General features: G+C 40.7%; 2 protein-coding genes across 5 annotated transcripts in view; one reads left to right on the top strand and one right to left on the bottom strand.

Moving 5' to 3' along the window:
- LOC109928544 (transmembrane protein 263-like) overlaps window positions 1-7,571 on the top strand; it is a 203,840-nt gene extending 196,269 nt beyond the window's left edge. For both annotated transcript variants that reach the window (XM_048606920.1, XM_048606921.1), the window contains exon 2: window positions 6,175-7,571. In XM_048606920.1, coding sequence (XP_048462877.1) covers window positions 6,210-6,461 — 252 coding nt within the window. In that variant the 5' untranslated portion in view covers window positions 6,175-6,209 and the 3' untranslated portion in view covers window positions 6,462-7,571. The remainder of the gene's footprint in view (window positions 1-6,174) is intronic.
- Window positions 7,572-27,831: 20,260 nt separating this feature from the next.
- On the bottom strand, window positions 27,832-53,877 carry chst1 (carbohydrate (keratan sulfate Gal-6) sulfotransferase 1). Of its 3 annotated transcripts, none has more exons than XM_048607115.1 (2): window positions 34,663-39,792; window positions 27,832-27,919 (listed from the first exon to the last, which is right to left on the bottom strand). In XM_048607115.1, exon 1 carries the CDS (start codon window positions 36,017-36,019, stop codon window positions 34,682-34,684), a length of 1,338 nt encoding a protein of 445 aa, XP_048463072.1. In that variant the 5' UTR covers window positions 36,020-39,792; the 3' UTR covers window positions 27,832-27,919; window positions 34,663-34,681. The 3 variants fall into 3 exon arrangements, with proteins under 3 accessions (XP_048463072.1, XP_020384080.2, XP_048463071.1); XM_020528491.2 differs by lacking the exon at window positions 27,832-27,919 and adding an exon at window positions 53,776-53,877 and having other exon boundaries at window positions 33,053-36,039; XM_048607114.1 differs by lacking the exon at window positions 27,832-27,919 and adding an exon at window positions 52,476-52,571 and having other exon boundaries at window positions 33,053-36,039.
- Window positions 53,878-72,089: the final 18,212 nt, after the last annotated feature.

The raw sequence follows: 72,089 nt of genomic DNA, 5'->3' as shown, positions 1-72,089 counted from the left end.
GCTGTGGATACTGTGAATCTGAAACAAAAAAAATTGCTGGAGAAACTCAGCAGGTCTGGCAGACTCTGGAGAGAAAGCAGACTCAACATTCCAGATTCAGTGACTCTTCTTCAGAACTAGTTGAACCATATTTTCTTCAGCCAATTCCTTCCTGCTGGGGATGATAGAAATTGAGAAATAATAGGCTTCATCTTATTCCACTCTAACACTAATGACCTACCACTGGAACAGTATTATTGGGCTAGCTCATCCGTTTCACACCAGTTTTACATTAGGGAATGTGACTTGAGGATTTTTTTTTCTGTATCCACGTTCGGAGTTAACAATAACAGTTGCTGCTCTGATTCAGCTGTGGAAGTAATATGTTAATCTCCAGTTTGCATTTCTGTTGTGGTGCTGGTATTTTCTTTCAGCCTTATTCCATTCATCTTCCATGTACTGTCTTTTTACACCAATTGAATACAACTCCTGGTCTTCCTGTTCAATAACCACCCAAGTTCAATTTAAAAATCTATCATGCGAGCATTCAAGATTTTCCAGACTCCTGAAGTAGTTTTGGATTTACTACAGCCTCAGTCTAGTATTTGGCAGCAATCAATCTTCCAGTGACCAATTTTACTGATCTTGCAGATCTGGATATAATTTGCCACAGATGTTTGCTAAGAATATACACACTTTATTGGTTAGAAGTTCCCTTAGCAATGGTAGCATCTGAATTTCTGACCAAATCTGTAATTTTGGCTGCTATGGCTTAGTTGCTAGTGAAATCTGATGAATCACCAATGCCAATCTAGAAAAAGAACTCCCTTCCAATCTGCAACTCCCATTCGGCCATTTCCTTGGCTGTGGTCTCTATTTAACCTATTGAGTTTGCTTTCAAATCCATTTTAGAGACATATTTTTAGAATTTATGCTGTGGCACCTAATAAGTTAATCATTAAACCTCTTGAGACTCTCAAGACCCAGTGTCACCTGCTCAAATTCCAAAATTCCAATGTAAATGCTATTAAAATATACATAAAGTACACATGTTACACTATCTAGGGTCATGATTTTATTTACTTTCAGACAGAATTGTAACCTTGCACCATAATTACAACAGTCCTCTACGGCAAGGTTAGATTTCTCATTGTCCCAAATATGCCTTCAGCAATCTTTTTTTCAATTTTTGTACCATACTGAGTCACAGTGCCCTGAACTAATACATTGTGGTCTTGGAACAATCTTTCAAACCTCCTTCAAGATTATCTTAAGGGGTTGCAAAATTTTGTCACAATGGGAGTTGTTCAGTCCTTTCCAAATGTAAAGAATAATTCTATCTCGACCTCATTGTCATATTTCTGTTGTTTATTCCACTGAGGACAGCAAAATGTGAATCTGTATTGAACTAAAGTATTACATTTCCCCATCAAAGAGGGAAATAGAATCAAATGTTCACAACTTGAAAAATACTACACTGTTGAGTGGTGCCTAAAAGTATCAAGGCTGTAGTTTATTTGAAGTGTTCTAAAGAAAGTAAGTTTCTAATGTTCTTGGTTGCAGTCACTGGTGTGAAAAGCCAATTTATTGTGACAGTGTTCACGGCATTTTTATTTGGCGGGGGGGAGGGTGGCGCGAGTCCATAGAATCATGCACCTTGTGTTTCTTTATTTCCCATAAAAAGTGTATTGTTACTTGTTAATCTTTTTGTTATTTGCAACAAAAATGTTGTTGACTGGTTCACATAAAGAGAAATTATTGCAGTATTTAATCAATGATGCCCACTGAATTGGGGTTGCCTTTTCTGTAAGCACTCTTGTCCTCTTCAAAACCCTTTTTTGAAAAGAAGCTTCCTCTTGAAGCTCCTCCCAGCCTTCAAAAATTGCGTTGATTTCTATTCCCCTTTCTCTCTGTCATTTAATAGAAAATGAAGATGAACTTTTGGACATTTCAGTGTCCTGCACAAACCATTATTTACCCAGTTATTAATGCAAATAACTTAGATATTTGCAGTTTTTTTAATAATAGCAAATGTGACTATGTTCACTCATTTGGGGATAGGAAATTGAAGATGGTTACCAATGTATTTTGCATCCAGTTTTTGCTAAATAGTTGAGGGCTTACTGTCATTATTAGCTACTACTGATATTTAATAATCTGGTTTGAAGATATTTCCCTGTCCATTTATGAATTATGTTCTCTAATACAGTTACAGTAACAATTTTTAGATATTGCCTCAATGGGTCTATTTTATGAAAACGTGCTATTAAAGTTCTAAATTCACTTTTTTTCTTTTTTCAAATGCTCTTGAAAAATTAACTCTGAACATAATACTGCTGTGGCAGTACACTACGAGGAGCAGTGCAACCAAGGCAACTTTAATACTAAAGCTGAACATGGAGGCTAACATATGTCTTATCTAAATTATAGGGTCAGCATTTGGTCAACATAACATAAATAACGACCTCTTTGTGCAAGCACAGGTCCAACCATAAGATTGACTTGTGGAAACGGAGCGAGTATGAAGTACTATGGAGCGACTACTCGAGCCATTAGCGTAAGAGTAATTCAGCATGGAAACAGGCCCTTCAGTTCAAACTGGTCCATGGTGCCCACTCAGTTGGATCCAATTGCCTGCATTTGGGTCATATCCCTCTAAACAATTCCCATTCATTTACCTATCCAAATTTTTTAAAATGTTGCTGTTGTACCTGCCTCAGCCACTTTCTCTGGCAGCCCATTCCATACACATACCATTCAGGTGAGGCGATGGTCTAATGGTATTATCGCTGAACTGTTAATCCGGAGACCCAGATAATGTTCTGGGGACCTGGGTTCAAATCATGCTAGGGCAGATGTGGAATTTGAATTCAATAAATACCTGGGATTAAGAATCTAATGATGACTGTGAGTCCATTGTCAATTGTTGAAAACACCCATTTGCCTTACCACTGTCCTTTCGGGAAGGAAACTGCCATCCTTACCTGGTCTGACTTACATATGACTCCAGACCCATAGCAATGTGGTTGACTCTTAACTGCCCTCTGGGCAATTAGGGATGGGCAATAAATGCTGCCTGGCCAGTGACGCCCTCCTCCTGTGAAAGAATAAAGTTCTCTGTGTGAATATGTTGCCTCTTGGGTCCTTCTTAAATCTTTCCCTCTCATCTTAAACCTATACACTCTAGTTTTCAATTCCCTATCCCTGGGAAAAAACTATATGCATTTAGCCTATCTATGCCCCTCGTGATTTGAAACACCTCAGTAAGGTCACCCCTCATTCCCCTATGTTTCAGGGATTAAAGTCCTATCCTGGCTAACTTCTCCCTCTAACTCAGGCCAACTAGTCCTGGCAACATCCTCGTAAATCATCTTTGCACGCTTTCCAGTTTAACTACGTCTTTGCTATAAAAGGATAACCAAAAACTGTACCCAATACTCCAAATGTGGCCTCACCAACCACGTTGGTGATAATATGTGCAGTTTGGCTGAGTTTGAACAGATGTGCAATGCAGAAAATAACAAACTGCTGTGAAATGATGAGTACCTGCAAAATATTGAGTATAATGGTTAATGATAATCTTATATTTAGATTTGGCAAGAATTGATATGTAGACTGTTGACAATCACAAGTGGTCTTCAAAATGTTTTGAAATCTACAGATTATAATTCAGCATAACTCATCAAAAATATATTGAATGACAATTTGAACTCTGTTTACTGAGACCCTCTCAGTATTTTGACTGCTGATTTTTGATGTCTTATTTATTATCCTTTGTAAGTAGGATTTCCATGGCATTATTTACCTGTATCCTTTTCTATTTGTTCTTGATGAGGAAGGCCAGCATTTGATGCCCTGGGAATTACCCTTGGAAGGCGATGCTGAGTTACCTTTTAACTGTTGTACTTCATCTGATATAGGCACACTTGTGCTATTTTAGATGGGACTATATGGTGTGAAGGTTACTACCTTGAGACTTGGAGAGAGATTTCTGATGTTCGTTGCTTTCCAGTTGTACCCTAAATGTAACAGATTTGCTGTCTACTGCAACAGAGTTAAATTTACTGATACTGGTTGCAATGAACAGATGCTTACTCTTTTTCCCTTCTAAAACCCCTTGTTTTAGTTATAAAACATCTCAAGGTCTGTGGTATTATATCAAAAAAGAACAGAGGGTTCTCCGTATCCCCCAAAATCTGGACAGTATTTATTTCTTAATCTGCTTTAGGCGATGTTGGCTATCTGACTATTGTTTCATTGCGCATGGGCCAATTGGCAGCAATTTTTTAAAAAAAATAACTAATCACCGCAGATCTTTTGAGAAATGTGGAAACCATAATGGGTGTTAAATAAGTACAAGTCTATTATAAGAACAGTACTTTGATTGCAAAAGTCAGTTAGATCTAAACAAGCTGCATATGGTCATCGCCAATTGACTATTACAGCCAACAAATGATGGTACTGAATTTGTTGACAGATTGTCTGTCTAAATAATCTGAACGTTGAACAGTTTCATTTAATTTTATTACTGCAAGCTCATGAAAATATCAATACTGTATACATTTGTTTGGCGTTAGTACTTCTGCAAGTGAAAAATGGCAGCTATTTTATACTAAGGTTGATGTATCGGGACAACTTAATTGACAGAAATATACGTTAAATGACTGGAATTATGGGGCACATGAGTGATGCTACCTTTACCCAGTTTCATCTGTGCTGCCTGTACAATCAACTACATTGTGGGAAAGAGATGCTGGAAGATAATTTTCCCTGCTAAAACTTGAGTCACAGTTCTAGTCTTATCCTGAAGATTAAGTGCGTTTCCTGCAACCACCATATCAATTACCCTCAGGATTGTACATACTTCAATAAGATCACTGCAGATTGTATATGGCCTTACTGAGGCCCTTTCCAACTGTAACATCACTATTCTACTTTTATAGATATTCCATTCCTCTTTCCAACAATGAAAACCTTCTGTATGCTTCACTAATCACTTGTACCTACTTACTACTGTGGTGATTCATGTATTAGTGCATCCAGATCCCTCGGTACCTCCAAGTTCTGTCTGCTTTGCTGTTCTTCCTGACAAAATGAACATTTTCACAAGATCCCATATTGCAGTTCATCTGCCATTTTCTTGCCCACTCACTTAACTTGCCTTTATTCGGACTGCTTATGTCTGCCTCTTAACTTTGTTGCCTGTCTATCTTTGCTAAATTTATAGATGACACAATCATTCTCATCCAAGTTATTGAATTGGATTATAAATAATTGAAAAAGTGAGTATGGCACATCTCAATGTATGAAAGATTTTAAGTGCTGAGAGCGTGAAGCAGAAAATCATAGAATGATTATGTCAGTAAAGGAGACTCTGACCTATTAGCTGGTCCAACTTGTCTCCTTCTCCCCATTGCCCTGTCAGTTGTTTGACTCCATAATTATCCAATTCCTTCTTGAAACTGTTAATCTGCTTCTACCATGTTCTATTCCTGAAAGCCAGTTGAAGAAATAAAAGAACTAATTTTTATTCAGTCTTAATTATTTACAAAGTGAGATATTACAGCCTGGGATTCTAGACTACTAGTCCAGTGACATTAGCATTACACCACTGCCTTTTGATTATAGAAGACAGTTGACTTTTTTCAGACTTTTTAAGATTGTAAGTGGGTGATCTTAATTACTGAGGCAAATTAAAATCAACTACATTAGAAAAGTTGTTTCTGAGATGAGAATAGTCATCAATGGTAATATTAATGTATATTTGCAATAGTGAGACCTTTTTTGAAATTGGGTAAAAGTAGCATTACACTGGTGTCCCATAATTCCAATAATTTAAATCAGAGCTATGAATTGCAACTGTATGTCAAGTATCCAGTTTTAAATTGAGTATTTTTGCATGTCATGGGTATAAATGTTGATTTGAAATAGAATCTATGCACTCAGTGTAATCCGTGTATTGTCATGGAATAATAAAAGTAACTGATTTAAAACGTTGGAAGAAATTGGTGGAAGGGAGAGTCAGGTGTCAGTTATGACTAGTGCAGTTGTATGATGAGCTTAAATGTATTTCGATGCACTTAATTTATTTTTCATTTTCTTTTTACATAGTACAGTCTAGGAATGAATTTGTTATGAATATTGTTTTAAAGCTGCCTTATATATAGTAATCATATGTTTGAATCATTCCCATAGAATCCAAGAAGGATCTTGGCATACAAGAGCCAGGAATGATCTGGAGAGTGACTGGTGGACTTTACAGTATCACAAAGGGAGCGGTAGGTGCAACACTTGGAGGTGTGGCTTGGGTTGGAAGCAAAAGTCTGGAGCTGACCAAAACAGCTGTGACCACTGTGCCAGTGGCAGGTGCCGGCTTGGTGAAGGGAAGTGTGTCAGCAGTGACCGGTGGAGTCAGCGCTGTAGGCTCAGCAGTTGCCAGCAAGGTTCCTTTTACACCCAAAAAAAAGGACAAATCTGATTGACTGACTAAGTTTTTAGGGTACGTGTTCCTTTAAAAAAAAAACATCATGACTTAAGTATACCTGGGCATGCTTAGATACTTGTACATGCTTGGTATTTTTTTAAAGGGGCAACCAAGTGAGTTTTGTGTTTCTGGAAAACTTTGCTCCCTGCCTGACCTCATCACCAGTGCAATTCTCATGTCATATCTTTTCACTGTATGCTGTAAATGACAAACTGAGCCATTGGTTCCATGCTACAGTCACCATTGATAAAGTATAGCATTGTTTCTGGGCTTCTGACATAAACATTGACAGCATCAAAATTGACAGTAATCACACCATGCATAAAGAACATGCCCAGTGATGATTCTTTCAACTGAAATGTACAGAATTTTTTTTAGAGAGGGCAATGAAACATTTGTTGCCATCAAAAGAAAAAATGATTTCTCCTCTCTGCCACCAGTGTATATATGTATTGGTTCCTGCAGCATTTTATATGCTTGTTTTGTTCCTGTTGATGATAATGGGGCTAATTTTTAGTATTCTGACTTTTTTGCTTTTTATCAGTTTTAAGCAGGACACGATCGGGCGAATGTTGCTTCAAATGTATCAGTGGCAGATAAGTTTGAATATTGTATTGGGTAAAGTTAGTATCCAGTCTTTAAAAGTATTTCCTACTTGCAGCAAGTTAGCTTTTTGCTTGTTTGTACTATTTTACATGCCTAACTAGCTCAGCACTGGGAGCAACATGCAACACTATAATGCTTTGGCATAGGTTACATGTTGGCATAGCCTTATTCTTCACTATAGTTTGACTACTGTACCTTGCTATAAATGACTGGCTCAGCAGGTTATTAGAATAAAATGTTGACTATGACCCCATTTGTGATTTGTGCTGTTTCCTTTCTGTTGTGCTTCACATTTGCCTTTGTCACTTTTTTTCTGTACACCTGATATTTCTGTAATGTTTATGTATTAAGACTGAAACAGAAAATTGATTGCTGTTGACCAAAATGCAAAATATTTAGTTTTTGTCTATAATAGAACTATTTTTGCAAATGTGACACCTGAAAGCAATGAATTAGACTGTAAGTCTGTATTTTAATGGAAATAAAGTTTGAAAATCGCCAACTTGTATTCAGCTTCATATAATTTGTGCATTTCAATAATTCCTAAGTATCAGTATACTTGTGTTGGAAAAATCATTGTTGCAGTTTATTTTCCTTTGAACATGGGTATAGGTTGCATTTTAAATGCAGTCACTAACCAAGGCAGAATTTGTATAAGGTAGTAAGGGAAATGAAGATGTTAATTCTGAAATATTACTTTAAATGAAAATGCAATAGGAGTACACAGGAACGTTAGTTCACAGAGCAAAATCTGAACCAAAAGCATGAAATCATTCAAACTGACATATTTACAGAATAATCTTCCAGAAAGAACAATGGTGAAAACCCTGAAATCTCTTAACAATCAGCTGCTGAACTGATGGGAATTTAGGATCTCTCTGGGAGGATGAATTATGTTGCAAAAAGTATTGAGATTAATTGTTTAATTGTGTTGTGAAAATAATCTAGCTCCAAGAAGTGGGTCTAGCCAGTATTTCCAGAGAATGTGCTGCCTTCAGCAGGACTACTGCTGGCAGAGGGTGATGTCCTTTCTGGTCACTAACAAGTGGACCACGTCCACATACTTTTTCACTTAGCTTGTATATCTTCCCTCATTATTTGAAGGCGTTTGAAAAATTGAAGCTTCAAATCACTTTAAACCCATAAATTGTGCCGTTTTACATGTCATGCAGGTTTTCATCTTGCTGCAGGGTTAGATTCACCGTTCAAATCAGCAATAGAATGATTATGGTCCTCAAATATCCTAAAAGTTCAGCATTGCAAGCTGTGACTTTAAATCCAGTACGTCTGGTTATTGGTATCCTGGCATCAAAATAATATGAAAGCTGCCTAACTTTTAAAATAAATCTCAGTTGGTTCACTAGACATCCAGGAAAGGGTCCTAGTTAACCTGACCTAATCTGGCTGATACTCAACTCTATTGCTATAGTACAGTGTTAATTCTCAATAGTGTACCACTATGAAGTAGCACAGTAAATCACTATTTCATTGTAGAGTTCACAAGTCTTTTCTACTGCAAGAAGGTGGACCCACCAGTTTCTCAGAAGCTGGAAATAAACAGCATGTATAACTTGGTTACTGTTCCTCAGAAGCACAGAATAATTAATCAAAACAAATATAGAAAGGATTGAGTGAAGGACTGATAACCCAAGCAGTATTACAAAACTACTTTATGATCTAGTACAATAATTTAAATACATTGTAACTTACTGAAGCTTTATATTTGGGCGCATGATGTATTGTCTCCCTGTATTGTATTGATAAATCCAATTGTGTTTTAGAATTTCAGTCATGGAATGCAAAAATGTCATGTTGTTAATGTGGCGCTTTTGTGTTAAAGATGAATGAATGGGGGAATTGATCAAAAGCTATGGATTGTTTTTAGATTTATTTTGCAACGCATTATGTTAATATGGGATATTTTGATATTAGAGGTCAATATTTGATTTTGTTTTAAATTTTTAAATCATATTTTCCAAATGTTTCACTTCTAACTTGCTGTTCAGTAATTTTAGCAATACCACTAATTTTCTAATGGACTCTTTTTGTGGTAACTTGGTCTCTTGTCCAGGATAGTATTGTGATTTGTGTACCGCATCCTCTCTCAAAGTGGCTTTTAATCAGCCTCTGTGCACTTATCTCTATGACAACCAAACGGTAAGATGATTTCCCTCTCTGAAGTGCTTTAAAGGTATTTCAGTGACTGTAAAACACCTTTTTTGGATGTTCTGAGGCTGTGAAGGATGCAGTATGATGCAAATCTTTTGAATCTTTCAATGGCATCAACATCGACAAGCCAGTTTAATTCAACTCTTTAATAGCTAACCAACGCCATGATTGCATGCATATAAATTGTATCTTGACAAATGTTTCAGTGTGCTTCCAAGATCGTATTGGTCGAAATGAATTACTGACCAGAGCAGCCATTAAAGATGGTTTGAAAACTGACTTGGATTTTAATAAGTGTCCCGAAAGAAAGGGAAATTTTAAATGTGAAGGGGTTTAAGGAGAGAATTATGGAGTGTGGAGTAACAATAGTTGAAGATTGCTGGTGAATTGAATAACTCAAGCTGTAGAGATGACTTTAATTGTGAGGGTGTAGGGTTTGAGAGATGGGAGATGTTGGCTTACAAGGGAAGAGGATGTAGCAGAAATACAGGACAGCTATTTGGAAAGCAAATAAATGAAATAACCACGCCAATACAGTCAATAGATATGATATAACCATTACAGAGATATGGTTATAAGGACATCAAAGTTGGTAACTAAATTTTCAGGGGTATGTACTTTTTCAAAGGACAGGCAAAAAGGAAAAGGTGTTGGGGTACCTATGGGATAGAACAAGTACGATAGCAAGAAATGATTCCAGAGTTGAGAGGGTTGGATTATGAGGAGAGACTGAGTAGACTGGGTTTATACTCATTGGAATTCAGAAGAATGAGGGGAGACCTTATAGAAACATAAGATTATGAAGGGAATCGGTAAGGTGGAGGCAGGGAGGTTGTTTCCACTAGCAGGTGAAACTAGGACTAGGGGGCGTAGCCTCAAAATAAAGGGAAGCAGATGTAGGACTGAGGTCAGGAGGAACTTCTTCACCCAAAGGGTTGTGAATCTGTGGAATTCCCTGCCCAGTGAAGTGGTTGAAGCTACCTTGCTGAATGTTTTTAGGGCAAGGCTAGATAAATTTTTGAACAGTAAAGAAATTAAGGGTTATGGTGAGTGGGCGGGTAAGTGGAGCTGAGTCTCAAAAAGATCAGCCATGATCTTATTAAATGGTGGGGCAGGCTCGAGGAGCCAGATGGCCTACTCCTGCTCCTAGTTCTTATGTTCTTAAGTATCTTGAATTGGAAGAAGTAGAATACATACAAGTAGAGGTAAAAAGGAATTGAGTGTAAAGCATTTTTATGGTAGTGCTAAAGCTGGTGCTTTTGGACTTCCAATTTTTAATTGGAGAAAATTGTGGATTTGCCAATACTGAATGTCAGCCAAACAGCTTGATAGTGCAAATGTAGTGGAGTGATCTGGGTGTCTACGATCAAATGGGTAAGAGTGGAGCTAAACAAGGGCCTGGACAGAGTGGAGTTGAAAGAGGAATATGGCGTGGTTGGTTGTTATGCCTGTTGTCTGGTTTAGAAGATTGAAATCAAGTAGATTTCAAAGATGTCACAGAATCTCGATTTGCACTGCAGTGCTGCAGCGATCACTGCATCCTGACTTTCAAATGAAATAATAATTTGAGACACTTGCAAATGAAGATTGAAAGTTCCATGGTTCAACCTGTTCCTTAACTAGCTCCAAATCATTATTACAGAAATTTGGAAGATTAGACTTAAAAATTCTCTTGTTAACAAGCTACAAAAATGGTTAGTTTCTCCACTGTGACTTTGTCTATTAGGCCTGTCTTGGGTATGAAAGCTGGTGGAAAGAACTTTGTTCATAATTAATGTTTCCGTGGTTATTCTTTTCATTGTTGCTAGAATTCAATATTTGGAAGAGAGACCACTGTTGTTATTAGAAATCCTGGTGTCGAGGTGAGATGGCACTTTTGCAGTTGCTGCTTTACTCACTGTCAATGCTGATGAGGTATCAAGATGAAGCCTTGCTAATCCCTCTAAGGAGAGAGGAAAGTTGGGTGGAAAATTGCATCCAGGCTGCTTTTACACACTAAATAAAAACTGAAAGAACTGCGGATGCTGTAAATCAGGAACAAAAACAAAGTTGCTGGAAAAGCTCAGCAGGCTTAGCAGCATCTGTGAAGGAAAGGAAGAGTTAACGTTTCGGGTCCAGCGACCCTTCAGAACAGTTCTGAGGAAGGGTTGCCAGATCCGAAATGTTAACTCTGTTTTTTCCCTTTGCAGATGCTGCCAGAGCTTTTCCAGCAACTTTGTTTTTGTTCCTGCTTTTACACACTGATCAATTTTAAGACCGCAATAACTAACAGTCTTAACAGCAAGTTGCATATATGGCCCTTGGCAAAGCTAGATTCAAAAAAACAGTGAAAACCTAGAAATTCATGTATTTGCTGAAAGTTTTGATAGAAAAACTGAGTAGATGAATATTATGTAGCATATTTTCTGTTTTCCTTTGAAACATAATGCCTCTCCTTGCCAAAGAATAAATGTTTAATAACAACCAAAAATGGACAGAGATCAGAAGGATAACTAGCTTATTTCTGGCATGCAGGTGTTATTTACTTTAAAAGTTGATTTTAAACTCAAACCTATCTATCATTTTTATAATTAATTTGAAAGAATACAATGTGCTGTACCATTGGAAATCTACACCATATAGTCTGAATAATTCATATGTCAAAAATCTTTGGGTTTTGAAATAATGAAGACTTGTGACAAAGGGCCTTTTTTTCAGAATATTGTGACCCCATCTTTATTTTTCCTCTCTGATACTGACAGACCTGTTGTACATTTCCAACATATTCAGAGTGTGAAACCCAGCTAACTAAACTTGATAGATTCAAACTTTGAAGAGAGTGACAAATGATAGTTTAACCAGTCTGTTTAAGCACAAATCTATTGAATGTAATTGTTATACAAGGCACTGAGAGAGCGCCATATTTGGAGTATCAGGTCCTACTGAGGTTTCACAGATATAGTAGTGATATCTGGGCAATAGGATTAACAGTGAACTCAGCCGAAGAGGAGTATTTTTATCTGAGGACTGAAGCAATTGTTTTCAGTCTCTAGTCTAAACTCCCTTCTCCAGTAACCAACTTTGTCCTCTCACTGGCAAAAATCTGATATTAAGCTAGTCTGTCCACAAGTTTGGTGTCACATTTGACTGAGCTTCTGAACTTGCATTCATGTCACGACTAGACTACCTATTTCCACCTCTGGAACATCTCAGTTCACCTGCTGCTGAAGCTCTTGTCCATGACTTGAGTATTACAGTGCGTTCCTGGCTTCCCACGTACCATTCTCTGTAAGCTTAAGAACATCCAAAACACTGCTGCTTGTGTCTTACCCTGCAGATAGTCCTTATTCCCTATAAAAACTGTGCTTGCTGCCCGATATGGGCTCCCAAACAAGCAAATCTTAATTTTAAAATTCTTGTTCTTGTTTTGAAATCCCTCCATGTCCTTGCTTCACCATCTAGCTATAATCTCCTTCAGCCCCACAATCCTCTAAAATATTTGCATACATTTTAATTTTGGCCGCATGTGAATCCTGATTTCAAATGCTTCATCATTGGCCATATCTTCAGTTGCCTTGGCCGTAAGCAATGGAATACCCTCTCCATCTCTAAATTGTTTTTCTGATTTTAAGTCACCTGTTAAGACTTAACTGTTTCACCTAAAGTTTGGTTGTCTGTCCTAATATCCCCTTTGGCTACATGTAATTTTTATAAAGCATCTTGGGTTGCTTTATTAAATTAAAGGCACTATATAAATAAATTGTTGTGCAAGTGAAAATGTGGAGAAGGCATAATGGCAATAGGTCTCTTCCTGAAGTCCCCAGAATCATAGATGCTGATCTTTAGCCAATATGAATCGCTCCATGTGATATCAAGAAGTCGCTGATAACACTGGATCCTGCAAAGGTTCTGAGTCTGCCAACATTCTGGCAGTAGACCTGAGGACTTGTGCTCCAGAATTAACTGCAGCTGTAGCCATGTTGTTCCAGTGCAGCTATGCACTGCTATCTACCTGGCAATGTAGAAAATTGTCCCCAATTGTGTCATGTCCACAAAGAGCAATGTAAGTCCAACCCAACAAATCACTGCCTCTACCTGTCTTTTGATCAGTAGTTAGGTATCATCAGTGGTATTCTTAAGACACACTTACCCCACAATAACCTGCTCACTTACACTCTCTGTTTGTTTGGGTGCCACTTCTAGTGCCACTCAGGTCCTGACCATATTGCAGCCTTGGTCCAAAAAGTAACATCAAGGAACTGTAAGAACTGGAGTTCATGAGAATCAAGGAGAACTCTATTTATTCAAGCCATACCTTACTCAAAGATGGTTGTTTTTTTTTTTTTGGAGATCAGACAATTCACTTCCAGGCCATCAATATCTGAGGTCCTCAGCATAGTGTCCTAGGCCCAGCTGTCTTCAGTGCTTCATCAATGACCTTCCTTCTGTTATCAGGTCAGAAATAGGGAGGTTTATGATAATTGCAATGTTCAGCATCATTCATGATTCTCAGGTACTGAAACAGTATTTCATATCTAGCAAGACTTGGATAATATCCGTTGGGCTGACAAGTGGCAAGTAATAGTGTATGAGACAATGACCATTTCCAACAAAACAGGATCTAATTATTTCTCCTTGACATTCAATGGCATTACTGTTGCTTAATTCCCCCCCAGTATTGACATCTTGGGAGTTGCCATTGCCATAAACTGAAACTAGACCAGCCAGATAAATACTGTGGGTATAAGAGCAGATCAGAGGCCAGGAATTCTGTGGTGAATTATTTGCCACACGACTAACCAAAGATTGTCCATCATTTATAAAGCACAAGTCAGGTGTAAGATGGCATACTGTCCATTTGCCTGGATGAGTGCAACTCCAAGATTACTCAAGAAGCTTGACACCATTCAGGAGGAACATGCCTGCATTATTAGTACCTCATTCAATATTCACTACTGCTGCACAGCTACAGCATAGTAAGTAATGTGTGTGCCATCTATTAGAAGCCCTTCACCAACTTACCATGGCTCCTTTGACAGCACCTTCTGCCCATGATCTCTACCATTCAGAAGACAATAGCATCACATGCATGGGAGCAAGACACAAATCATACTGACTAGGAACAATATTACTAGTTCTTCATTGTTCTAGATCAAAATCATGAAATCCCCTTTCTAACACCACTGTGGGTGTACTATCCCATATAACGGTTAATTATGGCAGCTCACGTTTTTTAAAGAGCAATTAGGGAGGGACACAAACAAATCTTGAGATAACAACGTGTAGAGCTGGATGAACACGGCAGACCAGAGGATCAGGAAAGCTGACGTTTCGGGCCTAGATCCTCCTCCTTTTTCTGAAGAAGGATCCAGACCCGAAACGTCAGTTTTCCTGCTCCTCTAATCATGCTTGGCCTGCTGTGTTCATCCAGCTCCACACCTTGTTATGTCAGATTCTCTAACATCGGCAGTTCCCACTATCTCCAAATAAATCTTGATGTGTTTTTAGAGTGCCCCAAGTTCAGCCTTTTTCAAAAAAAAGGGAATTAAAGCAGAAATTGCTGGAAACACTTAGCAGACCAGATGGCATGAACCGGGAGAGAAAATATTAATATTTCAAGACCATAATCTTTTGTCAGGATGTAAAAAATGGAGGTTTCTCTGGAGATAACAAGGTGTAGAGCTGGATGAACACAGCAGGCCAAGCAGCATCAGAGGAGCGGGAAGGCTGGCGTTTTGGGCCGAGACCCTTCCTCTCTGGAGTTTAGATTCAAGTACTTTATGTAGGGGATAATGGAAGTATGGAATGCAGTCCTAGTGGCAGGAGATAGATGTGCAAGACATGACAAGCACTATGTCCATACGCAAACTACAAAATTTGCTGTTCTGTATGAAGAACAGCAGTAGCCAATCCCTGGGCACACCATGCTATCTCAATCTGAAATCACCTGTTTATCATGACACTTTACTAATCCGCCTTCAACCATTCTGTGTTTCCTTTTAATATCTCAATTGTCCCAAAGGTTTTTCATCTGACACCTTATGCTTTTTAGAAGTCTGCATATTGACTACATTCCAAATTTCTCTTCGTTATTGTTCATTGGAAGAATGTGTTACTAGTTATCTGAATCCTACCTTCAAATATTATTCAAAATATCCTAAAGGTTGTAAATATTTAGGAGACACTGCTGCAAGTGAATTAAACAATCTGGAGATCCAGATTTGGGTTTCTAAATGATGCTGAAAGTGATTTTGGTTCTGTGCCAGATCCATAATCCTGGATGAACACCAAATCCTCAACTACTGAACAGCATGTTGCTATGGAAATCTGCTTTACAGGGACAGAAGGAAGTAGCCTCACTGTCCAATCTGCCACTCTCCCTAATCCTAAATCCCTGCTGAAATTCATTAGACTGGCCCCATTTTAGGACCTCGCCTGCCTAAACTTGAGCAGAAAATAATTTCGTAACCTAAGTGCACTACTGTTTAAGGAACCAGCGAATAAAAAAATATTAGTATTTGTGCAATTTTTACTTTTTGTGATTCTAGATGAAGGTATTTTTATAGGGGATGGGGAGAGTTGAGCTTGACAGACTCTGGAAAAATAAAGTCCAAAACCGCATGTATTACTTTAATCAATTAAATATTAAATTATTCTCAGTTTTTCAACAATAGAACTGAAATACATTTTCTAGCATTTCCAAACCCATGCTGTGTTTTTACAATTGCATTTTCCTTCCCAGCATAATTGTTACTGAACTGACCTTGTACATCATGATCAATTTACTTTTTCAATTACCATAAATGACAGTTGAGTATATCTAATTGTATAATTTAAATCTTTTCCTTCTGGCATGAGTCCATAGGGCACAAAACATCCATGGAGATGGAGGTCAGGTAGAAGTCACACTTCAGCCCATGTAAACCTCTGCTGAAATCATACCCAGTGTACTGTGAGTTGCGCAGGCCAGCACAACACCAGGGAATTCTGGTCTTGGACAGAATCCAGTTTCTTCCAGCAACCATTCTGATTTCCCACCAAGTTTCACTACCAATATACTGAAGATAAATTATAATATTACGAGTAGAAAGAGTTTGTGATTCCTTAAACAAATTAGTACACCATTGGGTGCAACCTGTTAAAGCACCATGAACTGGAGGGTGAGCAATTGGAATTTTTAAAGGAACCAAACAGGATGGTTTCAGTCCTGCTATTGTTGACTGCAGCCATGATTTAGTATCAAGGAAGTGTGATGAAGAATGAGTGCTGTTTTGGGAATTTGGTAGAGGTGGGAAATTAAATGCAGAGAGAGAGAAGTCCTCCTTTGTACAAATGTTTTTCAGGCTATAGTAGTTTTGTTTGTCTCCGAGCCAGCACAGTACTGTTATTTTAGATGTGGATATGAAAAACTAGACAATGGTAAAGTTGCCATAGTCACAAAGGACCATTCTGTCATTTAGAGAGACAACTGGTGCTGTTTTCAACTTGAGGCTCACCCTTCCTCAGGCAAGAAGCAAGATCAAGAAGGTGGAACCTTCATGGTGACCTCTGCCGATTATGGGAGTTGATCCTGTGCTGTTGGTGTCACTTGAGCCAGCTAAGCTACTTGAAGTAATTCTAAGCTCTGACCTGCTCTTATAGCCATTGAGTTTGTATGGTAAGTCCAGTTCAGGTAACAGCCCCCTCCCGGCTGTCGATATTGGGTGATTCAGCAATGGTAATGCAACTGAACGTCAAGAGGTAGTGGTTAAATTCCCTCTTGATAGAGATGGTCATTGCCTGGTATTTGTGTGGGATGAATGCTACTTACCACTTGTCAACCCCAGCCTGGATGATGCTCAGGTCCTGTCATATTTTCACATGGACTGCTTCAGTATCTGAGCAAATAGTGCAATCATTAGTGAACATCTTTACTTCTGAACTTATGATGAAGGGAAGGTCATGAATAAAGTAGCTGAAGACCTGGCCCTAGGACATTATCCTGGACCAGGAGGCCTGATTTAAAACCCCATCTGCTCCAGATGTGTGTAATAACAATTCTGGGTTGATGAGAAAAATCTGCTCTGCGGAGATGTGGTGGAGCCGAGATGGTCGACTTCTAACCATGCCACCGATCTTCCTATGTGCCAGGTATTACACCAGTCCACAGTAAGTTTTACCCTGATTCTCACTGACTCCCATTATGTCTTTCATGTCAATGGCAGTCACCCTTATCTCTGGAATTCAGCTGTTTTGTCCAGATTTGAGCCGTAGCTTTAATGAGACCTGGAGCTGAGTGACCCTGGTGGAACCTAAACTGGGGGGCAGTGAACAGGTTATTGCCAAGAAAGTATTGCTTGAAAGCACTGTTGATGAGACCTTCAATCAGGTATAATGTTGGAAAGTGAGAGGTTATTTACTTCGATCAGAAGAAAAGAAAAGCAGAATGGCTTTTAAAAGGAGTGAAACTAGTAAAGGTTAATGTTCAAAGGGTCTTGGATGTGCATATACAAGGATCTCAAAGTTTAGCATGCAGGTACAAAAATTAGGTAAATCGCGTGTTGGCCTGTAGGCAGGACTGCAGATGCTGGAAGCTAGAGTCAAAAAAATGTGGAGCTGGAAAAGCACAGCAGGTTAGACAGCATCTGAGGAGCAGGAAAGTCAGCATGAGTTCGAACCCTTCTTCAGGCGTGTTGGCCTGTGATGCAAATGGGGTTTGGATTATAAGAATAAAGAAGTCATGATACAAAATTGTGCAAAGTTTTTGTTAAGACCATATTTAAAATGTGCAATTTTGGTCCCCGTTTTTATGGAAAAATGTACTTGAATCAGAAGCATTATAGTGAAGATTCAGTAGATTATGATGATAGAGTTGCCCTGTGATGAGACTCTGAATAAATTGGGCCTGTATTTTCTTAAGTTTAGGAGAATGAGTCTGATCTCATTTAAACATGTAAGATTCTTAATAGATTTGACAGGGTAGGTATTGTGAGGCTGTTTCCATTGATTAGGGAATCTAAAGCATGGGCTACTGCCTCGGATTAGGGGAATGATGATTTAGTACCAGCTGTGTACCTTTTAGAATTGTCTCCTCCAGTGAGTTATTGGCATGTTAAGATTGGATATAGTTAAGGCTGTGAGACAAATTTTTGGTCTCTTGGAATTAAATCATAAAGGGAGTGGCAGGAAAGTGAAGTTGAAGTCCGTGACTGGCCATGGTCATATTCAATGGTGGTGCTGGCTTGATGGACCCGCTTCTATTTCTTGTATGTCCTTCTGCTAGTCTGCGTTTGATGTATAACCAAGTCTCAGTGTCATTGTAATACACAGACAAAGTGACATTGTATCATGTTATGTATAGTGTACATAACGAATGGAAAAAGTTTAGTATGCCATCTAGGGCCTTAATGAAGATGGCCATAAAGAAATCAAACAAGCAGGCCACGCACAAGCCACCAGAAGGAACCTACAACATGGGACTTTGTGTATGCACAGCCAAAGCAGTAGCTTGTTATAAACCAACAGATCATATCAAAGCTCTGCATCCCTCTATCATTCAGTTGTGTATGGTGGTGGGCAATTAAACAGCTAACTGGAGTAGGCAAGGCTTCCATGATTATCTTCAATGCTCGTGGAACCAGCCTCCCATTGCAAATACCAGGTTGAAGCATTTGCAATGGATACTCCAGCACAGTCTCTTCCTCAGGTTACCACCTTCCTTGATACCAGATGTCAACCAATTAGATTTATTCCACCTGATTATGAAACAATGGCTGAACATACTGGACACAATTGAAGTCCAAACCTGAATTCTGTCTGGATCTGTCTTCTGTCTAAATCCTGGGCAATTCAAGTATCAGTAATTATTCCCATATGAGCTTTTCTACTCAGTCCTACAGCATGGAAACAGACCCTTCAGCCCAACTCGTCCATGCTGACCAAGTTTCCCAAACTAAACTAATCCAATTTGCCTGCTTTTGGTCCATATCCTTCTAAACCTTTCCTATTCATGTATCTATTGAATATCTTTTAAACATTGCTACTGTTATCCAGTGTTGTTAGGTCAAAATTTTAAACGCCCTTCGTAACAGCACTGCGATTGTCCCTACACCCCAAGGACGGGTATTCAAGAAGGCAGCTCATTACCACCTCCAGGGAAATTAGGGATGGAAATGCAAATTAGAGTAACAAATGCTGACACAACTAGCAACACACCTATCCCATGAATGGATTTCTAAAAATAACTAACTTCCCTTCTAGCGAAACTACTTTGAAGTTAAATTGCAGGAACTTAACCAACAATTTGAAGATTGCCGAAATATGTTCTATTTTTAGAAAACAGGATAAAACCAATTAAGCTGCGCATTGTCCTGTCAGTTTACCCTCAATCCTCAACCAAGTGTTGGAAGGAACATCAATCGTACTATCACGTAGCACTTCATCACGGAGAACCTGCTCACTGATGCCCAATTTAGGTTCTGACCAAGGATACAGTCAGGAACAAAAAAGTTGAATTTAAGAGTTACAGTGAGATAAACTGTCCCTTAACATCAAGGAAACTTTTAACCAAATTTAGCATCAAGGCTCTGCAGTAAAATGAGGGTAATGAGAATCAGGGGGAGAACACTTTTCCCCACTGGCTGAAGTCATACTTAACACTAGAAGATTGTTGTGGTTTTTGGACACTACTCATACTAAAACAGATTAGAAACTGCAAATTCTGTGGCAAATAACTCCAGTCAGGCATGTGATGGAATATCCACACTTGCCTGGATGAGTGGAATTCCAAGAACATTGGAAGATTAACACTGCCCATAGTAAAGTACTATTTGGTTGGCACCCCATCCTGAACACATTCAATCCCATCCAGTCTAGATGAAGACACTTTCTCACTTGAGAACATTTTGCTGTTCCTCCTTTAACCCTGCTTCAAAAACACGAAAGCTCCTTTGTAAAAAAGACAGATTGCTGCAGTTCAAGAAGGTGGCTTATCATCACCTTCTCAAGAATAATCAGGGATAGGCCACAAATAGTGACCTTACCAGAGATTCATAGGAACACAGTACCATAGATGTTAAGTTCAGAGGAGGAAGAGGCTGAAGTGGTCAATTGTATTGAAAATTATGGAAAGGTTGAGGAAGTCTTGAAGAAACAACTGCCCAGTGACTGTCACAAAGAATAATCTTGGTGACTTTGACCAGAACAATTGAACATGATTGTTGGAATGAAAACCAGGTTACAAATGGAATTATCGGTACAGATTTGCGTGGTCATGGGCGTGACATCTTTAAAAACCAGAGATTTGAAGAGGAGGTTAAAAATTGGAGCTTAATGAAAGTAAGATTAGCAAAGTATAATCACACTGTGATAATATCTAGGCAAATCTGCAAGCATCCATTGTACTGATGTATGTAAAAAGCTTGCTTATATAGAACAATTTGTGATGTCCCAAAGCAGCTAATAGTCAATGAAGTATGTTTTGAAGGGTAGGCAATGTTGTGTAAGTAAGTCTGGCAGCTAGTGTTGTGCACAGTAAATTTCCAGAAGGAAAAAACACATTAGTTAAATGACAAGTTTAACTGTTGAGGGTGATTTTGGCTGTATTATATAGCATATTGTCTGTTGTGTTGAATGATGTTCCAATCATTAGCTAAGTGTAGTTTCTGACACCATGACTAATGTCATTGGTGATCTATTAATATAACCAAACAGAATACACTGTATAGTGCAAGATCTGACTAGGCTCCTGGTCTTTCAGGCCTTTCTGATTTTACCTGGTTGATAATTGTTCCTCCACTTTATAGTTAGCATGTGATGAACCATAATAAAAGTAAATGTGTTAGAGATGGCACATCTGGCATAATCACTGTGGAGAGAAAAACAGAGTTCAAGTTCCAAATCCAATATGACTTCTTTGGAACTGGTTCAGAACTGGACTTGAAACATTAACCCTGTTTCTCTCTCCACAGATGCTGCCAGTAATGCTGAGCTTCTTTTGCACTTCCTGTTTAATTTCAGATCTCCAGCATCTGCAGTACTTTGCTTTTACTTGTGTGATGTCCTGGGCTGATTTCAGTCACCTGAGGGAATTAAAAAGGAACTTTTCAGAGATTTTTGTTTCCTTAATGGTTCTAATTCTTTTTTCCTCGATTTTTGCTCTCCAAGGAGATGACATGACCACAGGGAAAGGGTGCAGATACAGTGGTCTGGTCGTGATGCTTCAGTTATCATCATATGGGGCAAGCCTGATGATCTTTTCTGTTGCTCAGTTTTGGCTTTCCTACACCTATTTCATATATTTAAAATAAACATAAAATTAAACGTTTGTGCCTTTTGCAATGTATTCGAAGAGCATACTAATTAAACAAATGAAAGATACATCCAGTTAAAGGGATAAAAACCAGAGAGAGAAGTGGCACAACTGTTAACAAAAGCACTTAAAGATAGTATCAGATTAACAGAAGAGGTTTAGGGAATAAACTACCCATAGATGGAAAACTGGATTGTGAAAACATCCACAGTAATGAGATTAAAAGAGAGATTAGTGAGAGTATTGTTTCTTAGAAGCAGTGACAGGAGAAATTACAATGAGGAATAAGAAAATGGCACAGGGGCATGATACAAATATTTAAAATGTCTTCATAGTAGAAGATTTAAAAATCAATGGGGAACAATGGGCAAGTGAAAAATTAGGGATTTAGCGTATTAGATAAGAAGTACATACTTAATTAAACTAAAAGCCACCATATCCCCTAGACCAAATAGTCTACATCCTCGTGCTTTAAAAGAGATGGATACAAAGTCAGTGGATGCATTAGCTTTAATCTTCCAGAATTCCCAAGATTCTAGATCAGCCTCCTCATGAAGTAGGAAAAAAAACTGCCATTAAAGGAGAAAGAGAAACAGAACGATAGACCACTTAGTATGACATAATCAAGAGAAAATCAAAAATTTATCATACGGTCTGTGATAGGACACTTATAAAATCACTGTACCATCAGGAAGAGTTAATGTAGATTTATTAAAGGTAAGCCTTGTTTGACAAACCTATTGACAGTTTTTCAAATTATGTTACACAAAAGTAAGAGCCGTGGGATTACGGCAATGTGTTAATATGGTTTTAGAATTTGTTAATGGATAAAAAGAGGACAGTAGGAATAAATGGATCATTTGTGGCTGAACAGACAATAACTTATGAAGTACTGTAAGGATCAGAATTTTAGCCTCAGCTGCGTACAATGAATTAGATTAGGAAACCAAATGAAATGTATCCAGATTCGTTGACCGGAAGCTGTCAGGAAGAGGCAGAGACTGCAAAGTAATTTAGATAGGTTAAGCAAGCATGTGGTAGATGGAATATAAAGTGAGTAAGTGCAAAATTATCCACTTCTGTAGGAATTTTTTTTAATGTAATGGTTGAGGGACTGGGAACTGTTTGAAACCAGAGGGGACTTGGTGTTCTTGTACACAAATCACAAAGTAAACATGCAAATACAGCAAGCGATTGAGAAAACAGTGATATTTTTGCCATTATCGCAAAGGCATTGGAGTGTAGGAGTGAAGCATGTTTTCTGTAATTGTATACAGCGTTGGTGAGACCACACCAGGAGCATTCTGTACAGTTTTGGTCTCCACATCTAAGGAAGGATACACTTGCCTGTGAGGAGCATCGGTTCACCAAACTGGTTTCCTGGTTGGGAGGATTATCCTATGAGGATATATTGATTTGACAATGACTAATGATGATGTAATTGAAACATATAAAATCGTAATGTTGACATGTTGATGCTTGAAGAATACTTCCTTTGGCTGGAGAATCTAGAACCTGAGGCCACAAACTCAGAAAATTGATAAGATACTGTATGGTAAATTAAACAAGGGTTTCCTTTCTTACAAGTAGGGTAAGAAAGCATCCAAAGATGTGAGAAAGTCAGTGTCAAAAAAAAATGCTCAAACTCTCATCCATTCATTACCTGTCAATCATAAATCAATACTTCAAAAAGTAACTGTTTCTTTTCAGAACAGCTCCCTATTTAAAAGGTCACATTTATATAGTGGTTTTTGTTACAACCAGACACCGCGACGACTTCACAGCCATTGAAGTACTTTGGATTTTGGCACTGTAACACTGAATAATAATATTTTTCCAAGTCACAATGGTGAATGGCATGGAGGAGGTTTGTTTCCATCTATTGACTACCTTTGTCCTTTTAGATGATGGTGGCTGTGAGTTTGGAAGGTGTTGTCCAACAGACTTGGTGAATTTCTGTAATGCATCTTGTGGATGGTACACACTGTTGCTCCTGTCCATTGGTGGTGGAAGGAGTGAATAATTGTGGATGTCAGGTTAAGGCTGCTTTGTCCTGGAGGATATTAAGCTTCTTGGGTGTTGCTGGAGCTGCACTCATCTAAACAGGTGAGATATTTCATCACAGCCCTGACTTATGCCTTTGACCTGATCCATGGGTTTTGGGGAGTCAGGAGGTGAGTTGCTCATTGCACGATTCCTAGCCTCTGAAGTTAAACTGACACCACACAAATTGTATGGTTCAAGAAAGTGGCTCACTGACACCTTTCGAAGGGCACTTCAGGATGGGTAATAAATTCTGACTTTGTGTACATTGGCACATCCCATTAAGAAATTAAAATTTCTTAGGCCTGTAGTGTCATTATAACCAGGTCAAGTCAAGCTGATGTGCGTGTGGGATGCAGTATTAGGACAAGAACGTTACTGATTCAGACTCCCTGGATCTAGGGAAACCCTGACTGAAATGCGGTAGGCTCCACAATTGAACAAGGTGCAGCACAGCAGAGATGTTCAGAACAGTTGCAGTGCCAAAAATTATCAGAGCACTTTGCACTCAAGAATAAGGCTCAAGCTCCCCGCACCTACCTAACTAAAACAAGAAGTCACTTCAACTTTAGAACAGATAACGACACCAAAATACTATTACTTAATGGGAAGAAACTATCGGGTACAACTGTATGAGTATTGACAAGATGATTTATTGAGATGGAGGACAGTTAGAATGTCAGTTATGCGCCACAGCCAAAAAAGGCAGGATAGTTGGAATCTGGAGAGGATTGAATGAGATACCCTTCACGGAGGCTGTCTCACATCATGTTTGACGCAGCATGAAGTATAATTGTATCGCAGTGTCAAACCTGGTGTAAATCTGTTAGATTTTGCAGGCTTTTTACATGCTTACGCAGATGTGATTAAAATGTTTTGAAAAACCTGGCTCTCCCACGCATGCTATTAAATTATTCCAAGTTTACCAGCCAAGAATAGAATTTCAAGCCTGCATATGTCCAAAACTTACTTTGCCAGGAAAATCAGCTATTGAGTTCGAGTAATGTAGTGCCAACTGCAAATCCATCCTGTAGTTAATAATCTGATCAATAGCCAGAGCGTAACAGCAGCATAAAGGTATTATATTTAGTTTTAAACTCAGTATTTTATTTTAAGACAGGTGCTAGAAACTATAAACCTCCAAACTTCTGTGGCACCCTCCAGTTAACATAAATTATCTTCATTTTCCCATCCACAATGATTAGCATAACTAATTCACCAAAATTTAGCAAGTAAGGTATAATTCAATAATCATCTTACTAAATGCAAAAGAAACAATGTTTCTGGTTACGTTACAAGTTTCTCACTGTGATAATCAAACTTCGGTTCTTTAACAAACCAGTCTATTCTATATATGAAAAACAAAATATAAAACACGTCTACTGAAATCTTGAGGAGTTGATATTTGGTCAGCGTTAAAAAAAAATTGCATTTTCAACACGTAAAACAATTGGTCTGAAACACTCAGCAAGCTTTCAACCACTGGCGTATTACGTTTTCATTACACGTACTGTAAGCATGATGATTTGTTTTACTTACTGATCTCCATTGTCTGTTGATTCCCTTTGAGCTTATTTTCATTCCCTTTTACTTTACCCTTTTTATTTTATCCTTTTTAAAAGGTTGCATTTCAGTGATCATGTACATTACTCTTGAGTTTCTGTCCTCTATGTAACCAATAAAGTACCATTCATGATATTTAATGAACCATGATTTCAAGGAGTTTATTTTTCAATTAATCTGAATGGATTTTTGTTCTTTCTTCATTTGATTTATTCACTTTTACATGAATCTATATATTTCCTATTGTTTTATTTTGAATTATAAATATTAACAGATGAAAGTAAAATGCACAGTACAGACCAGAGAATATACATTTTAAAGTCTGAAATGTTACTGAATGAAATGATTTAGTATCTAATTTGGAACTGTGAGTAAAACTTCAATTGCAGTTTAATCATACAACTTTGAAACAAAACAATATCACCATTAAAAAGCTCAAAGGCATTCATGTCAACTTTTTTCCTTTGGAAAAGAGCTGCAGTACTACTTATTAAACTGTGTTTCTAAGATGTGAGCATTTATAATCACCCTTGAGAAGATGGTGGAGAGCCAACATCTTAAATCACTGCAGTCCATGAAGTGTAGGTGTAACCACAAGTCACATGACACCAGGTTATAGTCCAGTAGGTTTATTCGGAATCTTACAAGCTTTCGGAGCACAGCCCCTTTGTCAGGTGCAGTGAGAGTGCAGGGCACACAGACACAGAGTTTATAGGCAGAGACATGAAAAGATCACACAACTGGTGTGAGTGGAGTGTCAGATGATGTCTCTGCGGGTGACCAAGAGTGTTAGATGGTGTGTAAAGTGTTTGTAAAGTCAATGTCAATGCTGTGCTGTCATTACAATCAGGCAGAGCCATCTGAATATTGAAAAGGTGACATCTCCAGTCAGACTAGGTGTGAGGCTTTGTTCAGAATCGGTCTGAGTTTTAACCTGGAATCAGGCTGGTTTTATTCTGAAAGCTAGAATTTATAAGATGCCACACTGACTGTGACTACAAATTTGTGTGTTTTTTGAACAAAATAGAATGTATCTGCAAATAAACAAACATTTTGGGTGAAATGATTCAACCCATGGATTTATACATGTGTGTCCTGCCCTCATAAAAACAGGATATGATGCTCAACTCATCGATATCAAGTTCCGACATGCCACAGCGAAAAACCGCAATGACTTCCTCAAAAGACAGACGCAGGATAAGACCAAGAGAATACCCTTTGTTATCCAGTCCTTCCCCGGAGCAGGGAAACTACACCATGTTCTTTGCAGTCGTCAACATGTCATCAATGACGATGAGTATCTCACCAAGATCCACCCTACACCTCCACTTCTCGCCTTCAAACAACCACCAAACCTTAAACAGACCATTGTTCGCAGCAAATTACCCAGCCTTCAGGACAACATCGAGCACAACACCATACAACTCTGCCATGGCAACCTCTGCAAGACTTGTCAGATCATCAACTTGGATACTACCATCATACGTGGGAACACCACCCACTACGTTCATGGCAGATACTCCTGTGACTTAGCCAATGTTGTCTATCTCATATGCTGCAGGCAAGGATGCTCTAAGACATGGTATATTGGCGAGACAGTGCAGATGCTACGACAATGGATGAATGGACACCATGCAACAGTCACCAGACTGGAATGTTCCTTCCCAGTCAGGGAACACTTCAGCCTCCGATCTTCAGGTAAGTATCCTCCAAGGCGGACCCCGAGATGCATATCAACGTAGAATGGCCGAGCACATACTGATAGCCAAGTTTAGTACCCATGAAGACGGCCTCAACCGTGATCTTGGGTTCATGTCATGCTACAGGTGACCCCACTATACTTCCGTATCTGTAAAATCTTCCTTACTTTCCTGTTTTGACAGCATCACCTTGATAAATTGTTATGATCCCTCTACCTTAATTAGTTTGTAATTCTGAATTACTTATTGCACTCTCTCACATACATACACACAAAGACCCTCTCTCTCGCACACGCGCACACACCCACAAATCTTTGGGTGAATCATTTCATCCATGATGTTTGTCTGTTTGCAATTACATTCTATTTTGTTTAAAAAAACAAATTTATAGTCGCAGTCAGTTAGTAGGGTATCTTATAAATTCCACCTTTCGGAATACAACCAGCCAGCTAAAACTGTGAGACAGATTCTGGACAAAGCCTCATACCTACAATTCGGTGTCTGACCTGAGATGTCACCTTTTGTATATTTCTATGGCTCTGCCTGATTGTCATGACAGCACAGCACTGACATTGACTTTACAAACACTTTATGCACCATCTAACACGCTTGCCCACCTGCAGAGACTTATCATTGGACACTCTGCTCACACCAATTGTATGATCTTTTGATCTCTCTGCCATATAAACTCTGTGTGTGTGCCCTGCTCACTCACTGCACCTGACGAAGGGGCTGCGCTCTGAAAGCTTGTGTGATTCCAAATAAACCTGGTGTCGTGTGACTTCTGACTTTATTCAACCTATCTAACCCTGGCACCTCCACATCACAAGTGTAACCACAGTGCTGTTAGGGAGAGAGTTCTAGAAAGTTAACTATTTGTAAAACATACCCATGAGCAACAAAAAAAATCAACAAAGAAAATAGTGAGGGAAAAGAAGGGGGAATATTTGTGAAATGACAAGTCTTTCATGAATTGTTTTAAAAAGGATTTTATGATTGGAGATACATCTTGCAACCTTTTCCCATAATTTTGCTTTTAATTTCAGAGAGGAGTCAACTTTTCCTTGAAGATTTGACAACTCCTCATCCCAAACATTGATCCATTCTCTGTAAAAGAATAAAAACAGTAACCGTTGAAATTTAAGTTCTGAAATCTTGTCTTTTAGACTTGCTTTTTTCAAATGCCAGAAATGCAAATAAGCAGCTGACTAATTCATATTTGTTTTATTCATTGTTACCTGGTTCACTATTGATGGATAAAGAATCAGCAATACTGTTTTCAAAGGAAATGCAAAATAGTGCATATACTGAAAATCTGAAATATTAACAAAAATTGCAGGTTACATAAACAGATCAGGTAACATGAGTGGGGAGAGAAACAATCTTTCAGCTAAATGAACTTTCATCAAAATGGCCACAAAGTATGTGGACCTGAACCACATTTCTCTGTTGACCAATGCTGCCTAATCTCCTGAGTATTTCCAGTATTATCTATGTTTTATTATTTTCAAGTGCTTGCGTAGTCAGTAGTAACTTTTCAAATCAGGCTTTGTTCTTACCTAAAACTGTCTGGATTATGTAAATTAATCATTAACAATGACCACTACCTCTTGCAATTTAGGATGGTCTCACATACCCTTGAACACAGTGAATACTGAAATATTGTGGGAGAGGTCAAGCCTCCATGATGGGAAGACAATAAATGTCCATAGAAGAGAGGATAGGGAAAAGAAGATTATCCACAACTAGCAATGTGCATAACAGACTACAGGGTGCTTATCTCTCTGATATGTCCAGATATGGAGTAAAAGTCTACATTAGCAATTTGCGGAGTAAACTTTATTTTACTGCGATGAGAGGTGTAATTTATCCTCAAACATATTTCCCTTTAAGTTTAGAGCTGATTTCGACAGTGTCTGTAGACACATCCGCTGTACACACTTAAGGAGCCATCATAGAATCTCTGCAGTTTGGAAGCAGGCTATTTGGCCCATCAAGTCCACAATGACCCTCCGAAGAGCATCTCATGCCATCTCCATGACCCTGCATTTCCCATGGCTAATCCACCAAGCCTGTACATCCCTGAACAGTATGGGCAATTTTAGCATAGCCAATCCATGTAACCTGCACGTCTATGGGCTGTGGGAGTAAACCAAAGCATCGAGAAGAAACCCATGCAGACATGGGGAGAATGTGCAAACTCTACACAGTCACCCAGAATGGAATCAAACCTGGGTCCCTGGCGCTGTGAGGTGGTTGTGCTAGCTACTGAGCCACCGTGCCACCCTGTTTCAAACTGGTAGATATTGTAGTCACTGTGTGTCGTTGGTGGAGATACTATATATATTTAAGTTGATGTGTGGAGTACTAGTCTATGTTTTGGATGGTGTCAAGCTTCTTGAGTGTTGTGCACTACACTGATTAATAGAAGTAGAGTGTATTCCAACATACCCCCGAAGTGTCTTGTAGATTGTGGACAGGACTTCAAGCAGCCAGGAAGCGAATTAACCACCTCAAAATTCCCAGCCTCTGACCTGCTCTTGTTTGCAGTGTTTATATGATTGGTTCAGTTTCAGTATCTGGTCAGTGGTAAATCCCAGGATGTTGATAGTGGGAAACTTAGTGATGACATTCATTTGAATGTGTGATAAAGGTGTGATTTATATATATTTGCGTTTTTTTTCACACAGTTGCATTTCAAAACTAGTGGCAAATGTGTTGGTCCCTTTATGTTATACATCTGCCAGAGGTGCAGTGCACAGTTAATGCAAAAGTACTTTTTGTTTTATGACTTTTTCATAGAATCCCTAGTGTGGAAACAGGCCCTTTGGCTGAACAAACCCATACCGACTGTTACAGCATCCCACCCAGACCCATTCCCCAAACGTACCTAATCTACACATCCCTGCACACTATAGGCAATTTAGCATGGCCAATCCACCTAATCTACATATCTTTGGACTGGGGGAGGAAACCGGAGCACCCGGAGGAAACCCGCACAGACCGCTGGCTGAGGGGGAATCAAACACGGGCTCCTGGCGCTGTGAAGCAGCAGTGCTGACCACTGTTCCACCCATTTAGAAAAACACAGAAAACAAGTAATGTTTGGCATCAGCGATAGTAGGAACTGCAGATGCTGGAGAATCTGAGATAACAAGGTGTAGAGCTGGATGAACACAGCAGGCCAAGCAGCATCATAGGAGCAGGAAGGCTTTTAACTGCAGATGCTGGAGAATCTGAGGTGTAGAGCTGGATGAACACAGCAGGCCAAGCAGCATCATAGGAGCAGGAAGGCTTTTCTGATTTTAGTTTCTTCTTGCAGTAAAAGTTTTAAAGTGCAAAATCTTACCACTCAATTTACTTCCAGTAGTTACTGGAAAATTCATGTTTAGCCTTTACTGGTCTTAATGAGAACTGCAAAAAATTGAGGCTGTTGGAGGTCAAAATTCAGAGGCTGTAAAACTGGGATTTCCCTGAGTTAAAATAAATACGAGATTTTTGCTGCTTTTGGTAAAACATTAACATGACTACTTCAACAGTTCAGAGCATCAGGCAAGAGAAGATGTCTACTACAGCCTAGTTAACAAAGGTTAAGTAGACAGCAGTGGCTGAGAAATTAAGAGGTAATTTGAAGTAGGGTTTAAAAAGGCACTTATTATTGAAAGAAATCAAAGAACTATGGATACTGGAGATCTGAAACACACACAAGCAGAAATTTCTGGGGAAACTCAACTGGTCTGACAGCATCCATGAAAAGAAAACAGCTAACGTTTCAAGTCCAATGACCCTTCTTCAGAACAGGCGATTAGTGAAATATTGTTTTTCAGCATTTAAACCTTGAGGAGAAAATGGATCAAATGGAATAAAGGCACAAGTTTGGCTACATAGACTTCAATAAGAATCAACTTGAAGTTAGAAAAGCAAAAGTTTGAATTACAGGAAGAAATTGAAAAAGAAACTTGAATTGGAAAGATAATTTGCATTTTGACAGTGTTACAAAAACAATTATGACTACATTGATACTTAATCATCTTGTAAAGTCCCACATTTGTATCACCTCACCCCAATAATATCGTGTCTTAAAACTTGAATCCACTGGATTGGGTGATTGGGTCTCCAGCTCAGAAATAGGCCTGTGGTATGATTGTCATAGAGAAAGAAATCTAAACTGAAACCTATTGAAAAATATCAAGCAACAGTTTTCACATCTTAACATTGTAAAAGGCAGCTGCTGTTGAGAGACTTGGGCAGAGATTGCCAAGACAGATACTGATGTGCAGAGATAGTAGGAACTGCAGATGCTGGAGAATCCGAGACAACAAGGTGCAGGGCTGGATGAACACAGCAGGCCAAGCAGCATCATAGGAGCAGAGAGGCTGACGTTTCAGGCCTAGACCCTTCATCAGAAAAGGGGGAGGGGAAGGGGGTTTTGAAATAAATAGGGAGAGAGTGGGAGGCGGATAGAAGAGGGATAGAGGAGAGGATAGGTGGAGAGGAAACAAGCAGGTCGAAGAGGCGGGGATGGAGCCAGTAAAGGTGAGTGTAGGTAGGGAGTTAGGAAGGGGATAGGTCAGTCCAGGGAGGACGGACAGGTCAAGGGGGCGGGATGAGGTTGGTCGGTAGGAGATGGAGGTGCGGCTTGAGGTGGGAGGAGGGGATAGGTGGGAGGAAGAACAGGTTAGGGAGGCAGGGACGAGCTGGACTGGTTTTGGGATGCGGTAGGGGGAGGGGAGATTTTGAAACTTGTGAAATCCACATTGATACCATTGGGCTGCAGGGTTCCCAAGCGGAATATGAGTTGCTGTTCCTGCAACCTTCGGGTGGCATCGTTGTGGCACTGCAGGAGGCCCAGGATGGACATGTCGTCTGAGGAATGGGAGGGGGAGTTGAAATGGTTCGCGACTGGGAGGTGCAGTTGTTTGTTGCGAACCGAGCGTAGGTGTTCTGCAAAGCGGTCCCCAAGTCTCCGCTTGGTTTCCCCGATGTAGAGGAAGCCACACCGGGTACAGCGGATGCAGTATACCACATTGGCAGATGTGCAGGCGAACATCTGCTTGATGTGGAAAGTCTTCTTGGGGCCTGGGATGGGGGTGAGGGAGGAGGTATGGGGGCAGGTGTAGCACTTCCTGCGGTTGCAGGGAAAAGTGCCGGGTGTGGTGGAGCTGGAGGGGAGTGTGGAGCGGACAAGGGAGTCACGGAGAGAGTTGTCCCTCCGGAAAGCAGATAAGGGTGGGGAGGGAAAGATGTCTTTGGTGGTGGGGTCGGATTGCAGATGGCGGAAGTGTCATTGGACTTGAAACGTTAGCTGTTTTCTTTTCATGGATGCTGTCAGACCTGTTGAGTTTCAAAATCTCCCCTCCCCCTACCGCATCCCAAAACCAGTCCAGCTCGTCCCTGCCTCCCTAACCTGTTCTTCCTCCCACCTATCCCCTCCTCCCACTTCAAGCCGCACCTCCATCTCCTACCGACCAACCTCATCCCGCCCCCTTGACCTGTCCGTCCTCCCTGGACTGACCTATCCCCTTCCTAACTCCCTACCTACACTCACCTTTACTGGCTCCATCCCCGCCTCTTCGACCTGTTTGTTTCCTCTCCACCTATCCTCTCCTCTATCCCTCTTCTATCCGCCTCCCACTCTCTCCCTATTTATTTCAAAACCCCCTTCCCCTCCCCCTTTTCTGATGAAGGGTCTAGGCCCGAAACGTCAGCCTCTCTGCCCCTATGATGCTGCTTGGTTTACTGATGTGCAGAAGTTGGTAAGATCTCGGTGACAATCTACTTAAGGGAACAGAATTACCAGGATCTTTGAGATTTAAGGAACTTGCATTGTCCCAAGGTAGACCTTACTGGAAGGTGGCAGAGATTAGCTGGATGCAGCTGAGACTGAGGCTGAGTGAACTGACTTTCGAAAGCAACTGTAAGTTGTAGTCTAGCATGGTAGGAAGAAATGAGGCTGCTGCAATACTTTATCCGCTAGAAGTGTGATGCACAGTGGAAGAAATTGAAAGAGTATCTTGATTGCCTTAATTAATGCTAAAGTATATATTTTTTTCGTTCAATGGATTAAATTGTTTGGTAACATTTGATCTATGATGTTTGAGTTGTTACAGTAAGTGCTAAAACATGAAATCTTGACCCTCAGTTCATTTCTTTCAATCACTAGGAAATTCAATTTGCAAATTTAAAAATCTAGGGCCACAACATCATGCGCAAGTTTTACAGAAAATACAGTACACATAATAGAGGTAATTGTACATCACATGTATATTTACTCTAGTACCATTCAATAACATAGGAAGTAAAGCACGATCAAAAAAATCACTTGGACAATGCTTTTTGTACCACCATTTTACTGACAAACAGACAAAAAGGTTAAGTTCACAGGTATACGCCGTGCGAATGTGTTTTCAGATCACACACCCAATGACTGTCTATTACTAATTTTTGTATTTATTCACCAGAGATGTAATTAGCCGATATGGATTCCCAATTAGCCACATATGGCTTTTGTGTAAGGTACTGGACAACACTGGTCTCATTTTATTTTCTTTTCTGATTCCATTTTGTAGTGTTTCTTTTCACAATACGATTCTTCAACTAAATTACTTAAATACAAGCAATTGCATGTTTTGGCACTGAATCTTGGATGCTCTGTCATCATTTATGCAGAACGTTAAAATCCACAAGACAGCCTCAGGAGAGACAAAATGGATAATTGAGCCATTTGCAATAGTATGAAAAATACTTCAATACAGAAATGTTGGTTCCTTTTTAAGATAATTTGACATTTTAGAAAGATGTAGTGCATTTAAAAAATATTCAGTATTTTTATAAACATTTTACTCACATTAAAATATATTTTGGTTGGGATGTTTTGAAAATGTTTTTGACCTTCCACTTCTGCCAACCAGCAACCCTGAAAACTTGTACAACAAAAGGAATCAGTGTATCAGGGAGGGTTGTTTGAGAGTTTGTAATATATTTTAGGGTTGCTAACAGTCTGGGCTTTATCTGGAGCCTCTTCCAGGGCACTACTCTGAGCAAACCCTGGAGAAAAGCATTGGTGTTGAAGATAAATAGTCCTCCTAACAATAATCTTTGAGTAGTTGTTTATTAGGTATCAATGTACTGGAGACTGACAGTCAAGAATAATTTTATTCAGTAAGGAAGAATAAACCAATCTTAAAGCAGTGCATGAGTAAAGAGTGAAGGGGAAAGTGGAGTTGAGGATTATCAGGTCAGCCCTGATCCCACTAAATGGTAGAGTAGATTTGATGGGTGACCTACTTCTCGTTAATGGTGTTAAGGAAGAACTTTTTTTCCTTCTGAAGGGAGGTTTTTTTTTATTCATTGACAGGATAAGAGTGTCACTGGCTAAGTCAGCATTCATTGCCCATCCTTAATTGCCTAGAGGAGCTAGAGTCACATGTAGGCCAGACCAGGTAAGGATGGCAGTCTCCTTCCCTAAAGGACATTAGTGAACCAGATTGTACTTTGTCCAACAATTGTCAATGGATTCATGGTCACCTTTAGATCTTGAATTCCAGATTTTCCTTGATGAATTCATATTACACCATCTGCCATGGCAGGATTTGAACCTTGGTCCCCAGAACATTACATGGGTCTCTGGATTAACAGGCCAGTGATAAAACCACTGGACAATTGAGGAAGGGGCATGTGGTTACTCCAGTTAAAAGAATTTGTTTTCAGTACAGATTCCAGCATCTGCAGTAATTTGCTCCTAAATCTTCTGTTTGTGTGTGTGTGTGTTTTGGAAAAGAGGTTGCAAAGCAAAATTCAACTAGTTAAAAACACTTCTTTCCCCCCCCTATCAAAAATATATCACTCACTGGCACGAACTATTTACAATTACAAAAAAGGCAGAAAGGTCCTGTCCTCAGCGAGGCTGACGGACGTGTTTCTCAGCTCCTCGGGCGAGTTGACTATTCTGTAACCGAGCTGGGCCAGGGTCAGGTTACACAAGTTTTGCACCAGCTCCACCATGTCGTAGCTCAGTTTGAACCTCCAGCCCTCGGCCGTGGCCGCCGAGTCCCGCACCGTGGCGAACTTGTGGTTGCCCGACGCTCCGGGCCCGCGGGTGTTGCGGACGATCCAGCGCCGCACGTTGGTATCCATGGCGACGCCCAGAAAGCGGTACATCTCGCGCGTCTTCCGCTCGGGCTCGCGGGCCAGGTCCTCGTAACGGACCAACATATAACGGCCTTTGAGCCAGTCGGGCCGAGCTAGGCCGGTCCCCACCGACTGCAGGAAATCCTGGCAGGTGGCGTTCAGATGCGATGCGTCCAGGTTGAAAGGCCTGCGCCCGCTGTTGCGCCAGATTTTCCAGGCGCGGAAACTGTCCGGGAAGGTGTCGATGCGGGACGACAGGATGCCGCGGGGGTCGCGCACCAACTGGATCACCTTGAGGTTGAGGCGAGGGTCTTCGACCAGCGCCTTGAGGTCGCCGATGGCGGGGATCCGCACCGTCTTGATGGCGACGTGAGGCCTCAGAATGCAGGCCCGGGAAGCCTCGGTCAGGTTTAGGGCACCGCACCGCCGCACGCACTCGCCTTCCTCCCAGCGCTCGGATGGAGCGCCTTCCCCGTCGTTGCTGTCGCCCTCTCTGTCCGAGGTCTGCATTCCCGGCCCGGCCGGAGGCCTCGGAGTCGAGGTGGCCGGGGCACAGACAGGCGGCGAGCACAGCGCTTTGCTGGCCCCTCGGCGGAAGAGCCGCTGGGTCCGATGTTGCTCCGGAGCCGGTTTGATGTAAGCCTCCAACTCGTGGAGCCGGCACTCGAAGAGTCCCCGCAGCAGGTCGCGGTAGGCGCCGAGAAGCAAGCGCCTGCCCGCGGCCGAGGTCGAGGACGACGGCCTGCCCCTGGAGCCGGCTCCCAGCGTGGTCTGCACATGGTAGAGCGGCTCAAACAGGTAGAAGATGTCCGAGTGCTGGTTCAGCAGCTGCCCGATGAAAGACGAGCCGCTCCGGGTGGTGGCCAGGATCAGGATGTGGCTGACTGCCCGGCGCTGGGGCTCACAGGACGCACCCGGACCTGGGCGGCAGCCCGTATGCTTGGGGACGCGGCAGATGGTGAACGGCTTAGCGATGAACTTTCGGATGGCCGTGTACTGTATGGTCAGCGAGGCTACGACCAGCAGCAGCACCGCTTTCCAGGAACACTCCATGGCCCTAAACCTGTGGCTGGTCATTCAGTGCCCTGTGCTGTACCCTGTAAGAATACAAAACCCAAAAGGACATCAGTACTGGCACCATCATTCATTCAATTCAATATCACCCTCTCTTTACACACACTGAAATCTTATTTCTCCCCTTTTTTTGGTTGAATGTGGGAACCGCAGTACGGCATTCATCTATAAAGCCTATCCTGCCATTTCATCAGGTCATGAATGATCTATCCATATACTTTCACTGAACAGTTGATTTAAAATGTTAATATGCTTCTCTGGAACAGATGGGACTTGAACCCAAGCCCTCTAACCCAGAGGGTAGGGATATTGCTGCTGGATGCCTCTAAATTGGAACACTAGCTATTTCCTCTTGTTCCTATTGCAGCTTGTTCAGAAAAGTTACTGTACATCTCTGGAGAAGATGGGGACTTCAGTTCAGGTGCCTTGGCCCAGAGTTAGGTATTTCCAATATGCCACAAGATCCCTGGTGACTCATCTTCTCTCCAATTGCTTCAAATCCCTGTATACTTGCTGCTGTTAAAAATAATCTTGGTCTTTAAATACAATTAGATAACTTGTGCTGTAACATTCAGCTACTGAAAACTGAGCCAGCTGCGCATGAATTAACTAGGTTCCTATGAAGGATTCAACACTTGACAGCTGAACTCGTATGTCTTCTCTTCAGCTGATGATTGGCCTGCTGCATGCTTCAAACATATTCTTTTTCAGAATTCCAGCATCCAAAGCTATTTAAAGTTTATTTTTGGAAATAGAAAAACAAAATGTGGGCAAAATTTTACTGATTTACAGTATCCCAGTTTTGCAGTCAGTCTGCTTTAAAGTTGTAATATTTGGTCAAATTTTGTGGAAATGTAACATTAAGTTCACAACTACGCTATTATTAATGCACTACTTGGCAACAGGTTCATAGAGTCATACAGCATGGAAAGAGATCCTCCCATCCAACTTGTCCATGCCGATCAAGTTTCCCAAATTAAATTAGTCCCACTTGCCTGCGTTTGGCCTATCCAGATGTCTTTTAAATGTTGACTACCACTCCCTCTGGCAGTTCATTCCATACATGAATCACCCTCTGTGAGAAAGTTGTCCCTCTGGTCCCTTTTAAATCTTTCTCTTCTCACCTTCAAAATATACCCCCTAGTTTTGAACTCACCCATCCGAGAGAAAAGACCCCTGCCGTTCACCTTCTATAGGCCCCTCATGATTTAATAAACATCTATGAAGTCACCCTTCAGCGTTCTATGCTCCAGTGAAAAAAGTCTCAGCCTCTTCTTGTAACTCAAACCCTCCAGTCCCAGCAACATCCTGGTAAATTTTTTCTGAACCCTCTCCAATTTAATAATATCCTCCCTCTAGTAGGGCAACCAGAACACAGTACTCAAAGTGGCCTTAACAATGTCCTGTAGAACCTCAAAAACACATCCCAACTCTTATATTCAGTGGTCTGAGTAATGAAGGCAAGTGAGCTAAAAGCCTTCTTAACCACCCTGTCTATCTGTGATGCAACTTTCAAAGAACCTCGTGCCTGAACCCCTAGGTCTTGCTATTTAACAACAGTACCCAGGGCCTCACCAGTAACTATATAAGTTCTGCCCTTGTTTGTTTTTCCAAAATGCAATACCTCGCACTTTTCCAAATTAAACTCCATCTACCATTTCTCAGCCCATTAGCCAATTGATCAAGATCCCTTTGTAATCATAGATCATAGAATCCGTACAGTGTGCAAACAGGCCCTTCGGCCCAACAAATCCACACCGACACTTGGAGCATCCGACCCAGACCCATCCTGCTATAACCCACCTAAGCTACACGTCCTGAACATACGGCCAATTTGGCATGGCCAATCCATCTAACCCGCACATCTTTAGACTGTGGGAGGAAACCCACGCAGACACGGGGAGAATGTGCATACTCCACACAGACAGTCGCCCGAGGGTTGAACCTGGGTCCCTGGCGCTGTGAGGCAGCAATGCTAACCTTCTTCACTGTTGACAATACCACCAATGTTGGTGTTGTCCGCAAACTTACTAACCATGCCTCCTAAATTCTCATCTAAATCATCTATATAAATTACAAACAAAAGTGGACCCAGGACCGATTCCTGTGGAACACCGCTGGTCACAGGACTCCAGTCTGAAAAGCAACCTTCCAGCACCACCCTCTGTCTCCTACCATCAAACCAGTTTTGTATCCATTGGCAAGCTCTCCATGAATCCTGTGTGATTTAACTTCACTAATTAGTCTACCATGTAGAACTTTGTCAAAGGCTTTACTAAAATCCATGTCTACTGCTCTGTCCTCAATCTTTTTGGTTATGTCCTTGAAAAACTCAATCAAATTTGTGAGAAACTATTTCCCATTAAGAAAGCCATGCTGACTGTCCCTAATCCGCCCTTGCCTCTCCAAATGCATGTAAATCTTGTCTCAGAATCCCTTCCAACAACTTACCCACCACTGATGTCAAATGCTATGGCCTATATTCCCAGTCTTGTCCTCACAGCCTTTCTTAAATAAAGGCACAACATTAGTCACCCTCCAGTCCTGCAGCACCTCATCTGTGCCTGTAGATGATGCAAATATGTCTGCTGGGGGCCCCGTAATTTCTTCCCTAACCTCCCACCATCTCCTAGAATAGACTTGATCGGGTACTGGAGATTTATCCACCTTCATGTTTTTTTAAGATCTCCAGCACTTCCTCTTCTGTAATGTGGACTGTTTACAAGGCACCAATATTTATTTCCCCTGAGTTCCCTAGCCTCCATTTTTTTGGTTCCAATTAATACGCTGCATGGTATATCAGGTGCCATCTAGGGACTAAGAGATATTCATAAACTGCAAGTTTCAGGAACTTTCCATTCAATTATGCATCAATGCTCACATGCATTGTGAATTCATTTTTTCAGGCATGTTTGACACAATTTTTGTTTTGGGTATTGTTGTACAGGTTAAAAAAAAAAATCAATCTGTGACATGTATTTCCCCTTTTCCAATATCAGTTTGAATCTGGAACTGTCAATAGAATCATGAAACATGTGCTGGCAGTGATGCCAGAAACCATGGCAACAGCCAATTACTTTGAAATATCGTCATAGTCAGCAAATCGGGAAATACAAACTGAAACTCTTCACTTCTAATATGGAAATTTACAGGTAGCAAAATAATGACTAATGCAGATGAATAAGGAAGAAGGTAAAAATCACTCACTTCCAAAAGTGTATCGTTTTAGTGTGTGACATTTCTCATTCTAATGGAGAAATGTAATGTTGAACTAATTAAAGGCCAGTGAGGGAGCTTAGCATTAATTATGAACTTAATATAAAGTTGAAAATTTAGATACACTTCTGTCAACAATGTGAAACATTTTCAAGGTTCACTATAATGAGAATAGAATATAAAAGTAGAAATTCCTGCTGATTTAGTGATTTCTAATTAATTCCCAGAGTACACCCACAGTGCTGTTAGGGAAGGGGTTCAAGGATTTGAATCCAGTGACATTGAACAAAGGAACAACAAGGTAGTTCCAAGGTGGAATAGTGAGTGACTTAGAAGGAGACTTAAAGACTGTGTTCCCAAAAACCTTTGCCCTCATCCTTCAAGGTGTTGGTTTTCATTAGATTTCTAACATTTGCTATTTTTGTACTCATTGACTGTGTAAAATATACATTTAAATTTGTCCTTTGGCATTCAAACACTGTGGATTTCGCAGGTAGCAATTTTCAGAAGCCACAATACCACAATTATTAGATGAGGAGTGGTGGGTGGATCTGCATGTGCAGCACAAACTCTGACACAGAGCTGTTACATGATGTGCTTCATTGTAGATATAAGAACACAAGAAATATGAGCAGGAACAGACTCTGCCATTCAGAATTACCTTGACTGATCCTGGGCTTCAACTCCACTGTCCTGCCTGCTCCACATATCCCTTGATTATCTGAGAGACCAAAAATCTCTCCACAGTCCTGTTCTAGTTGCATAGTTATAGGAAGGACATTATTAACTGGCGAGGGTTCAGAAGAGATTTACCAGAATGTTGCCAGGTATGGAAGGTTTGAGTTACAAGAAAAAAGGCTGAATGGGCTGGGACTTTTTCACTGCATCATTGGAGGTTGAAAGATGGCCTTAAAGAGGTTTATAAAATCATGAGGGGTCTAGATAGGGCTAATGGTAGATGTCTTTTCCTTAAGATGGGGGATCTCAAGACTAGGGGACACATTTTTAAGGTGAGAGGAGAGAGATTTAAAAAAGACATGGGCACATTTTTTACATAAGAGGGTGGTTCGTGTTTGGAATGAACTTCCTGAGGAACTGGTGGATGTGGGCACAATTACAACATTGAAAAGACACTTGGGATAAGTACATGAATAGGGAAGGTTTGTAGGGATATGGACCAGGAGCAGGCAGGCAGGATTACTTTAGATTGGGATTATGTTCGGCATGGACTGGGTGGACCGAAGGGTCTGTTTCTGTGCTCTATGATTCTATGACTGTCTGGAGTGGAGAAATCAGAATATTCACAATTCCCGAGTGAAAATTATTCTCATCTCAGTCCTAAATTAATGAATGTCCCTGTGCTTTAGATTCTTCAGCCAAGAGAAATAAGCTAACAAGGTCCAGTGTCAACTCTGCAAAGCTCCTTCAGAATGTTGTATTTTCAATTAGATCACTTCTGATTCTTCTAAACTCTGGAGAAATTTGCTGAATCACAGAAAGAGGCCATTTGGCACATCATGCCTGTGCCAGTTCTATAACCTAGTGCTAATCACCTGGTTAAATTGGTTCCTTTTAAAACATAAGTTAATGTGGGTCCGGGAGTAAGGTATAAACAAGGAAAGGGATTTTTAGAAGAAATGATCTTGTCATGACCAATTTAAGGGGAGGTCAATAAATAAGACAGTTTATTCCTCCTTACCCAGGACCTTAACAGTTTGGGGAATCCTGTAATCAATTGGAGAACCTTGTCCAGGCTTTGGTTATAACAAATCAGGGCCTCTTTCTGTGATTTCAACACAGAAAAAAGAATTTTGATTGGGTTAATCATCACTTTGAACTAATTTCTTGAGTTGTAATGTTTAGTACAGAAATGTGTGCATTTGTTATCATAGTAAATTTTGGGGAGGCTTCTTTTGAGGATTTAAATCATCAGTCCCCAAAACAATCAAAAGATTTAGCTTAGATAAGAATGTCTTCCACAAGAAAGAAGACCCAACATTTTGTAAGGGTGGCTAAAGGTTTACAGGTAGGAGACATGGCACGGTGGCTCAGTGGTTAGCACTACTGCCTCACAGTGCCAGGGACCTGGGTTCGATTCCACCTTCGGGCGACTGTCTGTGTGGACTTTGCATGTTCTCCCCTTGTCTGTGTGGGTTTCCTCCGGGTGCTCCAGTTTCCTCCCACCGTCCAAAGATGTGCAGGCTAGGTGAACTGGCCATGCTAAATTGCCCATAGTGTTCAGGGATGTGTAGATTAGGTGGGATATAGGGGAATGGGTCTGGGTGGGATGCTGTGAGGGTTGGTGTGGACTTGTTGGGCCGAAGGGCCTGTTTCCACACTATAGAGATTCTATGATACTAACAGCATTCCAAAAATACTAAATGATGAAGGGGCTAATGATAGGGCGGGGGAGGAAATAAACAAAACTATCACCAGAGACAACACACTGAAGAAACTAATGGAGCTAAATGCTCATATGTCTGCTGACCTGACAGGTTGCATTTTAAGAAGTAGCTACTGAGATAACGGAATCACTGGTGATAATCTTCCAAGAATTATCAGATTCTGGAAAAGGTCTAGAGGCTTGGAAAATTGCCAATGTACCAACCTTTATTAAGAAAGGGAGGGAGTCAAAATGAAAGATAACTATCCTGTGAAGACCATTTCTCTAAATTCCAGTGAATAGAGTCCTAACCTGTTTAACCTTTGCTTATAAGACAACCCCTTCATACCAGGGATCATCCTATTTGCTGTGACCCCTGTGCTGCAGGTAAAGGATGATACTTTCTAACTTGAAGTATTCTTAACAGGCAAAAGAATACAGGACAACAAAAGGACTATTACCCTGAATGCTGGAATTCAATCATGGTCAAAAGGAATCAGAATTACAGAATCTCAACCAATCTAAGGATTGTGAAATCAACTGTTCAGTTACTAGTGTCAACACTTGGTAACCTCCATTGCAACAGGCACAACATTCAACTTTCTGCTCTTCTCAAAACAATTCAGAGACTGACCTGCTTTTTAATATTTATCTTTTTTGACTCACCTCTTACCTCTAATCTGTGTATATATGTTTTGCATTACTAATTCTTGCATTTGTTAACTCAAGAAATTCTAGTTAAATTGGCTCCTTTTAAAACAAGTGTAAGTGTGTCTGGGACAGAGGTTTAAATAAGGAAGGATTCTTTCAAAATTAATCCTGTTGCAACCAACTGAAAGTGGATGAAAAAATGAAGGAGATCCAGTTCATCCCTCCCTACTAGGAGCTTAACAGTTTGTGGCAGCCTGTCCAGAACCATACTGATTTAAGGAACCTCATTCAGTGTCTGGTCATAACAGTCTTAAGTCATTAAAATAAATACTAAAAAGCTGAGCCCCAGCACAGTTCTTTGCAACAGTCCATCAGTCTCAGCTGCCTGTACTTACTGACTGTTAACGATCTTCTATCTATGCTCGAACAGGACTTAAAATTTTTGAATCAGCTTGTTCAGAGATGTCATTCCCGCCAGAGCAGATGGGACTTGAACCTGTGTCTCCTGTGTCAGAGGTAATAACACTACCACTTCACCACAAAAGCCCCCATGCTAATATATTATCCACAACTTAACCAGCCCTTAACTTCCCTGTTAGCTGTTTGTATCACTCTTTATTGACTGCCTTTTAGGAATCCAGATACATTATATCTAGCAGTTCTCCTTGATCTATATGACCAATTTCATCCTCAAATGACTCAAACAAACTTTTTAAGTACAATTTCCATTTAATAATCTATATTGCCTTTGATCAAATTATCATTTTCTAAGTGCATTGTTAAGACTTATTTAACAACAGATATGAGCACTTTCTTGATGACATATCAATTGATAACTGGCCTCTGGTTCTCTGATTTATCTATCTTTCTTGAATAGCAGTGTTGGATTTGCTGACTCTCAATCTGCTGGGACTGTTTCAGTTCTAAGGAACTATGGAAAATCATAACCAGAACGTCCATTATTTCTCAAATGTCTCTTTTGGAACCATGGGATGTAAGCCATTGATTCCTGGGTATCATTGGATTTTAGTCCTTCAAGTTTTCCAGTAAATTTTTGCTCTGCTGCTATCAATTTTCTTCACTCCTTTATTCTTTTTAGCCCTTAGGTTACCCTTTATTCTTGTATGAAACTTGTATATTCTACTGTGAAGACAGATAAAGTATTAGTTCCTGCTTCTTATAGCAGGGCCCTGGAAAGTATTGCAGAGCAGAGAGACTGGGAAGTATTGTAGAACAGAGAGAGCTAGAATTTCAGATACATAATTCTTTGAAATTTGTGTCACAGGTACGTGGGGTGGTTAATAAAGCATTTAGTACACTTGCCTTCATTGCTCAGAGCATTGAGTCTAGGAGTTGGGACATCAAGTTGAGATTGTACAAGATGTTGGTGAGGTCTCTTTTGGCGTACTGTGTGCAATTCCAGTTGCCCTGCTATAAGAAGGATATTATTAAATTGTAGACTGTTCAGAAAGGATTTACCAGGATGTTGCCAGGAATCAAGTGTTTGAGTTATGAAAATAGGCTGGGACATTTTTCACTGGAGCATCGGAAGTTGAGGGATGTCCTTAGAGGTTTATAAAATAACGAGGGGCATATACAGTGAATAGCAGAGGTCTTTTCCCTCAGTTGGGGGAGTTCAAAGCTAGGAGGCATATTTTTAAGGTGAGAAAAAGTTTTAGAAAGGACACGAGGGGTAACTTTTTGACACAGCGTGGTTCCTGTGTGGAATGAACTGCCGCAAGAAGTGGTAGATGCAGGTACATTTACAACATTTAAAAGACATTTGGATAAGTACATGAATAGGAAAGGTTTAGATGGATAGGGGCCAAACACAGGCAAGAGGAATGAGTTCAGTTTGGGAATTGCCATGGACTACTTGGACTGAAGGTTCTGTTTCCATGCTGCAAACTCTATGATTCTATGACTATGAATAATGTGTACTTTCACTACACTCATCATACAATTGAAAAAGCTCAATCTGATTATATATTCCTGATTTATTTCCTTTCGTATTTTTTCACCTTTTCATCATCTTTTTTGTTGGTCCTTTGTGTTAAAAAAAAATCACGCTTAAACTTCAGACATGTTACTATCCTTCACACCATTGTTAGCCTCTTTTCTTAATCTTATACTACCCTCAAATATTCCAGACCAAGCCAGGGATAAGTCATGCTGTTGAGCTTTTACTTTTCAGTGTTTTTGTTGAATGTTTTGAATTGTTTCTTTAACTTGTTGTCACTATTTATTTCCCATCATATCTTTGAATTTATTTATCCCATCAACCTCAGCCAGTTCTTCCCTCATATCTATGATATTGGCTTTAAGTTTAAGATTCTTGCTGTTATTGCAGTATATTGCTTTAAAACATAACACGGAATTCAATTTTATTTCCAGTGGATTTTTTACTATGATATTACTAATTGACCCTGATGTTAGTACATAAGACTGTTTGAAATAACTTTATCAACAGTTGGTTCCACAATGTGGAATATATTGCTCCAGGAAACTGTCATACTAACATTCTACTTTTCAACAATCCTTGTCAATTTGAGTGGTCCAGTCTATTTGAAGTTTGAAGTCCACCACATTTATTACACACTGCAATAGTTTCTTGTTTAACGCTCTGTCCAACAGAATAAACTACTCCCACCAATATTTTCTGACTGTTGCAATTCCTAAACTCCACCCATACTGATGCTACTTAATTATTTTCTGAGCCAAGATCCTTCCTCATGACTGCCCATATGTCATTCTTTACTATTGGAGTTGACACTCCTCTCTTGATGTTCTCTTTGTCTTTACAAAAGATTGTGTACCCTGGAATATTTGTTTCCTAACCTTGGCCACCTTGTAACCCATTCTCTATAATGTTGATTGGACTTAATCCATTTATTTCTATAGTAATTCTCTAAAAAAGGAACTGTTGTCTGAGATTAATCCTGACAGAAATGATCGGAGATGCAGTGTTTTATTTAGGTGGGCAGCCTATTCAGAATGGAACTTCAGATACAGCCAGCAAGGGAACTCAATGCTTGCTACTGACTTAGAGTTAATGGAGGACAAACCACATCAATTACTGAGGAGAAAAGATGTGGTGAACAGTTGGACACTTTGAGGGGTATGAAGAGCAAAATGAACCTTGGCAAAAACAATGCAAGCAATAATACCAACAATTTGTAAGAAATTGTACAAAACCAAATTACAATTCACAAGGGTTTATCATCAATTACAGAAATAAAAATCAGAATGCAGTTCATTTTATTAGCTTCGTAGTAATTCACAAGAACTGGAATGTTCTTTCTTAGTAGTATTTGACCAGTGTATTGTTTGACCAAGATAATAGCAGAATGAAGTGAGGAGACTAAATTCTCCAGGCAAAAATTGGCCAAAATCACAGACTTGGACAGTAACTGGGATTCTACATCAACATGGGGACGGTAATTGGGATTGAACATCACACACTGGGACAAGAACTGGGATTATACATCACACAATGGGACAATCACAAGGATTGTGTGTGACATTGGGACATTAACTGGGATTGTCCATGGCACACTGGGACAGTAACTGGGATTATATATGGCACACTGACAGTAACTGGAGTTATATATGGCACACTAGGACAGTAACTCAGGTTGGCATAAAATATCTTATGGTATTGTTTCAGAGATAATGGGATATGTTTCCCTGATGTCCTGGTCAATATTTAGTGAAATGCCACAGAAACAGATTATTTGCTTATCAAATAATACCAACTGGCAGTTCCCTGAAGCTTTGAAGTGGGAACATATTCCAAAGCACTTTTTAGCAACATTATCAATAAAACAATGTGGACACTGAGTAACAGAAATATACATTGGCATGAGTAATTCAAATCACTGGATAAAAGAAAAGGATTTCAGGATCAACTTAAAAAAATAAAGAAAGTTGAAGAAGTGAAGAGGACCAGGAAAGGAATCACAGAATTTGAAGATTCATGGAGCTGGAGGAGGCTGTGGATATTTGGGGAGTTGAGGAAATGGAGGCAATTCAGAACAAAAATGACAATTATAACACTGAAATTTTGTTGTTCCTGGAGACAATGAAAGTGGCTGAGCACAGTGGTTATAGCATTTACATAGTCAGCAGAGTACGGATGATCACAGGTTGATGTTGGGTGAAAGATGGGAGACTGGTTGGGAGCGTTTGGAATAGTCAAAGGTCAATCAAAATGTGTCTGTGGTTTATGCAAATTCACCAAGGAAGAAGGATATGGAAGCGAGAGAACTTGAGGAAATTAATAGTGAAATCTTGAAAAGTGTCTATAATACAGAGAAGGAGGTGCTGGACGCCTTAAAACGAGTAACAGTGGATAAACCCCTGAGACCTAATAAGGTGTATCCCAGAATTTTGTGGGAAGCTAGGGGAGTGATTGCTGAGTGCCTTGCTGAGATATTTGTATCATCGATAACCATGGGTGAGGTGCTGGAAGACTGGAGGTTGGCTAACGTGGCGCCATTATTTCAGAAAGCTGGTGAGGAAAATCGGGGAACTATAGACTGATGATCCTGATGTCAGTGATGGATATGTTGTTGGAGGGGATTCTGAGGGACAGGATTTACATGTATTTGGAAATGCAAGGACTGATTAGGGACAGTCAGCATGGCTTTGTGCATGGGAAATCATGTCTCACTAACTTGACTGAGTTTTTTGAAGAAGTGACAAAGAAGATTGATGAAGGCAGAGCGGTGGATGTTGTCTATATGGACTTTAGTAAGGTGTTCGACAAGGTTCTGCATGGTAGACTGGTTAGTAAGATTAGATCATTTTCAATACAGGGAGAACTAGCCATTTGGATACGAAATTTACTTGAAGGTAGGAGACAGAGGGTAGTGGTGGAGGTTGGTGGAGACTGGAGGCCTGTGATCGGCGGTGTGCCGCAAGGATTGGTGCTGGGTCCACTGCATTTTGACATTTATATAAATAATTTGGATATGAAAATAGGAGGTATTGTCAGTAAGTCTGCAGATGACACCTCTACTTTTGGACTCCGCTACCCTTAGGAAAAGACGTTGGCATCGGAGGCTGAAGGGGGATCTTATAGAAGTTTACAAAATCATGAAGGGCATGGATAGGGTGCATTGTCAAAGTCTTTTCCCCAAGGTAGAGGGCATAGGTTTAAGGTGAGAGGGGAAAAATTTAAAAGGAACCTAAGGGACAACTTTTTCATGTAGAGGATCGTGAGTATATGGAATGAGCTGCCAGAGGAGGTGGTGGAGGCTAGTACAATTACAACATTTAAAAGGCATATGGATGGGTATGGAAATAGGAAGGGTTTAGAGGGATATGGGCCAGATGGGTCTACATTAATTTAAAATATCTGATCAGCATGGACGAGTGGGACTGCAGGTCTGTTTCCATGATGTACATCTCTATGACTCTCTATGACTCTAAGAGTAAAATTTGATTTGTAACATTAACCAAACCATCATTGCACTGTGACACTAACTGGACCATATATCGCATTCAGACACTCACCCAATATTACTTTACAACAAGCTACCAACTGGACTATATAAATACTAACTGGACTGTTTATCTCACTGAGACATTAACTACACATTAACTGTATCACATCGTGCCAATAACACACAAAGTCAATAATTATACTGTATATAACAATTAGAGACACATCAGATTTTAAATCACAATGAGATTCTAGCCAGACCATATATCACAGGGGACATTAAATAACATTGAAACAATAACACACTTAGACAGTCTCTGGGTTGTATATTACACAGACAATAGTCTAATTATGTATCATGCTATCCAAATCATATATCATATTGAGACAATAATCAGAACATATTGTCACATTGAGATGCTCACTCGATCGTTTGTAGTACTGGGACAATAACTGGATGATATCTTACACCAAGCCAATAACTGGACTGTATATCACACAGAAACAATTAATAAATCATATAACAAACTGAGACTGTATCACACCAAGACACTCATTGAGTTATATATCACACTGACATAATAATAGATTATACATTACACAGAAGCAATAACTGGATTGTATAGCACATGGAGACAATAAGTGGAGTGTATGTCACATTGAGACTTACAACTAGACTGTATATCACATCGAGTCAATAACTTGGTAGTGTATCACACTGAGACAGTATCACACTGGAATACTCACCAGACTGAATATCACACTGGGATACTCATTGGTCCATGTATCACACTGGGACAATAACCAGATGGTATTTCACACCAAACCAATAACTAGATCATATAACACATGGAGTCAATAGCACACTGAGACACTCACTGAACTATATATCACATAATGACACTTACCAGACCATAAATGTCACCAAGTGCTCACCAAACTATACATCACACTGAGACTGTAACTGAACTTTATACCACACCAAGAGAATTACCAGACCATGTGTCACACTAACATATCAGCCACTGACAGGGTGCATATCACACCATGACTCTCATCAGACTGTATATCATACTGAAACCATAGCTGGACTGAATATCACCCTGAAACTGTAACTGGACTGTATATCACACTGAGACACTAACTGGACTGTATATCACAGTGAGACAGTAACTGGACTGCATATCACACTGAGACAAGACTGAAACATGTGTTACACAGAAAAGAATTGGATTGTATATCACACTGAGACAGGAACTGGTCCATACATCACATTGATAATAATTGAGCCATATATCACATAGACCATAACTAATTGTAAATCAAACTGAGGCAATAATTAGACTGAACTCACAGAGAACAAGACAGTAGTTGAGATATTTCATTACAAATACTAAATAATAATACAGGGATGCACATTGTACATACAGACTGCTGGCCTCACTATCTCACTCAATAGGATAATAACTGAACTTTAAAACCCTGCACTACTCTAGTCCAGTTAATGTACATCACTAAGATTAGGACAGTACATCACATATTTTGAAGAACTAATTAACACCATAATAGAATGTTTACGGTACATATAAGCTGTAACTGGTACTGAATGTAATACGCCTGCATTATAGCAAAGATTATTCTTTACACAATAGCCACATAGTATGTGGCAATATATACACATAGATAGAGAAATCAGAATGTAGATCTCACATGCAGCAGGGAAGCAACTGAAACTGTACGTTATGCAGCATGATAACAATGAGCATTCTCTAATAAATCCTAATCAGTAACAGACATATACACCACACAAAGTGATAGTAATGTATTTGTTCATAATGAACCAGGATGGAAATGGGAATGGAAATTACAAGGATTGTTCAAGTACCTGGTAAGTACTCACACACAAGGTTGGGAACAACAACAAAATGTCACACAGTAGAGCAGTAACTGGGATCACATAAAACACTGAGATTGTAACTGAAACATAACATCATAGACTGGGACAATAATCTCAATTTAATGTCTTGCAAAAAGACAGTGATAATAACAATTGTATTTATACAGGTCCTGTAACATGATGAAATCCAAGGAACGTCATAAAGTGAAATTTGACATCGAGCCATGTAAGGTAATAACAGAGCAGATGGCAAAAGCTTATCAAAGAAGTAGGTTTCAAGTCACATTTTAATGCACCAAAGAGAGGTAGTGAGGTGGAGCTCCGGGAATTCCAGAGCTCAGGACATAGGCAGCTGATCACTAATGACAGAGCAACTGCAATCTGGGATGGTCAAGATATCAGTGTTAGATGGTGATGGATACCTTGCAGAGACATGGGCCTGGGAGATATTACGGAGATGGGATGCATAGAAACTGTGGAGGGATTTGAAAACAAGGTACATTAAAATCAAGGCATTGCTTAACTGGGGATAAATATAGACCAGCAAGCACAGAAGAGGTGGGTTATTGGGACTTGTTCCCAGTAAACACAAAGATAGCAGAGCTTTTAATAACATGAGGTTTATGAATATAGAATGTAGGAGGTCAGCTAGCAATATGATGGAACGATGAAGCCTGAACATAATAAAGCATAACTATGGGTCCTGGCAAACGATGAACCAAGGCAGGAGCCAAGTCGGGCAATGTTACGGAAGTGGAAAAATACAGTTTTTGGAACATGAAGCTTATCTTGAAATCAAATATGACACTAAATACAAAACATTCAGAAGCTCAGCCTTCAGCATCCATGAGGTACTTTGGATCCTTAGTGACACACTCAGACAGTAACTGAGCTGTATATTTGTCACATACTAGGGCAGAGACTGAATTAATTTTAGACCAAGATAAAAACGTTTTTTAAAAATCACTTGCTGGGATGAGGAAAATTATACATCATCCAATTCACTTTCCAATCATTGTTCCTACTGTTCTGGTAAAGCACCTTACCCTGAACTGCCATTTATTCAACTCGTTTACAGAAAACTGTCCCTGCTTTATCAGTTAAGCTGCCCAATGGGCCTACTGTGGAACCAAGACATTATCCCAGTTGGTAACTAAGGACACTGTGACTCAACCAAAAATTATCCAATGTTAGCAAAAGGAAAGTGACTGATCTACATTTAAGCATTGACTCCACAATCATTTTAATTCAATCTAGAAAGCTAACCATTTATAACGTCATGTTGAAATAGTTTGGGATCTTCGAGATGCAATTGACTTTATCAGTCAGGAATGAACTGTTCCTGATGCGTGCCACAAGTCTCCAGAAGTGAGTTTGAGAGCACAGTCACTGCATGCTACTCGAAAAACCCAGTATTTCGCAGTCTGGAAGCTGTACATCTCCAAGCTGCAGATGATATTATGACTCTTTGCTATGAAGACTATTTACTGCTGACCATTAACGTGAAATTAAATTAGAACAACTCAACGATTCGTAGCAACTCTGCAAATCAGGACTAAAGATAATTTACGATTATAAAAGAACACTTTTTTTTACCATACATAACTGGGTGACCCGTAGCAATACACACGCAATAGGAGTGAGAAACTAGTGCTAATGCTGTGCGTGAAGCGGGACAGTAGCTATCCAACAGGAAGGCTCCTGTTGCGCAGTGGCAGTGTCCCTTCCTCTGGGCCAGGAGGCCCAGGTATAAATGCCACTTGCTCCAGAAGTGTGCAATAACCGCTGAACAGGCCGATTGGAAAAATATCCTCTTTTTTGGAAATAACCAAGGATAGAAAACGCGGTGGGGGCCAAGTGACTGCTAAGGTATTGGCGGAGTTTGAAATTAGCCTTGCACAAGCAAATAATTGCTTTCTTTGCATTTGACAAAAACGCTGCTGCTGCTGAATTCTGACCTAATTCGCTATATATGGATATTCCAAATAAAATCAAACCCCGACAAAACAGGCCCATATTTGTAAGGTACATACAGCAGTTTTAAATGCAAGTTAACCAGGGCTTCGGGGATATCTGATGATACACGCTCCTAGCTCAGTTGTCTTGTCAGAAAATATGTTAACTGAATAGCTCTGCTCACTAGAGTTAGTAAGAACTGCGGATGCTAGAGTCAGAGACAACACGAGATAGAGGAAGCTGGTCAGATCAGTGGCGCTGAGAGGAGAAGCGGGAGATATGGAAATAGCGGGTATAAATATTCCCATTTTCACTAGCTCCTGTGTATGTCGGTATGTTACGCAACAATTTAAAGCTGCCTGGGTTTTATTTAGGGGGAGGGGTGCATTGATTTTGCCACGGTCTCCGCGCTGCCCCACTAAAGCTGCTTCACGGGCTGTTAGCTGCTGTATTTTCGTTCAGTATTTGAAGTTTTAGATGGTGAGAGAGGAGCTTGGAACGCCCTCTATTGAGCAGAGATAACCGCAGTGTGGAGCTGGAGGAGTACAGCAGGCCCGGCAGCATCAGAACAGCAGTAAAGCTCACGTTTCGGATCGGGACACTTCTTCAGAAATGGGGGAGGTGGAGGGGAGCTCAGAAATAAATAGAGAGGGGTGGGGCTGGGGAAGGTAGGTGGGACGGTGATAGGTGAGTGCACGTAGGCAGTGGTGGGGACTGTTCAGTGAGGTGGGATGGGCAGATAGGTGGAAGGGAAGATGGACAGGTTGCCTCAGGTCGAGGAGGCGGGTTGGTCATGGGATGAGGCCAGGAATGGGGAGATTTTGAAAATCATCACGTCTCCACCCCACCCATCCCACTGACCAATCCCCATCACTGCCTACCTTCACCTACCTTTCACCATCCCACCTACCTTGCCCAGCCGGACCCCTTCATTCTATATATTTCAGAGCCCCCTTCCCCGTTTCTCGGGAAGGGTCCTGACCCGAAACGTCAACTTTCCTGCTCCTCTGATGCTGCCTGACCTGCTGTGTTCCTCCAGCTCCACACTGTGTTTTCTCTGACTCCAGCATCGGCAGTTCTTACTATCTCTAGTGAGCAGAGCTATTCTGAGTCAAGCCCAACATATGCTGGGGACGAGATCAGATGTAGAAAGCACAACATTGTTTATATAAATTATTTGAAACTCTGGCATAATATAATTAAACTGCTTAGGGAGTGCTGAAGCGGGACGGTTAGCTTTCTCCATTAAGACAATCCTGCTGTGTGTGGGTTAGATCATCTCCCGCTTCACCTCTCAGTGATCTGTCACAGTGTCTCACAGATCTGACCAGCTTTCTCTATCTCTCTCTTATCTCACTCTCTCTGTGTCTCACACACACAGAATTGATATTCCGCCTTTGATAGACCAACTTTTCGACTTCCTTCCTCCGTGTCCCGGTTGACCTGATGCAGTCAGTCGGTAATTAATTGCATTCACTCTGTATCCCCATGAAGTCAATCCGGAACCCAGTAATCCAGGGCAGGCAGTCTCGGTTGTTCGGTATACTCAGCCCGTGTCCCGGTTAACCGCGAGCACTCCATCGTGTCCCGGTTAACCGGCTGCTTCCAGTCCGTGTCTTGGTTAACGGGGCGCACCAAGTCCGTGTCCCGGTTAACCGGGTGCTTCCCGGTCCGTGTGCCGGTTAACTGCATGCACTCAGTCCGTGTCCCAGTTAACCGGCTGCTCACCGTCCATGTTCCGGCTAACCGCGTGCACTCTGTCCGTGTCCCGGTTAAACCTGGCGCACTCGGTCCGTGTTCCGGTTAACCGGCTGCTTCCAGTCCGTGTCCCGGTTAACCGCGTGCACTCAGTCCGTGTCCCGGTTAATGTTAAAGATATCTAAAGTCCCGGCTTGCAGAGGGTAAGTTACGTTTGGAGCTGAACTGAGAGCTCGGGAGTGGCTGACTCGCCTTTCCCAGCCCCAGAGCTTGCTCCTCAGGCTCTCACTGCAGCCTCCAGCCGATGCGTGTGGGCGCTGGTCCTGGGACAGCATATCCCCCACCCCAGCCCCGAACTCTCTCTCCCAAAACCCTCCCAGACGCCCCTTCCATCTTCATTCCAAACCACAACACGCCCCAGAACTCAGCAGTGCCTCATCCCTACTAGTTTAAGCAAGAGGACCTGTCCTCTGCTCTCACTTAGACTTGCCAATTGGCAGACCCCTCCTCACCTTCCCGGGGCTTGCACACACAAAGCATCGTTTCAAGCAAAAAGGGTGTTTCTCCTCGTGCATCCTTCCTGTTGTAAATGTTGGTAGCTCTCTGCCCGATCGTCTCTCGGTGCCGGGTGACCTGACCAGTATAGGAGACGCAAACACTTTCCATGTGACAGTGATGCTGAGAGGGATGTGTTGGAGCCCGTGCCTTACTGACTGTGTGACAGTGCAAGCATTAGCAATGTCGACATCTTCAGTAAACTCCCTCCCACAGACTTACAGGCAGATACAAACACACTCACAATAACATACACGCGGATAGATGCAAACAGAAACAAAGATACTGACGATGACATTAATACAGACACACCGAGACACATATAAACACATGCACACTTACAATTTCACGCAGATTGATATATATTCAAACGTAAAGGTACACGTTCACATGCATACATCCACATTCGGACACCCAGATGCATTTACTTCTACATTACACATGCAGAGATACATTTAGTGTCGCACATTTATAGGGGCATACACACATGCACACACCCTCACACTGATACTGACAACGCATACCTAGATACATACACACAGCCACATACTCAAATACACTACTACACTCACACATACCAATACCATCTCTAAAAGCTCTCACATTACCTTCACACATACACTGATACCCTTATACATAAATACTTACACTCTCTCAGATTCCCTTACACACAGACTTCTGCACACCACGTGGAAAACTCCTTGCAATTACTTTGTAAAACCTGGTAATGTTTTACCCTACAGATAAGAAAACGTTCATTTATGGAGTGTTTTTCACCACACTGCTCATCTTAAAGCACTTTGCAGCCAATAAAGCACTTTTGAAGTGAAGGCACCAATGCAATGTAGGAAATAGATTGAAATATTTGTCACTGTGGTGATATAATTCATTTAAATATATGGGAGGGCTTTGGAATCAAAATATATTCTTAAATATTTCTTTTTAGTTTGGTTCCAAAAAGGGAGAGAGAGAGAAAATGATTTGTTTATTTAAGAAAAGGAAAGGAAAGGAGAAACAGAATTCAGAAGAATGGATGTTGGGAGAATTGCTAGAGTGTGTTCCCAGGATGTCCTAATGCATTTTGAATCCAGTGAGTTCTGGTGAAAGTAACAGAGTTCTTGTGAAGTTATGAATGAGTAAGTATGAAGTATCAAGGTTTGCACCATCTTTTCCTTTGGGACATCGCAAGCATTTGGATTGAAAAACCAGGCACCTGTATGGATTCCTCAATGTGAATCTGTCCATCTTTCTACACTGAAGAAAAGTTTTGCAGACAGTGCATGCAGTTACAACCTGTATTTAATCAATCAAATTAATTACAATTATTTCAATTCCTACCTGCCCCAGACCGCCATCCTAAACACAGATATTTTATGCAAATTTTGTTAGTTGATTGTAACAAGGGCCAATTCTCAGCTGCACTTCTACCATCCTGGCTCCACTAGGCACACTAACCTTTGCAATCAGGTAACATTGCTACCACTTCCTTTAATTCCAGCTATATAGTAAACAAGGAAACTTTCTTGTTTCAAGAATGCCTCATACTCCACAGAGACTGGTATCCCACCACCAACTCATCCTTTATTCACACATGGACATTCCTTGGCACTGATTTTGCTCCCTCAGAGCCAGCTCTCAGAATGAACAGGATGTCTGACATTCCTGTTCTGATCTGTCAGCCAGGACTCCCTGATTGGACCAGATTAACAGCCCCAATCAGGGAACTCATATTCCATGAAGTCCATCTGGCTGACCTCATTACAATCACGACACCCCTTCCCCAATGGGTGCAAGGATATAGGCTGGTTCTTTATTTAGTAGCTACCCCCTGGAGCATTTTAGCACCAGGTCAGGTTCCTCTAGCTCTGCCTCAGATACAGGCAGCGTGTAATGCACAGTAGCTTGTCTTTATCACCCGTAACATCTTGGAAGAAATTCATTCTCTTCTTCAGGCAGCAAAGGCATTGAGGTGGCGATATCTGTCATGTCCATCTCAGATTTTGAAGTATCTTCAACGCTTGATGGAGAGGGAGAACTCACAGGTTCTGGAATTGTCAAAAAGGTTGTCAACGAGCCAGACACATTTTATTCCCGCACTGTTTGTGAGTTTGCACTTTCATATGGTCTGTGTGCCCGTTCAGGACTGTCGCACCTACCTGAACCTTTTACACCAGGGGACCTGACATCATGTCGGCTGCCTCTTACCCATGCAGGGCCATTCCTGTGGTTCCTACACCAAACCACGTCCCCTGAAGTAAACCGTCTTTCTTGCCTTGCAGAGTCTTGTGTCTGGCATTGGCATCCTTGATGCCATTTCACCCTCTCCCCCACCCCCCAGGTGTGGGAGGATCAGATTTAACCTGGTGTGGAGTCTTTTCCCCATTAGTGACTCTGCTGGAGCTATCGCTGTTGTTGTATGAGGGCTGGTCCTATTATCAAATAGGAACTGGGACAGTTTGGTATCTAGTGAAGTTGTAGGCTGTTTCTTTAAGCCTGTCTTCAAAGTTTGGACTGCTCTTTCTGCCAGATCATTGGATGATGGAAGGAATGGAGCTGTTCTTATATGTCGAATACTGTTCAACTTTAGGAAGCTGGACATGACCCAGGACTCTTTGCAAGTGTGGTTAGAGAGGATTCACAGAAGTATGCTACAATTCATACCCATAACAGTTTGTATCTATATACTGAAATTGCCACTTAGTGAGTTTTGTCAGCATGTGCAATTTTTCAGCGGATAATGGGAAAAATTTTACAAGGTCTACACCCCACCCAGGTCGCCATTTATCTGGATGATGTGATAATAACAGGGAAGACCAATAAGGAGCACTTGGAGAACATGGACATAGTCCTTAGACATTTCTCCCAGATGAGCATATGCCTTAGAAGGGAAAAATATGTATTCCAGGCACCCCAAGCAACCTACTCAGGCTACAGAGTCAACAAGGCCAGGTTACACCTGTTGGAAGATATAGCGAAGGAGATCAAATGTGCCTTGGCTCCCATGTCTATACTGGAACTTACATCTTTCCATGGGCTGTTGAGTTATTACATAACCTGGCCTCCATCCTGGCACCTTTGCATCAACTCTTAAAAAAGGTCCAGCCTTGGAAATGGTCGCATAGCCAAGCCATAGCTATCAGGGAAATGAAGGAACAGCTATAATCCTGTAGGGTGTTGGCGTACTATGATCCCAAGTGAGATCTGGTATTGACAAATTTTGTTAAAGACTGGTTCCGTGATTGTTGAAATGGGCCTGTCGGTTTCAACCTCCTTTAGAACTGGGTGACCATTTAACCAGACATTTATTTTGATTGGATCTGATTTGTATGTTGCTAAGCAATTTAACTGTTCCAAACCAGATGTAGATGGACTTTCCAGGGTGTGCACTCTCTTGAATACTGACCTATGAGTTCTCTTACTCCATTTAGGACTAGTGTGACTCTTTTGCTGTCTTCAGTCTGCATACCAGCAGCAACTACAATGGCTTGCTGGCCTGATCCTGAAGAAAATTTTAACTGCTTGACTAAGGCTTGGCTTTGTTTTGGGTTTTTTTTGTGGACTGGTCTAGAGTCCCTCTGTTCAGGAAATGTCTTAAGTGATCTATATGTCCTATGCAATTGCTTTCACTCAAGTGGTGTTCCCCAATCTCAGTTGGACTGACAAGGGTGTCCACTTCCATTAGAATACCCTACGACTCATATGCTCCTCTTGCTGCATTTTCTAATGATAAAGCTAGTTGTAGTGCCTGTTTGAAGTCCAGCTGGGCTTCAACTATTAGGCTGTTTTGCATGGTTACATCATTAATCCCACAAACCAAAAGATCTCTCAGCATTTCAACAAGGGTTAAACCAAAGTCACATGCCTCTGACAGTCATCTTAACCTAGTCAAAAATCCTAATACGGATTCCCCCAGTTCTTAAATTGCCAGGTAAAACTGACTGCACTCTGAATAAGAGGAGGCTTGGGGCTATAATATTCCTTAACTAAATCCCTGAACTCTTGAAAGGTTTTAGTATCTGGTGCCTCAGGGAAAGTTAGGCTCCAAATAACTGAAAAAGCTTCAGGTGCGCAAGCTGATAGGAGAAGTACTGTTTGCTTTTCATCTGCCCCAATGCCATTTGCCCAGAAAAATAATGCATTCTTTCCACATACTGCGCCCAGTCTTCAATGGGATGACAGAATGAGTCAAACTTCCCAAATAATGGCATGGTGCCAGAAATGCCTACCCCAACTCAAAGATGTAGTTGTGAGTGAATTTCTTCAGGAGCACCCCTTTTTCTCAATGCCATTAAAATAACTCCACAGAGGCTGGTATCCCATCACTAAGTCACCCTTTATTTACACATGGTGAGTCCTTGATACTGATCCACCTCCCTCAGATTCAGCTCCCAGAGTGAACAGGATTTCTGAGACTTCTTATCTGTCAGCCAAGGCTCCCCAATTGGACCATATTAACAGTCCCAATCAGGGAACCCATATTCTATGAGGAAGGGTCACCAAACCAGAAACGTTAACTCTGTTTTTTCCATCACAGATGCTGCCTGACCTGCTGAGCTTTTCCAGCAACTTTATTTTTGTTCCATATTCTATGAGGTCCACTTGGCTAACCTCATTACAATCACTTCGCTTCCTATCCAGACTTTGTTTGCAAGGACAAAACCTGTTTCCAAGACAAGTGAAAGGATCTTCAGATTCAGAGTCTGAGAGCCAGTTTCTCCAGCTTCAAGATTTCAACACCAATCCCTTTAAATCTTCAATGCAACATTTGATTTCTTTCACTATACTTTTCTGATTGTACAGTCGCTAGAACAAAATTCAACAGTGAGACACATAAGGATAAATTAGGGCAGGAAATCAACATTTTGGACAAAGAGGCACATTTTCAGAATTATCTTAAAGAAGGAGATGGAATAGAGGACAAAATCTTAAAATAATACTCCCTGGATCTATTCTCTATTTATAGAGAGATGGAGAAGTGTGGAGAGGTTATTCCAAAACTTAAGGCTTAGGTATCAGAAGGCACAATTATCAATGATGGAACATCTGAAATCAGGCATTCTCAAGAGGCCAGGATTAGATGAATACAAATATTTCAGACAGTTGTGGAACTGGAGGAGATTACTGGGCTAGGGAGGTGTGAGGTAATGGGCCAGATATAAGAACAAGGATAAGAATATTAAAATCAAGACATCGTTGGACTGGAAGATGATATAACTCACCAAACACAGGGGTGATCAGGATGTGGTGTGAGTTAAGATACAAGCAGCAAAATTTTAGATAGCATTAAAACTTATGGAAGGTAAAATGTGATCAACCAAGCAGGAATATGTTGGGACATTCATGCCTGGAGGTAACAAAAGCATGGATGATGTTTTCAGCAGTAGGTTATCTGAGGTAGAGGTGAAGTTGGGTCATATTATGCAGGTGGAAATAGGATGTCTTAATGATGGCACTGATATATGGTTGGCAAGTCATCTTGAGGTCAAATATGACACCAAGATAGAGTCTGAAAGAGAAATTGAGTTAATAATTGAGAGGCAGTTTGGAGGAGGAGCTGAAAACAACGGCTTCATTCTTCACAAGATATAAATGGAGGGAATTTATGGTCATCCAGTACTGGATGTTTTATAAGCAGCCTGATAATTTAGCAATAGTGATAGAGCTGAGAGTGGTAATGGGCAGGGAGTGTTGGGTCAGATCTGTGTGAAAATTACCACTGTGCTTGAAATTTGTCATCGAGTTATAGCATCTGAATGAGAAACAGAATGGGGCCACGGAAGATCCTTCAGATACACGAGAGGTAACTGCAGGAGTGGGAAGAGATAAGAATAGATAAGAATGTGACCATGTGAGAGCAGTCCCACCCAGCTAGGTGACATTGGAGAGGTGTTTAATGGGGGCTAGTGTGGTTCAATTGATAAAAGGCAGTAGGGTGACGGACAGAGGTCAGCCACACTGATATGTTCTGTCAAAGCTGGAGATAGTACTCAATTGAATAGAATCATCTATTCAATTAAGGATGAATGAGAGAACACTTTCAGATGCCAAGACCTCAACCTGTCTTTCCCAGCAGTGTCCCACATAGCATGGATCAGAAAGTACATCATGAGAAGAGAATACACATCTTGGGAAGAGGGAGAGATCCAGTTGGAGAGGTTGGAGTGAGAGCCACCTTGATGGTGAATGGTGATGCATGTTTGCTGCTGTATCAGGAAGGAGCTCATGTTTCAGGAAGTTGTGGATGTCAATAGTCACCTGACATGACAGTCTGATTCTCCTCATGTACTGATCCTCTGACTGTAGACCTTGTGTTGGGGCCTTGCCTCCATCTAACTGGGTTTCTGTCTCTTCCCTGCATAATTGCATGGTGCTGAGGGAAAGGCAGCTGGTGCTGCTGCTGATATTAGATTAGATTAGATAAGATATACTGCACAGAAATAGGTCATTCAGGTCCATGCCAGCATTTTTGTTCCACTGAAGCCTCCTCCCATCTTTCCTTATTTAAATTTATTACTGTATTTCTCTATTTCCTTGACCCTCATTTGCTTGTTTAGCTTCGCCTTGGAAGCATCTACTTCAATCACTCCCTTTGGTAATAATTTCCATATTATGGAATCATACAGATGTACAGCATGGAAGCAGACCCTTCAATCCAACTTGTCTATGCCAACCAGATACCCTAAATTAATCTAGTCCCATTTGCCAGCATTTGACCCATATCCCTCTAAACACTTCCTATTCATATATCTATCCAGGTGCCTTTTAAATGTTGTAATTGTATCAGTTTCCACCACCTCCTCTGGCAGCTCATTCCATACACGGACCACCCTCTGCATGATAAAATTGCCCCTTAGGTCCCTTTTAAATCTTTCCCCTCTCACCTTAAACCTATGCCCTCTAGTTTTGGACTCTTGTACCCTGGGGAAAAGATGTTGAATATTCACCCAACCTATGCCCCTCATGATTTTTATACACTACTATAACGTCACCCCTCAGCCTCCAATGCTCCAGGGAAAATAGTACCAGCTGATTCAGCCTCTCCCTATAGCTCAAACCCTCCAACCCTAGCAACATCCTTGTAAATCTTTTCTATACCTTCCCTATATCAGGGAGACCAAAATTGAACGCAGTCTTCCAAAAGCGGCTTGTACAGCCGCAATATGCCTTCCAACTCTTATACTTAATGCACTGACCAATAAAGGCAAGCATACCAAACACCTTCTACACTACCCTGTCTACCTGTGACTCCACTTTCACGGAACTATGTACCTGCACTCCAAGGTCTCTTTGTTTGGCAACACTCCCCAGGACCTTACCATTAAACATGTAAGTCCTGCCCTGATTTGCCCTACCAAAATGTAGCACTTCACATTTGGCTATATCAAATTCCAGCTACCACTCCTCGGCCCATCTGGTTGAGGTCCTATTGTACTCTGGGGTAACCTTCTTCACTGTCCGCTACACCACCAATTTTGGTGTCATCTGCAAACTTACGAACCATTCCTCCTTTATTCACATTCAAATCATTTCTATAGATGACAAAAAGTAGTGAACCCAGCACCAGTCCTTGCGGCATCCCACTGGTCACAGGCCTCCAGTCCAAAAAGCAACATTCCACCACCACCCACTATCTCAGTATTCTTGCCATTCTTTGTGTAATGAAGTTTCTTCTGAATTCCCTATTGAATGTCTCAGGGACTGTCATGAATGCATTTTGTAAATAAATCTAAGCTGTCTTTAAAATGGATTCAAGGAATCAAAATGGCTCCCAGTGGATTCAGCTGGTATTGGGAACAGGCTGTACTTATCTCATAAAAGAAATTGCAAATGAGATTTTTGAAACTCAGTGATTGTTTCCGAGGGTAAATAGAAACTCCTTGACAATGGTATCACCTGGAGGTGTGAATAGCTCTTCCAATCTCACCAAAAACCTGGCAGATCGAAAGCAATCCAAGATAATGGATGAGTCAGTTGGAGAAATAATTCCCTCAACTGTGCCCCAGACCTAAACTAATCTAAAATCGAAAATGGTGTTCAGTTTCTTTGGGCTCCAAGGAAGAGTTATATTGGACTCGAAATGCAAGTGATGTTTCTCTCTCCAGGAATGCCGTTAGACCTGCTGAATTTCTCAAGCATTTATTGTTTTAATTTTAGTTCTCCAGCATTTGCAGTATTCAACTTTTGTTCTCCTAATATGGAGCCATGATCCAACAGTGTTTGGGGTAGCAGTCATTTTCAGTTTTGAGCTGCAAGCAACCATTTTGCAAGAAACAACATCTTGAAGCAGTCATTGTTTCTCAGCAAGCTCGCTGTATGGAACAGGTTACCGAGCACCACAATGTGCAGTGCCAGAAGAGTGCAGGACCTGCTGCTCAGTCTGCCTCTGGGACCAAACCCTGAAAATACATGCAGAGGTGGATGATGCTGTATGCTGCACTGTGGAATTGGCAGGTGAGGCAATCGTTGGTGTAGTGCAACCTTCACCTGAGAAGCCCGAGGGGGCTGATGACCATGAAAAGTCTGACAAATGCTTGACTGTGCGCCTGCCTGTTTCCCTCGCCAATGCTGCAAAGACAGTGGTAGAGCTCAAGTAACTTTCACTGCACCACAAAAGCATGTTTGACTGCATTGACAACGTGGTGGACTGTAACAGAAAATCATTCCAGACCTAATGCCCAATGTTCTTCAGTGCAAAGCTTTTTGCAAGGTTAGGCCATTGTAAGGTGTGAACAGATTGAATAAAGCCCTTTTCTAATACATTGACTGTTTTACTTTTCTGAGGAACGGTCACAAGACCCAAAATGATTTCTCCCCACAGATGCTGTCAGAATTTCTGAGACTTTCCTGCAATTTCTTTTTGTGACTGTTTTGCTGTGCTTTCATCTGGCATATGAATCTGTTATTTTTGACATAGACCATGTTTGCAGATATATCTTATAAGGATGTATTAATGTGGGAATTGGGCCTCTTTGGTACTACAAAGCTCCACTTAACATGAATTTATGAGTAAATCCTCACAGACTTGACTTATCAGGAATTTATTGGAAGTGATCTCCTTATTCTTTCTAGCAAAATGGACCACATCTTATTTGTCTGTGTTTAAATTCATTTGTCAATTATTTACTTCCGGTCAATTACTTCCTGTATGTTGCTGCAGTTCTCCTCAGTTCACCCCTCAACTTGTTGTTCCCTGCAAATTTAGATATTTTCATTCCAAATACCAAAATCATTAAATTTTGGACATCACTGATCCCTGCATTGGTCCTTGTGGAACATCATTTCCTACATCAGCTGCTCTAAATACTCCCACACGCGGCTTTCTGCCTTGAAGCCAGTGAGCAATCCATTCTCTCACTTGTCCTTTGATTCAATATTCACTGACCTTTTTCATTAGTCTATTATGTAGCAACCTATTATAGCACTTTTAAAAATCAAAATAAATATTTTCCACTGCATTACAAAAGTCTACTCTTTATGTCACTGCTCAAAAAACTCAGAAAGGTGTGGAACCATGGTTTTCTCTTTTGAAATCTAACCTGACTTTTAATTATTGTATTTTTATTTCTGGATGTTCTTCTATTTTAATTTTTTTTCTACTGACATTAAGCTGACTGGTCTATACTTCCCTGGGTATGTTCTGTCTGCTTTTTAAATAGCAGAATTACATTAACTATCAACGAGTCTTCAGAACCTTTGCATTTTTTTTCTAATAAATCATTAAATTTGGCTATAAATGGCAGTGCTGTCACTTTGCTAGATTCATTTAAAATACTTGGCTACAATCCTTTCAGACTAGGTCTTTATCATCTTTCAGTTTGATTAGTTTATTCAACACAGCCTCCTATTTTATTTTAAATCCACTTATTACATTACTCATCTTATCATTCACTTTAATGTCTATCTCTTCTTCCTGTAAATACTGCAGTGAGATAATTATTTAATATTTCTGTCATCTCTATCATAACATGTGGAATTATTCTATCTCTTAAAGGTCCAATTCACAGAACAGGCTTTCCTTTTTGAATGTTGTGCCTGTGATGTATCTGTAAAGGATTTTACCATGTTGTTTTATGGTAATGTAATTTCATAGTTCCCCTTCATCTTTGTAATTATTTGGGCTTACCCCTTCATCTCTTCATCTTCTGTCTTGTCATGGAATCTTTGGTGTCCGGGTTGTTCTTTCACTTTTCCAGAATTTATTTTTCGTGTATTTTATTGAATTTTAAGTGTTTCTCAACATCATTCTAAGTTATTGATTACCAGTATTGTTGCCCAATGTATTTTCCAAAGCTCTATTCTTGGTCACACACAGTCAGCTTTTCTGAAACCTGCTTTTTGTCATTATTATGTCCTTTTCCTTTATTATCCTAAAGGGTATCAGATTATGATCACTATTACCTGGATGTTTCCCTACTTTTCCTTGCCTTCGCTGCTTTGGAGATAACAGTTTCTCATCAATTATCTGCCAAATGCTCTTGGAATCTCCCTTGAAATATTAGCTCCATTGAATGGGTCTGTCTGTGACAGCTATTTGTGTCAATGTCCAGAACTTTGTTAATGGTTTCCAAGGTTGTGATAGGTTTCAATGAGTAAAAACCTAGCTGTTGGCCCACAATTGGGAAAATCCATTATGAAACAGTTCCCCTGTTATCCTTTGACATTGATGGACATATATGTTCAATCCTCTTATTTGCACAATGCAATTCAGGTTCAAGTCTTTGTTCCAGCAACATCTATATTCAGGAAGTCTTATCCACATGCAGATATGGTTAAATGTCTCATTATGAGTTATTTGTTCCAGATGATGAATTTTGTAACTAAGTAACGACACGTTGGATATCCTTTTCCAGTATGGTTATCAGTCCCAACCATTAGACATCCTTTTGTACATTGCTGTGAGTTTGACTTTTTTAGATTAGGTGACCTTAGTGGCTATTTTAATGTCCCAGCTCATTTTTATCTGTTTTTCTCTCAAACCCAAAGTCCAAGGCTTTTAAGTTAGTCAATGAAATTTTTAAAGTCTGTATTTTATCATACTGATGAGCTTAAATTTTGGTCAATCCACTGTGTCCAAATCTTTTGAGAATGTTTTGTTGAACTTCATTTCTCTGACAGAATTACTGCTGCTATTGACCCTCCCATACTCTGATCTGCAGCATTACTTCAGTTATTGATTTATCACTATTTTCTTCCTCTGCTCCAGCCTTTTGGGATGTGTCACCCACTTTTCCTGAAACGACTTTTCCTGAAACAGTGGGGTGGCACGGCAGCTCAGCTGTTAGCACTGGTGTTGGAATTATGATGAGACTTTATCAGATTTATTCCAGTCCAAAGAAGATTTGACTTTGGAGAAAGCTGCTCATATTATGTTAGAAGAAGAAACAAGGAAATATTGCAGACCAATACCAAACCTTATGACAGAGGACAACTAGTCTTCCAAAGCAAAATGATTAAACCAGTGACAAGCTACAGTCCTCCAGAACCAGGACTGAGGATCAGAAAGTGTCTGGTTCACCGGTCCAACAATTACACAGGGTGAGTTAAAATATCCAAACTAATCAACAAATCGAAGTAAGGAGCTTACATATAGATCAATCAGTTTACATACATCAGTACAGATCTATCGGCAGATTGAGAGTAAAGATTTGCTTGCACAAAATGAGGCTGAGCTGTGTACAACTTCATGGAAGCTAGACCAACCTCAACAGGTTTGGGACATGATGAAAAGGAAGAAATTACCTGGTTCAGAAATCTAAGATGCTGCAAAGACAAAACTAATTGCTTCCACCAAGCAGCTGCCTTCCATGATGAAATTCAGAAGATTCATATGATATTGTTATGGAGCAACTACCTGATGTCACTGGAAAGTGTTCCCCTGCTTCCTCTGTGAATGGCATTCGAGAGGTTAGGAGTCCTTCAGATAAGGTAATGGACTAACCATCTAGGTTAGCCAAAGCAATATCCTCCATGAAGAGACAGAATTCAGGCAACACAAGATCAACAGTCCTCAGTCCAAAGGCTACCGATCTTGAAAGCATAAAGAGAACATGTTTTGGAAAAACTGTGAAACTTTCACACTGCCTGCAATTTGAAGTCAGAGACTTGGGCAAGATGCGATTGTGGTAAATATCTTTATATTAAGTAATTGTATGTAATAAATACCAACTGTTTATGCCCATTGCTGCACTACATGCCTAACAAACCCACCTCCATGAATACGTTTCTAAAATGGCACAATAGTTCATAGTCAATAACTGTTTTCAAAGTTATTTTGTAAGCGTTTGGCACTCAGCAAGATCCCACAAAGTTACTAGGTAAATGACCAGATTTGTTTTGAAAGAAGTATAGATGCTGCTAGTACATCAGGTCAAGTCTCCGACTCTTTCTAAATTAGTGTCGAGAGAGATTTTTGCGTATAACTAACAGACAGTGGGATCTCAGTTTAATGTTTTATCCTAAAATGGTGAAGGTGCCTGTTGGTACTGTCCTGAAGTGTCACCCTGTGCTTAACACTCCTGAAGCAAGGTTTGAAAGTATAACGTGCTAATCTAAAGATGACAGTGTTACCACCCAGTCACAGTCACACAGTTGCTAATGTGTCTGGCTGCTTTGTGCCTTCATCTGGGTTTTTTCTATTTCCTATTTTAAAACAGGAATCAATTCTTCCTGAATAAGCAAATGGAAGACAGTTAATATTGCATTGACAGTGTCTAGTCAAGATGTACTAAAGAAAGAAAATACTTGAATTTATGTGTTTTGTTTATTTCTCATAACATTTATGATTGTTAAACTGTCAGAATAAGGTTTAACTCTTACTTAATACATTAACAACAAAAAAAATGTTGCAGTTGATTCCTCAGACTAATTCTTTAATTCAATTGCAATTTATTTACATCATGTTTATTCTGTTGACTGGTAAGGATGCTCTGATGTAACTGATGACCAACATTCAGGCTATATTTCTTCACTCAGCTCATCTTTAACCTATTCAGAAATAAATCTGATGGTGACCGATAGTGATAGCCACCAAAAAAGATTTAAATTGAAGATTTGATTTATTCCACTGTCGTATCTCTCCATCTCTCTCTCTCTCTCTCTCGCCTCATCACTCCTCTCCTTTGCAATCCAGACCTGTCCCTTAGCAGGTATGTAAAATAGTCAATAATTGCTTAGATCAGATTTATTTGATTTGTAGTCATGGCCAAGTAAATTCTCCATTAGATTAGCTAATCTGCTGCACACTGAAAAAAAGGACAGTGTCACTAATGGACCGGTGAAATGTTTGGGTGTTCCACACTTGCAGTGTGATTGCTCGTCTGGTTTTGTAATCAGGTTTATTTCAAAATAGTACGAATTATAAAATAAATTCTCTAGATAATCATAAGTTACTTCTCAGGAATGAAGGCGGATGTGAAATGAAGGGACTGTTTGATTAAGATGATTGTGGTAAGTATCTGTATTATTGTTGTGTGCTTTTGACATGTTTTGAAAAATAAGAGAGACTGTGTCTGATTTCCCAAACATATGAGTGAGGAGCCCTTCACAGAACAAGCGTAAAAAAGCTAGTTAAAGAGAAAGGGAATGGAAGAAGAACACAACCTTTTGGTTCAGAACTGAGCCATTCTGTTTCATTCACATTACATGATAACAGAATGATGCCATGGTTACAAAGAGGGACCTTCAGCCCATTATGACTATGCTACTTTTTGAAAGAGCTATCCAATAAGTCACACTGGGTTTGCTCTCTCCACAATTTCCAGTGATTTATTTCTTGCCTTTAAATATTTATCTAATTCCTTTTTGAAAATTAACTGAATCTCCTTCTGTTATCTTTTCAAGGTGTTCATTCTATATCTCAACAACTCGCTGTTTCGCATAAAAAATGTCATCCTGCCTCTGGTTACTTTGACAATCACATTAAATCTGTACTCAAAAACAAAGTTGCTGGAAAAGCTCAGCAGATCTGGCAGCATCTGTGAAGGGAAAAAACAGAGTTAACATTACGGGTCCAGTGACCCTTCCTCAGAACTTAAGTTACAGCATTCACAGTTCTTTCGGTTTTCACATTAAATCTGTGTACTTTAGTAACCAACATTTTTGCCACTGGAAACGGTTACATATTACATATTTTTAATATAACTCTTCATGATTTTGAAAACTTTCGTTAAATTCCCTCTTGATGCTCCCATCTCCAAGAACAACTCCAGTTTCTGTAGTCTTGCCATGTCTTTGAGCCCTGCTCCCATTGTAGCAAATCTCCTTTGCACCTGGTCCCAGGCCTTAACATCCTTCCAGAACTGTGGGCCCCAGGATACTCCAGATGGAGCCTAACCAGTGACTTATGAAGGTTTAGAATAACCACATTCCTTTGTACACTCTAGCCCAATTTCCGTTTCTGTGGAGGGAGGGGTGCAGGAGCAGGAGAAATCCCAGTTCCATGAACCTGGCCTTTATAAATAGGTGCTTGCATTTCCCATTTTCAGTCTGGGGGCAGGGGTTCCCATTGTACTGGGAATTTGATAAGTCCCCCTGCTGGATCACCTATGGAGGTTCCCAATTGCCAAGGCAGAGTGATGGGAAGCTTGCCTCAGAGCTCCAGCGATGCATTCACGAGTTAAAAATAAAAGGATAGATTATAAAACATTAATCCAACCCTCACCCTCATTGCTGTCAAAGTCCCATCCATTTCAACCCAGCACTTGATGCCCTTTGTCTATTCTCCATGGCTCCTCATTTACCTCTATGTCACCCCACGTCCCTGAGCCACCCCACAAGGCCCCATCAGTGTTCCTGCCTGGCAAAGCCTCTAATTTAAAGTTCTCACCCTTGTTTATAAATCCCTCCATTGGCCTGGTCTGCACAAAACCCACCACGCACTGCACCCGTACCATCCCTCCCAACCCCCACCCCCCACCCCATCCCTTCACCCATCCCTATCGCTGTTCACCACACACCTTCCAGCAGCTCACAAGATTCGGAGATAACTACATTTTTAAAATTCTGATTTGTTGCACATCCATGATTGCTTTTCCTCTACCATGCCTTCAGCAGGAACTACCTCCCTACACTTGTCTATCTCTTGTAGTGTTAGACAGTCTTTGAAATCTCTGCTTGACCAAGCTTTCAGTAACTGTTCCTAACTTATGTGCTTTGGTATCGAATGTAATCTAATGAAATGCCTTGGATCATTTTATTACACTGGAGGCACCATATGAATTCAGTTGTTGCTGCTCAATAAGAGTTACATGAATGAACTGGCACTGGTACAATAGAACTGAAAATAGAAATAATGAACAAATTTGGTTCTGCTAGTGCAACAAACTTTTAGAAGAGTGTGCCAAACTCAAAGAACAAACTTGAAGTTGTCAGCTGGGTGTTAGAGAGATATCATACGCCATATTATTCAGATAAAAAGTTGTCTTGGCAGCAGCCTGGAGGGCTGTTCTCAATAACATGTTTCAATAGTGAGTAGAGAAAATTAACTCGGTTGATTGGGCACAATGTCATAGGGCCAAACAGGTAAGAATGATAGCAGTGACGAACAAGGCAATGTTATCCTTGGAAATGAGAAGGAGCATTTCTAAGCCTCTGACTCTTGTTCTTGGTTGCCTTTCACCATCAATTTATCCCATTTCTCCTGCAGCTAAGGGAAATATGAGAGGATCTGAAATGCAGATAAGGTTCTCACTCATAAATCAATTGGAAATGCATCAATTCACTAAGCCACTTTCAAGCTCCCTTTATGCTTTTAATTAGTTCCCTTATTATCTGTGGAGGAACTTCCAGAGTTAAAAGTGCAATCATTCATTTAAGAGGTCAGTGTTGCATTTTGCAGAATCCATGAACACTGGTCTACTAAAGCAAGTTGTCTAAAAATATATTGATGAATGCTGTAACTTCAGGTACAACTACGTTGAATTAATGAATAATTTCAGTGGGTCTGTAAAGCACCTTGACATGCTCAGAGGTCAGGAAAGGGATTGCATGAAATCAAGTTCTTTCCTTCTAAGACTCATCCAGTTAGAGATTTTCTCTTCAAGACTTTCAGAGGGGGAATTGTTAGGATTGCTTTCTGTCAGAAAATGTGAGCATAAATGACTAACTTTCCTGGCTACATCTTGCATTCGAAGAAGATTCAGAAAGGTTCAATGTCAAATTGGCTTTTACTCATTCTCATGTCTTTAAAACCTGGATGGTACAAGTACCTAGCTATAATTTTCCCAAGGCAATTCGGTTTACTTGAGGAATACTAATACAGACACTCGGCTTTAAAGTGCATATTAACCTTAGGACTTACCCACTGCCTTTTACCAGTTCCCCTGGATTATCTGAGATTGTCCAAAGCCAATTTGACATTGAACCTTTTGGAGTCTTCTTTGAATACAAGACATAGCCCAAGAAGTTAATCATTGTGCTCACATTTTCTGACAGAAAGCAACCTCAACAATATCCCCCTCTGAAAGCCTTGAGGAGAAAATCTCCAATTGGATGAGTCTCAGAAAGAAAGAACTTGATTTCTTAGATGACATGTCCATCCTCGGCCTCCTGCAGTGCCACAACGATGCCACCAAGGTTGCAGGAACAGCACCTCATATTTCGCTTGGGAACCCTGCAGCCCAATGGTATCAATGTGGACTTCACAAGCTTCAAAATCTCCCCTCCTCCAACCGCATCCCAAAACCAGCCCAGCTTGTCCCCACTTCCCTAACCTGTCCTTCCTCCCACCTATTCCCTCCTCCCACCTCAAGCCCCACCCCCATCTCCTACCTACCAACCTCATCCCGCCCCCTTGACTTGTCCGTCCTCCCTGGACTGACCTATCCCCTCCCTAACACCCCACCTACACTCACCTTTACTGTCTCCACCCCCGACTCTTTGACCTGTCTGTCTCCTCTCCACTTATCTTCTCCTTTATCCAACTTCTATCTGCCTCCCCCTCTCTCCCTATTTATTTCAGAATCCCCTTCGCCTCCCCCATTTCTGAAGAAGGGTCTAGGCCCGAAACATCAGCTTTCTTCCTCCTCTGATGCTGCTTGGCCTGCTGTGTTCATCCAGCTCTGCACCTTGTTACCTGTTGATTTCATGCAAACTGTTTCCTGACCTCTGAACATATCAAGGTGTTTTACAGACTCTGTGAAATTGTTAATTAATTGAATGTGACTGTACTTGAAGTTACAGCATTCATCAATATATTTTTGAATGATTTTCTTTAGTGTACCAAGTGTTCATGGGTTCTGCAAAAGTCATCACTGACCTAACAATTAAATGTACACTGTCATCTTCCTTTTCAGCTTTCTGTGGACCCAAAGGCAGCTGCAACGTTCTCCATAGCTCTCATGCCAGACGCCACTGGTAATGATCACTCCACCAGCACCATCAGCACTGCCAGGAGACCTGTGCCATTCTCTGTTCACCATCCACCATCAACCCCTGCCCCTTGAGGTTCTCCGTCTCTCCCTGACCTTCCTCTGTTGCTCATTCTCAGGTGAGAAATGAATGGCTGCCAGTTGAAACCTCCCCTTTGTCTCCATTGTCCTTTTGCATCTAAAGTCTCTCAAAAAACATTTATTCCTCCTATAATTAAGAGTCTTCACAGCAGAGACTGTGTGGAGTGGGGGTGGGGGGTGGTGGTGGAGGTGGTGCTGCGTGATGTGCAATGCAGTATGAGGTAAAGGGTGGTGGGCAGGGGAGGAGGAAGTGTTCAGTTTTGATGCTCCAAGAAACATGAAGCGTGGGCAGTTTTAACGGACTGCCTTCTGTTCCTGTCTGTCAAGCTCACTTGTTCTTATAATACCTCATTGCTATAAATAAGGACATTCTGAGATTAACTCCGATGCTTTAAAATGTGACGCCTGACCATCAAAGAACTCAAAGCTATAAGATGATTAATCACATCTTTGTTCTTTTCTCTCTGATAATGAATAAATTGTTAGCTTTATAGACCATTAAGAATCCCACAGCGATGTAACAAAACACCCTCAATTCATTTTCATTCTGTAACAGTATTGTGGGTCAACATGTTTCTTCAGCAGTTGTAAATAAACAAGGATGTGGGTCAGATTGATATCTGGAACACTACACTGGCAACACTGTAGCTACTCGGTTCCTTCCACACCATTGTTCTCTTGGCCCTTCGAAGACCCTTTACTTCCATGTATTCTAGACCTTGATCAGATGGGCCAATGGGCCGTGGATTGGCAGATGGAGTTTAATTTAGATAAATGTGAGGTGTTGCATTTTGGTAAGGCAAACCAGAGCAAGTCTTATACAC

Source organism: Rhincodon typus, chromosome 17 (assembly GCF_021869965.1).
Source record: "Rhincodon typus isolate 14 chromosome 17, sRhiTyp1.1, whole genome shotgun sequence".
Classification (NCBI taxonomy): Eukaryota; Metazoa; Chordata; class Chondrichthyes; order Orectolobiformes; family Rhincodontidae; genus Rhincodon; species Rhincodon typus.
Note: the sequence above shows the minus strand (reverse complement) of the source record. Positions and strands in the feature narration are given on the sequence as shown.

Excerpts from the sequence above, each read along its gene's own strand:
- chst1 (XM_020528491.2), bottom strand. The coding sequence starts at position 36,019 with ATGACCAGCCACAGGTTTAGGGCCATGGAGTGTTCCTGGAAAGCGGTG.